This window comes from Chiloscyllium punctatum, unplaced genomic scaffold (assembly GCF_047496795.1).
Source record: "Chiloscyllium punctatum isolate Juve2018m unplaced genomic scaffold, sChiPun1.3 scaffold_135, whole genome shotgun sequence".
Lineage (NCBI taxonomy): Eukaryota > Metazoa > Chordata > Chondrichthyes > Orectolobiformes > Hemiscylliidae > Chiloscyllium > Chiloscyllium punctatum.
The window spans coordinates 596,041-668,129 of record NW_027309869.1 but is presented as its reverse complement, the minus strand read 5'-3'; the positions used below and the strand labels follow the sequence as shown (position 1 = coordinate 668,129).

General features: G+C 45.9%; 1 pseudogene; it reads right to left on the bottom strand.

Moving 5' to 3' along the window:
• Window positions 1–44,621: 44,621 nt before the first annotated feature.
• Window positions 44,622–65,487, bottom strand: LOC140471636 (Ig heavy chain C region, membrane-bound form-like; annotated as a pseudogene).
• Between the last annotated feature and the right edge of the window lie 6,602 nt (window positions 65,488–72,089).

The window sequence follows — 72,089 nt, the reverse complement described above, 5'->3', positions numbered from 1 at the left end:
ACCCAGGGAAGAACAGGCAGACCGCTCTCTGTCAATATAACACACCCAGATAAGAGCAGGCTGACCCCACTCTGTCAATGCAAGACACCCAGGGAAGAGCAGACTGACCCCATCTGTCAATGTAACACACCCAGGGAAGAGCAGACTGACCCCATCTGTCAATGTCACACACGCAGGGAAGAGCAGGCTAACCACACTCTGTCAATGTAACACACCCTGGGAAGAGCTGACAGACGCCACTCTGACAATTTGCACATCAAGGCAAGAGCAGACTGTCCTCACTCTAAACTTAATCCACCCAATGAAGAGCAGACTGACCCCACCCTGTCACTGTAACACACCGAGGGAAGAGCATACTGACCCCACTCTGTCAAAGTAACGCACCGAGACAAGAGCAGACTGATCCTACTCTGTCATTGTAACCCACGCAGGGAAGAGCAGACTGACCCGACCCTGTCAATGTAACCCACGCAGGGAAGAGCAGACTGACCCCACTCTGTCAATGTAACACACCCAGGGAAGAGCAGACTGATCTCACTCTGTCAATGTCACACTCCCAGGGAAGTGCAGACTGACACCACCCTGTCAATGTAACACACCCAGGGAAGAACAGACTGACCCCACTATGTCAATGAAACAGTCCCAGGGAAGAGCCGACTTAACCCACTCTGTCAATGTCACACACCCAGGGAAGAGCAGACCGACCCCACTCTGTCAATGTAACCCACCGAGACAAGAAAAGACTGATCACACTCTGTCAATGTAACACACCCAGGGAAGTGCAGACTGACCTCAATCTGTCAATGTAACACATCCAGGAAAGAGCAGACTGATCCCACTCTGTCAATGTCACACACCAAGGGAAGAGCACACTGACACCACTCTGTCAATGTAACACACCCAGGGAAGAACAGACTGTCCCCACTATGTCAATGTATCAGAACCAGGGAAGATTAGACTGACCCCACTCTATCAATGAGCACACCCAGGGAAGAGCAGACCGACCCAACTCTGTCAATGTAACCCACTCAGGGAAGAGCAGACTGACCCCACGCTGTCAATGTAACCCACCGAGACAAGAGCAGACTGATCCCACTCTGTCAATGTAACACACCCAGGGAAGTGCAGACTGACCTCAATCTGTCAATGTAACACATCCAGGGAAGAGCAGACTGATCCCACTCTGTCAATGTAACAGACCCAGGGAAGAGCAGACTGACCCCACTGTGTCAATCTAACACACCCAGGGAAGTGCAGACTGACCCCACTCTGTCATTTTAACACAACGAGGGAAGAGCAGACTGACACCAGCCTGTCAATGTAACACACCAAGGGAAGAGCAGACTGACCCCATCCTTTCAATGTAACACACTCAGGGAAGAGCAGACTGAACCCACTCTGTCAATGTAAAACACCCAGGGAAGAGCACATTGCCCTCACTCTCAATGTAACCCACTCAGTGAAGAGCAGACTGACCCCACCCTGTCACTGTAACAAACCCAGGGAAGAGCAGACCGACCCCACCCTGTCAATGTAACACACCCAGGGAAGAGTTGACTAACCCTACTCTGTCAATGTTACACACACAAGGAAGAGCAGACTGACCCCACTCTGTCAATGTAACCCACTCAGGGAAGAGAAGACTTACCCAACTCTGTAAATGTAACACACCCAGGGAAGAGCAGACTGAGCCCACTCTGTCAATGTAACACACCCAGAGAACAACAGACTGACCCCACTCTATCAATGTAACAGTCCCAGGGAACAACAGCCTAACCCAATCTGTCAATGGAACTCACCCTGGGAGAACAGACTGACCCCACTCAAAAAATGTAACACACCATGGGAAGTGCAGACTGACCCCACTCTGTCAATGTAACACACACAGGGAAGAGCCGATTGATCCCACACTGTCAATGCAACACACCCAGTGAAGACCAGACTAACCCCAATCTGTCAGTGTAAAACACCTGGGAACAGCAGACTGACCCCACCCTGTCAATGTAACTCACCCAGGAAAGAACAGACAGACCGCTCTCTGTCAATATAACACACCCAGATAAGAGCAGGCTGACCCCACTCTGTCAATGTAACACACGCAGGGAAGAGCACATTGAACACAATCTGTCAGTCTAACACACCTGGGAAGAGCAGACTGACCTTACTCTGTCAATGTAGCACACCCAGACAAGAGCAGACTGACCCCACTCTGTCAATGTAACGCACCCAGAGAAGAGCAGACTGACCCCACTCTGTCAATGCAAGAAACCCAGTGAAGAGCAGACTGTCCCCACTCTGTCAATGTAACACACCCAGGGCAGAGCAGAATGACCCCACTCTGTCAATGTAACTCACCCAGGGAAGAACAGACTAACCAAAATCTGTCAATGAAACACACCCAGAGAAGAGCAGACTGACTACACTCTGTCAATGCAAGACACGCGGGGAAGAGCAGGCTGATCCCACTCTGTCAATGTAACACACCAAGGGAAGAGCAGAATGACCTCACTCTCATTGTAACACACGCAGTCAAGAGCAGACTGACCGCACCCTGTCACTTTAACACACCCAGGGAAGAGCAGACTGACCCCACTCTGTCAATGCAAGACACCCAGGGAAGAGCAGACTGACCCCACTCCGTCAATGTAACACACCCAGGGAAGAGCAGAATGACCACACTCTGTCAATATAACACACCCAGAGAAGAGCAGTCTGACCCCACTCTGTCAATGTAACACACGCAGGGAGAGCACACTGAACCAAATCTGTCAGTGTAACACACCTGGGAAGAGCAGACTGTCCTCACTATGTCAATGTAACACACCAAGTGAAGAGCAGACTGACACCACTCTGTCAATGTAACACACCGAGGGAAGAGCAGAATGACCCCACTCTGTCAATGTAACTCACCCAGGGAAGAACAGACTAACCAAAATCTGTCAATGTAACACACCCAGAGAAGAGCAGTCTGACCCCACTCTGTCAATGTAACACACGCAGGGAGAACACACTGAACCAAATCTGTCAGTGTAACACACCTGGGAAGAGCAGACTGACCCCACTCTGTCAATGTAAACCACTCAGGGATGAGCAAACTGACCCCACTCTGTCAATGTAACCCAACCAGACAAGAGCAGACTGATCCCACTCTGTCAATGTAACACACTCAGGGAAGAGCAGACTGACCCCACTGTGTCAATCTAACACACCCAGGGAAGAGCAGACTGACCCCACTCTGTCATTTTAAACCACGCAGGGAAGAGCAGATTGACCCCACTCTGTCAATGTAACACACGCAGGGAAGAGCACTCTGACCCCACTCTGTCAATGAAACACGCCCAGGGAAGAGCAGACTGATCCCACTCTGTCAATGTAACACAACCAGGGAAGAGCCGATTGATCTCACACTGTCAATGCAACACACCCAGTGAAGACCAGACTAACCCCAATCTGTCAGTGTAAAACACCTGGGAACAGCAGACTGACCCCACTCTGTCAATGCAACGCACCCAGAGAAGAGCAGACTGACCCCAATGCGTCAATGCAAGAAACCCAGTGAAGAGCAGACTGTCCCCACTCTGTCAATGTAACACACCCAGGGAAGAGCAGAATGACCCCACTCTGTCAATGTAACTCACCCAGGAAAGAACAGACTAACCAAAATCTGACAGTGTAACACACCTGGGAAGAGGAGACTGACCTCACTCTGTCAATATAACACACCCAGAGAAGAGCAGACTGACGCCACTCTGTCAATGTAACGCACGCAGGGAAGAGCAGACTGACCTCACTCTGTCAATGTAACACACCCAGAGAAGAGCAGACTTACTACACTCTGTCAATGCAAGACACCCAGGGAAGAGCAGGCTGATCCCACTCTGTCAATGTAACACACTCAGGGAAGAGAAGACTTACCCAACTCTGTAAATGTAACACACCCAGGGAAGAGCAGACTGAGCCCACTCTGTCAATGTAACACACCCAGAGAACAACAGACTGACCCCACTCTATCAATGTAACAGTCCCAGGGAACAACAGTCTGACCCCAATCTGTCAATGGAACTCACCCTGGGAGAACAGACTGACCCCACTCAAAAAATGTAACACACCATGGGAAGTGCAGACTGACCCCACTCTGTCAATGTAACACACACAGCGAAGAGCCGATTGATCCCACACTGTCAATGCAACACACCCAGTGAAGACCAGACTAACCCCAATCTGTCAGTGTAAAACACCTGGGAACAGCAGACTGACCCCACCCTGTCAATGTAACTCACCCAGGGAAGAACAGGCAGACCGCTCTCTGTCAATATAACACACCCAGATAAGAGCAGGCTGACCCCACTCTGTCAATGTAACACACGCAGGGAAGAGCACATTGAACCCAATCTGTCAGTGTAACACACCTGGGAAGAGCAGACTGACCTTACTCTGTCAATGTAGCACACCCAGACAAGAGCAGACTGACCCCACTCTGTCAATGTAACGCACCCAGAGAAGAGCAGACTGACCCCACTCTGTCAATGCAAGAAACCCAGTGAAGAGCAGACTGTCCCCACTCTGTCAATGTAACACACCCAGGGAAGAGCAGAATGACCCCACTCTGTCAATGTAACTCACCCAGGGAAGAACAGACTAACCAAAATCTGTCAATGAAACACACCCAGAGAAGAGCAGACTGACTACACTCTGTCAATGCAAGACACGCGGGGAAGAGCAGGCTGATCCCACTCTGTCAATGTAACACACCAAGGGAAGAGCAGAATGACCTCACTCTCATTGTAACACACCCAGTCAAGAGCAGACTGACAGCACCCTGTCACTTTAACACACCCAGGGAAGAGCAGACTGACCCCACTCTGTCAATGCAAGACACCCAGGGAAGAGCAGACTGACCCCACTCCGTCAATGTAACACACCCAGGGAAGAGCAGAATGACCACACTCTGTCAATATAACACACCCAGAGAAGAGCAGTCTGACCCCACTCTGTCAATGTAACACACGCAGGGAGAGCACACTGAACCAAATCTGTCAGTGTAACACACCTGGGAAGAGCAGACTGTCCTCACTATGTCAATGTAACACACCAAGTGAAGAGCAGACTGACACCGCTCTGTCAATGTAACACACCGAGGGAAGAGCAGAATGACCCCACTCTGTCAATGTAACTCACCCAGGGAAGAACAGACTAACCAAAATCTGTGAATGTAACACACCCAGAGAAGAGCAGTCTGACCCCACTCTGTCAATGTAACACACGCAGGGAGAACACACTGAACCAAATCTGTCAGTGTAACACACCTGGGAAGAGCAGACTGACCCCACTCTGTCAATGTAAACCACTCAGGGATGAGCAAACTGACCCCACTCTGTCAATGTAACCCAACCAGACAAGAGCAGACTGATCCCACTCTGTCAATGTAACACACTCAGGGAAGAGCAGACTGACCCCACTGTGTCAATCTAACACACCCAGGGAAGAGCAGACTGACCCCACTCTGTCAATTTAAACCACGCAGGGAAGAGCAGATTGACCCCACTCTGTCAATGTAACACACGCAGGGAAGAGCACTCTGACCCCACTCTGTCAATGAAACACGCCCAGGGAAGAGCAGACTGATCCCACTCTGTCAATGTAACACAACCAGGGAAGAGCCGATTGATCTCACACTGTCAATGCAACACACCCAGTGAAGACCAGACTAACCCCAATCTGTCAGTGTAAAACACCTGGGAACAGCAGACTGACCCCACTCTGTCAATGTAACGCACCCAGAGAAGAGCAGACTGACCCCAATGCGTCAATGCAAGAAACCCAGTGAAGAGCAGACTGTCCCCACTCTGTCAATGTAACACACCCAGGGAAGAGCAGAATGACCCCACTCTGTCAATGTAACTCACCCAGGAAAGAACAGACTAACCAAAATCTGACAGTGTAACACACCTGGGAAGAGGAGACTGACCTCACTCTGTCAATATAACACACCCAGAGAAGAGCAGACTGACGCCACTCTGTCAATGTAACGCACGCAGGGAAGAGCAGACTGACCTCACTCTGTCAATGTAACACACCCAGAGAAGAGCAGACTGACTACACTCTGTCAATGCAAGACACCCAGGGAAGAGCAGGCTGATCCCACTCTGTCAATGTAACACACCCAGGGAAGAGCAGAATGACCCCACTCTGTCAATGTAACACACGCAGGGAAGAGCAGACTAACCACGCTCTGTCAATGTAACACACCCTGGGAAGAGCTGACTGATCCCACTCTGTCAATGTAACACACCCAGAGAAGAGCAGACTGACCCAACTCTGTCAATGCAAGACACCCAGGGAAGAGCAGACTGACCCCACTCTGTCAATGTAACACACCCAGGGAAGAGCAGACTGACCCCATCTGTCAATGTCACACACGCAGGGAAGAGCAGGCTAACCACACTCTGTTAATGTAACACACCCTGGGAAGAGCTGACAGACGCCACTCTGACAATTTACACATCAAGGCAAGAGCAGACTGTCCTCACTCTAAACTTAATCCACCCAATGAAGAGCAGACTGACCCCACCCTGTCACTGTAACACACCGAGGGAAGAGCAGACTGACCCCACTGAGTCAATCTAACACACCCAGGGAAGAGCACACTGACCCCACTCTGTCAATGTAACCCACGCAGGGAAGAGCAGACTGACCCCACTCTGTCAATGTAACACACCCAGGGAAGAGCAGAATGACCCCACTCTGTCAATGTAACACACGCAGGGAAGAGCAGACTAACCACGCTCTTTCAATGTAACACACCCTGGGAAGAGCTGACTGATCCCACTCTGTCAATGTAACACTCCCAGTGAAGAGCAGGCTGATCCCACTCTGTCAATGTAACACACCCAGAGAAGAGCAGACTGACCCAACTCTGTCAATGCAAGACACCCAGGGAAGAGCAGACTGACCCCACTCTGTCAATGTAACACACCCAGGGAAGAGCAGACTGACCCCATCTGTCAATGTCACACACGCAGGGAAGAGCAGGCTAACCACACTCTGTCAATGTAACACACCCTGGGAAGAGCTGACAGACGCCACTCTGACAATTTACACATCAAGGCAAGAGCAGACTGTCCTCACTCTAAACTTAATCCACCCAATGAAGAGCAGACTGACCCCACCCTGTCACTGTAACACACCGAGGGAAGAGCAGACTGACCCCACTGAGTCAATCTAACACACCCAGGGAAGAGCACACTGACCCCACTCTGTCAATGTAACCCACGCAGGGAAGAGCAGACTGACCCCACTCTGTCAATGTAACACACCCAGGGAAGAGCAGACTGATCTCACTCTGTCAATGTCACACTCCCAGGGAAGTGCAGACTGACACCACCCTGTCAATGTAACACACCCAGGGAAGAACAGACTGACCCCACTATGTCAATGAAACAGTCCCAGGGAAGAGCCGACTTAACCCACTCTGTCAATGTCACACACCCAGGGAAGAGCAGACCGACCCCACTCTGTCAATGTAACCCACTCAGGGAAGAGCAGACTGACCCCACGCTGTCAATGTAACCCACCGAGACAAGAAAAGACTGATCCCACTCTGTCAATGTAACACACCCAGGGAAGTGCAGACTGACCTCAATCTGTCAATGTAACACATCCAGGAAAGAGCAGACTCATCCCACTCTGTCAATGTCACACACCAAGGGAAGAGCAGACTGACACCACTCTGTCAATGTAACACACCCAGGGAAGAACAGACTGTCCCCACTATGTCAATGTATCAGAACCAGGGAAGATTAGACTGACCCCACTCTGTCAATGAGCACACCCACGGAAGAGCAGACCGACTCAACTCTGTCAATGTAACCCACTCAGGGAAGAGCAGACTGACCCCACGCTGTCAATGTAACCCACCGAGACAAGAGCAGACTGATCCCAATCTGTCAATGTAACACACCCAGGGAAGTGCAGACTGACCTCAATCTGTCAATGTAACACATCCAGGGGAGAGCAGACTGATCCCACTCTGTCAATGTAACAGACCCAGGGAAGAGCAGACTGACTACACTCTGTCAATGCAAGACACCCAGGGAAGAGCAGGCTGATCCCACTCTGTCAATGTAACACACTCAGGGAAGAGAAGACTTACCCAACTCTGTAAATGTAACACACCCAGGGAAGAGCAGACTGAGCCCACTCTGTCAATGTAACACACCCAGAGAACAACAGACTGACCCCACTCTATCAATGTAACAGTCCCAGGGAACAACAGTCTGACCCCAATCTGTCAATGGAACTCACCCTGGGAGAACAGACTGACCCCACTCAAAAAATGTAACACACCATGGGAAGTGCAGACTGACCCCACTCTGTCAATGTAACACACACAGGGAAGAGCCGATTGATCCCACACTGTCAATGCAACACACCCAGTGAAGACCAGACTAACCCCAATCTGTCAGTGTAAAACACCTGGGAACAGCAGACTGACCCCACCCTGTCAATGTAACTCACCCAGGGAAGAACAGACAGACCGCTCTCTGTCAATATAACACACCCAGATAAGAGCAGGCTGACCCCACTCTGTCAATGTAACACACGCAGGGAAGAGCACATTGAACCCAATCTGTCAGTGTAACACACCTGGGAAGAGCAGACTGACCTTACTCTGTCAATGTAGCACACCCAGACAAGAGCAGACTGACCCCACTCTGTCAATGTAACGCACCCAGAGAAGAGCAGACTGACCCCACTCTGTCAATGCAAGAAACCCAGTGAAGAGCAGACTGTCCCCACTCTGTCAATGTAACACACCCAGGGAAGAGCAGAATGACCCCACTCTGTCAATGTAACTCACCCAGGGAAGAACAGACTAACCAAAATCTGTCAATGAAACACACCCAGAGAAGAGCAGACTGACTACACTCTGTCAATGCAAGACACGCGGGGAAGAGCAGGCTGATCCCACTCTGTCAATGTAACACACCAAGGGAAGAGCAGAATGACCTCACTCTCATTGTAACACACCCAGTCAAGAGCAGACTGACCGCACCCTGTCACTTTAACACACCCAGGGAAGAGCAGACTGACCCCACTCTGTCAATGCAAGACACCCAGGGAAGAGCAGACTGACCCCACTCCGTCAATGTAACACACCCAGGGAAGAGCAGAATGACCACACTCTGTCAATATAACACACCCAGAGAAGAGCAGTCTGACCCCACTCTGTCAATGTAACACACGCAGGGAGAGCACACTGAACCAAATCTGTCAGTGTAACACACCTGGGAAGAGCAGACTGTCCTCACTATGTCAATGTAACACACCAAGTGAAGAGCAGACTGACACCACTCTGTCAATGTAACACACCGAGGGAAGAGCAGAATGACCCCACTCTGTCAATGTAACTCACCCAGGGAAGAACAGACTAACCAAAATCTGTCAATGTAACACACCCAGAGAAGAGCAGTCTGACCCCACTCTGTCAATGTAACACACGCAGGGAGAACACACTGAACCAAATCTGTCAGTGTAACACACCTGGGAAGAGCAGACTGACCCCACTCTGTCAATGTAAACCACTCAGGGATGAGCAAACTGACCCCACTCTGTCAATGTAACCCAACCAGACAAGAGCAGACTGATCCCACTCTGTCAATGTAACACACTCAGGGAAGAGCAGACTGACCCCACTGTGTCAATCTAACACACCCAGGGAAGAGCAGACTGACCCCACTCTGTCAATTTAAACCACGCAGGGAAGAGCAGATTGACCCCACTCTGTCAATGTAACACACGCAGGGAAGAGCACTCTGACCCCACTCTGTCAATGAAACACGCCCAGGGAAGAGCAGACTGATCCCACTCTGTCAATGTAACACAACCAGGGAAGAGCCGATTGATCTCACACTGTCAATGCAACACACCCAGTGAAGACCAGACTAACCCCAATCTGTCAGTGTAAAACACCTGGGAACAGCAGACTGACCCCACTCTGTCAATGTAACACACCCAGAGAAGAGCAGACTGACCCAACTCTGTCAATGCAAGACACCCAGGGAAGAGCAGACTGACCCCACTCTGTCAATGTAACACACCCAGGGAAGAGCAGACTGACCCCATCTGTCAATGTCACACTCGCAGGGAAGAGCAGGCTAACCACACTCTGTTAATGTAACACACCCTGGGAAGAGCTGACAGACGCCACTCTGACAATTTACACATCAAGGCAAGAGCAGACTGTCCTCACTCTAAACTTAATCCACCCAATGAAGAGCAGACTGACCCCACCCTGTCACTGTAACACACCGAGGGAAGAGCAGACTGACCCCACTGAGTCAATCTAACACACCCAGGGAAGAGCACACTGACCCCACTCTGTCAATGTAACCCACGCAGGGAAGAGCAGACTGACCCCACTCTGTCAATGTAACACACCCAGGGAAGAGCAGAATGACCCCACTCTGTCAATGTAACACACGCAGGGAAGAGCAGACTAACCACGCTCTTTCAATGTAACACACCCTGGGAAGAGCTGACTGATCCCACTCTGTCAATGTAACACTCCCAGTGAAGAGCAGGCTGATCCCACTCTGTCAATGTAACACACCCAGAGAAGAGCAGACTGACCCAACTCTGTCAATGCAAGACACCCAGGGAAGAGCAGACTGACCCCACTCTGTCAATGTAACACACCCAGGGAAGAGCAGACTGACCCCATCTGTCAATGTCACACACGCAGGGAAGAGCAGGCTAACCACACTCTGTCAATGTAACACACCCTGGGAAGAGCTGACAGACGCCACTCTGACAATTTACACATCAAGGCAAGAGCAGACTGTCCTCACTCTAAACTTAATCCACCCAATGAAGAGCAGACTGACCCCACCCTGTCACTGTAACACACCGAGGGAAGAGCAGACTGACCCCACTGAGTCAATCTAACACACCCAGGGAAGAGCACACTGACCCCACTCTGTCAATGTAACCCACGCAGGGAAGAGCAGACTGACCCCACTCTGTCAATGTAACACACCCAGGGAAGAGCAGACTGATCTCACTCTGTCAATGTCACACTCCCAGGGAAGTGCAGACTGACACCACCCTGTCAATGTAACACACCCAGGGAAGAACAGACTGACCCCACTATGTCAATGAAACAGTCCCAGGGAAGAGCCGACTTAACCCACTCTGTCAATGTCACACACCCAGGGAAGAGCAGACCGACCCCACTCTGTCAATGTAACCCACTCAGGGAAGAGCAGACTGACCCCACGCTGTCAATGTAACCCACCGAGACAAGAAAAGACTGATCCCACTCTGTCAATGTAACACACCCAGGGAAGTGCAGACTGACCTCAATCTGTCAATGTAACACATCCAGGAAAGAGCAGACTGATCCCACTCTGTCAATGTCACACACCAAGGGAAGAGCAGACTGACACCACTCTGTCAATGTAACACACCCAGGGAAGAACAGACTGTCCCCACTATGTCAATGTATCAGAACCAGGGAAGATTAGACTGACCCCACTCTGTCAATGAGCACACCCACGGAAGAGCAGACCGACTCAACTCTGTCAATGTAACCCACTCAGGGAAGAGCAGACTGACCCCACGCTGTCAATGTAACCCACCGAGACAAGAGCAGACTGATCCCAATCTGTCAATGTAACACACCCAGGGAAGTGCAGACTGACCTCAATCTGTCAATGTAACACATCCAGGGGAGAGCAGACTGATCCCACTCTGTCAATGTAACAGACCCAGGGAAGAGCAGACTGACTACACTCTGTCAATGCAAGACACCCAGGGAAGAGCAGGCTGATCCCACTCTGTCAATGTAACACACTCAGGGAAGAGAAGACTTACCCAACTCTGTAAATGTAACACACCCAGGGAAGAGCAGACTGAGCCCACTCTGTCAATGTAACACACCCAGAGAACAACAGACTGACCCCACTCTATCAATGTAACAGTCCCAGGGAACAACAGTCTGACCCCAATCTGTCAATGGAACTCACCCTGGGAGAACAGACTGACCCCACTCAAAAAATGTAACACACCATGGGAAGTGCAGACTGACCCCACTCTGTCAATGTAACACACACAGGGAAGAGCCGATTGATCCCACACTGTCAATGCAACACACCCAGTGAAGACCAGACTAACCCCAATCTGTCAGTGTAAAACACCTGGGAACAGCAGACTGACCCCACCCTGTCAATGTAACTCACCCAGGGAAGAACAGACAGACCGCTCTCTGTCAATATAACACACCCAGATAAGAGCAGGCTGACCCCACTCTGTCAATGTAACACACGCAGGGAAGAGCACATTGAACCCAATCTGTCAGTGTAACACACCTGGGAAGAGCAGACTGACCTTACTCTGTCAATGTAGCACACCCAGACAAGAGCAGACTGACCCCACTCTGTCAATGTAACGCACCCAGAGAAGAGCAGACTGACCCCACTCTGTCAATGCAAGAAACCCAGTGAAGAGCAGACTGTCCCCACTCTGTCAATGTAACTCACCCAGGGAAGAACAGACTAACCAAAATCTGTCAATGAAACACACCCAGAGAAGAGCAGACTGACTACACTCTGTCAATGCAAGACACGCGGGGAAGAGCAGGCTGATCCCACTCTGTCAATGTAACACACCAAGGGAAGAGCAGAATGACCTCACTCTCATTGTAACACACCCAGTCAAGAGCAGACTGACCGCACCCTGTCACTTTAACACACCCAGGGAAGAGCAGACTGACCCCACTCTGTCAATGCAAGACACCCAGGGAAGAGCAGACTGACCCCACTCCGTCAATGTAACACACCCAGGGAAGAGCAGAATGACCACACTCTGTCAATATAACACACCCAGAGAAGAGCAGTCTGACCCCACTCTGTCAATGTAACACACGCAGGGAGAGCACACTGAACCAAATCTGTCAGTGTAACACACCTGGGAAGAGCAGACTGTCCTCACTATGTCAATGTAACACACCAAGTGAAGAGCAGACTGACACCACTCTGTCAATGTAACACACCGAGGGAAGAGCAGAATGACCCCACTCTGTCAATGTAACTCACCCAGGGAAGAACAGACTAACCAAAATCTGTCAATGTAACACACCCAGAGAAGAGCAGTCTGACCCCACTCTGTCAATGTAACACACGCAGGGAGAACACACTGAACCAAATCTGTCAGTGTAACACACCTGGGAAGAGCAGACTGACCCCACTCTGTCAATGTAAACCACTCAGGGATGAGCAAACTGACCCCACTCTGTCAATGTAACCCAACCAGACAAGAGCAGACTGATCCCACTCTGTCAATGTAACACACTCAGGGAAGAGCAGACTGACCCCACTGTGTCAATCTAACACACCCAGGGAAGAGCAGACTGACCCCACTCTGTCAATTTAAACCACGCAGGGAAGAGCAGATTGACCCCACTCTGTCAATGTAACACACGCAGGGAAGAGCACTCTGACCCCACTCTGTCAATGAAACACGCCCAGGGAAGAGCAGACTGATCCCACTCTGTCAATGTAACACAACCAGGGAAGAGCCGATTGATCTCACACTGTCAATGCAACACACCCAGTGAAGACCAGACTAACCCCAATCTGTCAGTGTAAAACACCTGGGAACAGCAGACTGACCCCACTCTGTCAATGTAACACACCCAGAGAAGAGCAGACTGACCCAACTCTGTCAATGCAAGACACCCAGGGAAGAGCAGACTGACCCCACTCTGTCAATGTAACACACCCAGGGAAGAGCAGACTGACCCCATCTGTCAATGTCACACTCGCAGGGAAGAGCAGGCTAACCACACTCTGTTAATGTAACACACCCTGGGAAGAGCTGACAGACGCCACTCTGACAATTTACACATCAAGGCAAGAGCAGACTGTCCTCACTCTAAACTTAATCCACCCAATGAAGAGCAGACTGACCCCACCCTGTCACTGTAACACACCGAGGGAAGAGCAGACTGACCCCACTGAGTCAATCTAACACACCCAGGGAAGAGCACACTGACCCCACTCTGTCAATGTAACCCACGCAGGGAAGAGCAGACTGACCCCACTCTGTCAATGTAACACACCCAGGGAAGAGCAGAATGACCCCACTCTGTCAATGTAACACACGCAGGGAAGAGCAGACTAACCACGCTCTTTCAATGTAACACACCCTGGGAAGAGCTGACTGATCCCACTCTGTCAATGTAACACTCCCAGTGAAGAGCAGGCTGATCCCACTCTGTCAATGTAACACACCCAGAGAAGAGCAGACTGACCCAACTCTGTCAATGCAAGACACCCAGGGAAGAGCAGACTGACCCCACTCTGTCAATGTAACACACCCAGGGAAGAGCAGACTGACCCCATCTGTCAATGTCACACACGCAGGGAAGAGCAGGCTAACCACACTCTGTCAATGTAACACACCCTGGGAAGAGCTGACAGACGCCACTCTGACAATTTACACATCAAGGCAAGAGCAGACTGTCCTCACTCTAAACTTAATCCACCCAATGAAGAGCAGACTGACCCCACCCTGTCACTGTAACACACCGAGGGAAGAGCAGACTGACCCCACTGAGTCAATCTAACACACCCAGGGAAGAGCACACTGACCCCACTCTGTCAATGAAACCCACGCAGGGAAGAGCAGACTGACCCCACTCTGTCAATGTAACACACCCAGGGAAGAGCAGACTGATCTCACTCTGTCAATGTCACACTCCCAGGGAAGTGCAGACTGACACCACCCTGTCAATGTAACACACCCAGGGAAGAACAGACTGACCCCACTATGTCAATGAAACAGTCCCAGGGAAGAGCCGACTTAACCCACTCTGTCAATGTCACACACCCAGGGAAGAGCAGACCGACCCCACTCTGTCAATGTAACCCACTCAGGGAAGAGCAGACTGACCCCACGCTGTCAATGTAACCCACCGAGACAAGAAAAGACTGATCCCACTCTGTCAATGTAACACACCCAGGGAAGTGCAGACTGACCTCAATCTGTCAATGTAACACATCCAGGAAAGAGCAGACTCATCCCACTCTGTCAATGTCACACACCAAGGGAAGAGCAGACTGACACCACTCTGTCAATGTAACACACCCAGGGAAGAACAGACTGTCCCCACTATGTCAATGTATCAGAACCAGGGAAGATTAGACTGACCCCACTCTGTCAATGAGCACACCCACGGAAGAGCAGACCGACTCAACTCTGTCAATGTAACCCACTCAGGGAAGAGCAGACTGACCCCACGCTGTCAATGTAACCCACCGAGACAAGAGCAGACTGATCCCAATCTGTCAATGTAACACACCCAGGGAAGTGCAGACTGACCTCAATCTGTCAATGTAACACATCCAGGGGAGAGCAGACTGATCCCACTCTGTCAATGTAACAGACCCAGGGAAGAGCAGACTGACTACACTCTGTCAATGCAAGACACCCAGGGAAGAGCAGGCTGATCCCACTCTGTCAATGTAACACACTCAGGGAAGAGAAGACTTACCCAACTCTGTAAATGTAACACACCCAGGGAAGAGCAGACTGAGCCCACTCTGTCAATGTAACACACCCAGAGAACAACAGACTGACCCCACTCTATCAATGTAACAGTCCCAGGGAACAACAGTCTGACCCCAATCTGTCAATGGAACTCACCCTGGGAGAACAGACTGACCCCACTCAAAAAATGTAACACACCATGGGAAGTGCAGACTGACCCCACTCTGTCAATGTAACACACACAGGGAAGAGCCGATTGATCCCACACTGTCAATGCAACACACCCAGTGAAGACCAGACTAACCCCAATCTGTCAGTGTAAAACACCTGGGAACAGCAGACTGACCCCACCCTGTCAATGTAACTCACCCAGGGAAGAACAGACAGACCGCTCTCTGTCAATATAACACACCCAGATAAGAGCAGGCTGACCCCACTCTGTCAATGTAACACACGCAGGGAAGAGCACATTGAACCCAATCTGTCAGTGTAACACACCTGGGAAGAGCAGACTGACCTTACTCTGTCAATGTAGCACACCCAGACAAGAGCAGACTGACCCCACTCTGTCAATGTAACGCACCCAGAGAAGAGCAGACTGACCCCACTCTGTCAATGCAAGAAACCCAGTGAAGAGCAGACTGTCCCCACTCTGTCAATGTAACACACCCAGGGAAGAGCAGAATGACCCCACTCTGTCAATGTAACTCACCCAGGGAAGAACAGACTAACCAAAATCTGTCAATGAAACACACCCAGAGAAGAGCAGACTGACTACACTCTGTCAATGCAAGACACGCGGGGAAGAGCAGGCTGATCCCACTCTGTCAATGTAACACACCAAGGGAAGAGCAGAATGACCTCACTCTCATTGTAACACACCCAGTCAAGAGCAGACTGACCGCACCCTGTCACTTTAACACACCCAGGGAAGAGCAGACTGACCCCACTCTGTCAATGCAAGACACCCAGGGAAGAGCAGACTGACCCCACTCCGTCAATGTAACACACCCAGGGAAGAGCAGAATGACCACACTCTGTCAATATAACACACCCAGAGAAGAGCAGTCTGACCCCACTCTGTCAATGTAACACACGCAGGGAGAGCACACTGAACCAAATCTGTCAGTGTAACACACCTGGGAAGAGCAGACTGTCCTCACTATGTCAATGTAACACACCAAGTGAAGAGCAGACTGACACCACTCTGTCAATGTAACACACCGAGGGAAGAGCAGAATGACCCCACTCTGTCAATGTAACTCACCCAGGGAAGAACAGACTAACCAAAATCTGTCAATGTAACACACCCAGAGAAGAGCAGTCTGACCCCACTCTGTCAATGTAACACACGCAGGGAGAACACACTGAACCAAATCTGTCAGTGTAACACACCTGGGAAGAGCAGACTGACCCCACTCTGTCAATGTAAACCACTCAGGGATGAGCAAACTGACCCCACTCTGTCAATGTAACCCAACCAGACAAGAGCAGACTGATCCCACTCTGTCAATGTAACACACTCAGGGAAGAGCAGACTGACCCCACTGTGTCAATCTAACACACCCAGGGAAGAGCAGACTGACCCCACTCTGTCAATTTAAACCACGCAGGGAAGAGCAGATTGACCCCACTCTGTCAATGTAACACACGCAGGGAAGAGCACTCTGACCCCACTCTGTCAATGAAACACGCCCAGGGAAGAGCAGACTGATCCCACTCTGTCAATGTAACACAACCAGGGAAGAGCCGATTGATCTCACACTGTCAATGCAACACACCCAGTGAAGACCAGACTAACCCCAATCTGTCAGTGTAAAACACCTGGGAACAGCAGACTGACCCCACTCTGTCAATGTAACACACCCAGAGAAGAGCAGACTGACCCCAATGCGTCAATGCAAGAAACCCAGTGAAGAGCAGACTGTCCCCACTCTGTCAATGTAACACACCCAGGGAAGAGCAGAATGACCCCACTCTGTCAATGTAACTCACCCAGGAAAGAACAGACTAACCAAAATCTGACAGTGTAACACACCTGGGAAGAGGAGACTGACCTCACTCTGTCAATATAACACACCCAGAGAAGAGCAGACTGACGCCACTCTGTCAATGTAACGCACGCAGGGAAGAGCAGACTGACCTCACTCTGTCAATGTAACACACCCAGAGAAGAGCAGACTGACTACACTCTGTCAATGCAAGACACCCAGGGAAGAGCAGGCTGATCCCACTCTGTCAATGTAACACACCCAGGGAAGAGCAGAATGACCCCACTCTGTCAATGTAACACACGCAGGGAAGAGCAGACTAACCACGCTCTGTCAATGTAACACACCCTGGGAAGAGCTGACTGATCCCACTCTGTCAATGTAACACTCCCAGTGAAGAGCAGGCTGATCCCACTCTGTCAATGTAACACACCCAGAGAAGAGCAGACTGACCCAACTCTGTCAATGCAAGACACCCAGGGAAGAGCAGACTGACCCCACTCTGTCAATGTAACACACCCAGGGAAGAGCAGACTGACCCCATCTGTCAATGTCACACACGCAGGGAAGAGCAGGCTAACCACACTCTGTCAATGTAACACACCCTGGGAAGAGCTGACAGACGCCACTCTGACAATTTACACATCAAGGCAAGAGCAGACTGTCCTCACTCTAAACTTAATCCACCCAATGAAGAGCAGACTGACCCCACCCTGTCACTGTAACACACCGAGGGAAGAGCAGACTGACCCCACTGAGTCAATCTAACACACCCAGGGAAGAGCACACTGACCCCACTCTGTCAATGAAACCCACGCAGGGAAGAGCAGACTGACCCCACTCTGTCAATGTAACACACCCAGGGAAGAGCAGACTGATCTCACTCTGTCAATGTCACACTCCCAGGGAAGTGCAGACTGACACCACCCTGTCAATGTAACACACCCAGGGAAGAACAGACTGACCCCACTATGTCAATGAAACAGTCCCAGGGAAGAGCCGACTTAACCCACTCTGTCAATGTCACACACCCAGGGAAGAGCAGACCGACCCCACTCTGTCAATGTAACCCACTCAGGGAAGAGCAGACTGACCCCACGCTGTCAATGTAACCCACCGAGACAAGAAAAGACTGATCCCACTCTGTCAATGTAACACACCCAGGGAAGTGCAGACTGACCTCAATCTGTCAATGTAACACATCCAGGAAAGAGCAGACTCATCCCACTCTGTCAATGTCACACACCAAGGGAAGAGCAGACTGACACCACTCTGTCAATGTAACACACCCAGGGAAGAACAGACTGTCCCCACTATGTCAATGTATCAGAACCAGGGAAGATTAGACTGACCCCACTCTGTCAATGAGCACACCCACGGAAGAGCAGACCGACTCAACTCTGTCAATGTAACCCACTCAGGGAAGAGCAGACTGACCCCACGCTGTCAATGTAACCCACCGAGACAAGAGCAGACTGATCCCAATCTGTCAATGTAACACACCCAGGGAAGTGCAGACTGACCTCAATCTGTCAATGTAACACATCCAGGGGAGAGCAGACTGATCCCACTCTGTCAATGTAACAGACCCAGGGAAGAGCAGACTGACTACACTCTGTCAATGCAAGACACCCAGGGAAGAGCAGGCTGATCCCACTCTGTCAATGTAACACACTCAGGGAAGAGAAGACTTACCCAACTCTGTAAATGTAACACACCCAGGGAAGAGCAGACTGAGCCCACTCTGTCAATGTAACACACCCAGAGAACAACAGACTGACCCCACTCTATCAATGTAACAGTCCCAGGGAACAACAGTCTGACCCCAATCTGTCAATGGAACTCACCCTGGGAGAACAGACTGACCCCACTCAAAAAATGTAACACACCATGGGAAGTGCAGACTGACCCCACTCTGTCAATGTAACACACACAGGGAAGAGCCGATTGATCCCACACTGTCAATGCAACACACCCAGTGAAGACCAGACTAACCCCAATCTGTCAGTGTAAAACACCTGGGAACAGCAGACTGACCCCACCCTGTCAATGTAACTCACCCAGGGAAGAACAGACAGACCGCTCTCTGTCAATATAACACACCCAGATAAGAGCAGGCTGACCCCACTCTGTCAATGTAACACACGCAGGGAAGAGCACATTGAACCCAATCTGTCAGTGTAACACACCTGGGAAGAGCAGACTGACCTTACTCTGTCAATGTAGCACACCCAGACAAGAGCAGACTGACCCCACTCTGTCAATGTAACGCACCCAGAGAAGAGCAGACTGACCCCACTCTGTCAATGCAAGAAACCCAGTGAAGAGCAGACTGTCCCCACTCTGTCAATGTAACACACCCAGGGAAGAGCAGAATGACCCCACTCTGTCAATGTAACTCACCCAGGGAAGAACAGACTAACCAAAATCTGTCAATGAAACACACCCAGAGAAGAGCAGACTGACTACACTCTGTCAATGCAAGACACGCGGGGAAGAGCAGGCTGATCCCACTCTGTCAATGTAACACACCAAGGGAAGAGCAGAATGACCTCACTCTCATTGTAACACACCCAGTCAAGAGCAGACTGACCGCACCCTGTCACTTTAACACACCCAGGGAAGAGCAGACTGACCCCACTCTGTCAATGCAAGACACCCAGGGAAGAGCAGACTGACCCCACTCCGTCAATGTAACACACCCAGGGAAGAGCAGAATGACCACACTCTGTCAATATAACACACCCAGAGAAGAGCAGTCTGACCCCACTCTGTCAATGTAACACACGCAGGGAGAGCACACTGAACCAAATCTGTCAGTGTAACACACCTGGGAAGAGCAGACTGTCCTCACTATGTCAATGTAACACACCAAGTGAAGAGCAGACTGACACCACTCTGTCAATGTAACACACCGAGGGAAGAGCAGAATGACCCCACTCTGTCAATGTAACTCACCCAGGGAAGAACAGACTAACCAAAATCTGTCAATGTAACACACCCAGAGAAGAGCAGTCTGACCCCACTCTGTCAATGTAACACACGCAGGGAGAACACACTGAACCAAATCTGTCAGTGTAACACACCTGGGAAGAGCAGACTGACCCCACTCTGTCAATGTAAACCACTCAGGGATGAGCAAACTGACCCCACTCTGTCAATGTAACCCAACCAGACAAGAGCAGACTGATCCCACTCTGTCAATGTAACACACTCAGGGAAGAGCAGACTGACCCCACTGTGTCAATCTAACACACCCAGGGAAGAGCAGACTGACCCCACTCTGTCAATTTAAACCACGCAGGGAAGAGCAGATTGACCCCACTCTGTCAATGTAACACACGCAGGGAAGAGCACTCTGACCCCACTCTGTCAATGAAACACGCCCAGGGAAGAGCAGACTGATCCCACTCTGTCAATGTAACACAACCAGGGAAGAGCCGATTGATCTCACACTGTCAATGCAACACACCCAGTGAAGACCAGACTAACCCCAATCTGTCAGTGTAAAACACCTGGGAACAGCAGACTGACCCCACTCTGTCAATGTAACACACCCAGAGAAGAGCAGACTGACCCCAATGCGTCAATGCAAGAAACCCAGTGAAGAGCAGACTGTCCCCACTCTGTCAATGTAACACACCCAGGGAAGAGCAGAATGACCCCACTCTGTCAATGTAACTCACCCAGGAAAGAACAGACTAACCAAAATCTGACAGTGTAACACACCTGGGAAGAGGAGACTGACCTCACTCTGTCAATATAACACACCCAGAGAAGAGCAGACTGACGCCACTCTGTCAATGTAACGCACGCAGGGAAGAGCAGACTGACCTCACTCTGTCAATGTAACACACCCAGAGAAGAGCAGACTGACTACACTCTGTCAATGCAAGACACCCAGGGAAGAGCAGGCTGATCCCACTCTGTCAATGTAACACACCCAGGGAAGAGCAGAATGACCCCACTCTGTCAATGTAACACACGCAGGGAAGAGCAGACTAACCACGCTCTGTCAATGTAACACACCCTGGGAAGAGCTGACTGATCCCACTCTGTCAATGTAACACTCCCAGTGAAGAGCAGGCTGATCCCACTCTGTCAATGTAACACACCCAGAGAAGAGCAGACTGACCCAACTCTGTCAATGCAAGACACCCAGGGAAGAGCAGACTGACCCCACTCTGTCAATGTAACACACCCAGGGAAGAGCAGACTGACCCCATCTGTCAATGTCACACACGCAGGGAAGAGCAGGCTAACCACACTCTGTTAATGTAACACACCCTGGGAAGAGCTGACAGACGCCACTCTGACAATTTACACATCAAGGCAAGAGCAGACTGTCCTCACTCTAAACTTAATCCACCCAATGAAGAGCAGACTGACCCCACCCTGTCACTGTAACACACCGAGGGAAGAGCAGACTGACCCCACTGAGTCAATCTAACACACCCAGGGAAGAGCACACTGACCCCACTCTGTCAATGTAACCCACGCAGGGAAGAGCAGACTGACCCCACTCTGTCAATGTAACACACCCAGGGAAGAGCAGAATGACCCCACTCTGTCAATGTAACACACGCAGGGAAGAGCAGACTAACCACGCTCTTTCAATGTAACACACCCTGGGAAGAGCTCACTGATCCCACTCTGTCAATGTAACACTCCCAGTGAAGAGCAGGCTGATCCCACTCTGTCAATGTAACACACCCAGAGAAGAGCAGACTGACCCAACTCTGTCAATGCAAGACACCCAGGGAAGAGCAGACTGACCCCACTCTGTCAATGTAACACACTCAGGGAAGAGCAGACTGACCCCATCTGTCAATGTCACACACGCAGGGAAGAGCAGGCTAACCACACTCTGTCAATGTAACACACCCTGGGAAGAGCTGACAGACGCCACTCTGACAATTTACACATCAAGGCAAGAGCAGACTGTCCTCACTCTAAACTTAATCCACCCAATGAAGAGCAGACTGACCCCACCCTGTCACTGTAACACACCGAGGGAAGAGCAGACTGACCCCACTGAGTCAATCTAACACACCCAGGGAAGAGCACACTGACCCCACTCTGTCAATGTAACCCACGCAGGGAAGAGCAGACTGACCCCACTCTGTCAATGTCACACACCCAGGGAAGAGCAGACCGACCCCACTCTGTCAATGTAACCCACTCAGGGAAGAGCAGACTGACCCCACGCTGTCAATGTAACCCACCGAGACAAGAAAAGACTGATCCCACTCTGTCAATGTAACACACCCAGGGAAGTGCAGACTGACCTCCATCTGTCAATGTAACACATCCAGGAAAGAGCAGACTGATCCCACTCTGTCAATGTCACACACCAAGGGAAGAGCAGACTGACACCACTCTGTCAATGTAACACACCCAGGGAAGAACAGACTGTCCCCACTATGTCAATGTATCAGAACCAGGGAAGATTAGACTGACCCCACTCTGTCAATGAGCACACCCACGGAAGAGCAGACCGACTCAACTCTGTCAATGTAACCCACTCAGGGAAGAGCAGACTGACCCCACGCTGTCAATGTAACCCACCGAGACAAGAGCAGACTGATCCCAATCTGTCAATGTAACACACCCAGGGAAGTGCAGACTGACCTCAATCTGTCAATGTAACACATCCAGGGGAGAGCAGACTGATCCCACTCTGTCAATGTAACAGACCCAGGGAAGAGCAGACTGACTACACTCTGTCAATGCAAGACACCCAGGGAAGAGCAGGCTGATCCCACTCTGTCAATGTAACACACTCAGGGAAGAGAAGACTTACCCAACTCTGTAAATGTAACACACCCAGGGAAGAGCAGACTGAGCCTACTCTGTCAATGTAACACACCCAGAGAACAACAGACTGACCCCACTCTATCAATGTAACAGTCCCAGGGAACAACAGTCTGACCCCAATCTGTCAATGGAACTCACCCTGGGAGAACAGACTGACCCCACTCAAAAAATGTAACACACCATGGGAAGTGCAGACTGACCCCACTCTGTCAATGTAACACACACAGGGAAGAGCCGATTGATCCCACACTGTCAATGCAACACACCCAGTGAAGACCAGACTAACCCCAATCTGTCAGTGTAAAACACCTGGGAACAGCAGACTGACCCCACCCTGTCAATGTAACTCACCCAGGGAAGAACAGACAGACCGCTCTCTGTCAATATAACACACCCAGATAAGAGCAGGCTGACCCCACTCTGTCAATGTAACACACGCAGGGAAGAGCACATTGAACCCAATCTGTCAGTGTAACACACCTGGGAAGAGCAGACTGACCTTACTCTGTCAATGTAGCACACCCAGACAAGAGCAGACTGACCCCACTCTGTCAATGTAACGCACCCAGAGAAGAGCAGACTGACCCCACTCTGTCAATGCAAGAAACCCAGTGAAGAGCAGACTGTCCCCACTCTGTCAATGTAACACACCCAGGGAAGAGCAGAATGACCCCACTCTGTCAATGTAACTCACCCAGGGAAGAACAGACTAACCAAAATCTGTCAATGAAACACACCCAGAGAAGAGCAGACTGACTACACTCTGTCAATGCAAGACACGCGGGGTAGAGCAGGCTGATCCCACTCTGTCAATGTAACACACCAAGGGAAGAGCAGAATGACCTCACTCTCATTGTAACACACCCAGTCAAGAGCAGACTGACCGCACCCTGTCACTTTAACACACCCAGGGAAGAGCAGACTGACCCCACTCTGTCAATGCAAGACACCCAGGGAAGAGCAGACCGACCCCACTCTGTCAATGTAACCCACTCAGGGAAGAGCAGACTGACCCCACGCTGTCAATGTAACCCACCGAGACAAGAAAAGACTGATCCCACTCTGTCAATGTAACACACCCAGGGAAGTGCAGACTGACCTCAATCTGTCAATGTAACACATCCAGGAAAGAGCAGACTGATCCCACTCTGTCAATGTCACACACCAAGGGAAGAGCAGACTGACACCACTCTGTCAATGTAACACACCCAGGGAAGAACAGACTGTCCCCACTATGTCAATGTATCAGAACCAGGGAAGATTAGACTGACCCCACTCTGTCAATGAGCACACCCACGGAAGAGCAGACCGACTCAACTCTGTCAATGTAACCCACTCAGGGAAGAGCAGACTGACCCCACGCTGTCAATGTAACCCACCGAGACAAGAGCAGACTGATCCCAATCTGTCAATGTAACACACCCAGGGAAGTGCAGACTGACCTCAATCTGTCAATGTAACACATCCAGGGGAGAGCAGACTGATCCCACTCTGTCAATGTAACAGACCCAGGGAAGAGCAGACTGACTACACTCTGTCAATGCAAGACACCCAGGGAAGAGCAGGCTGATCCCACTCTGTCAATGTAACACACTCAGGGAAGAGAAGACTTACCCAACTCTGTAAATGTAACACACCCAGGGAAGAGCAGACTGAGCCCACTCTGTCAATGTAACACACCCAGAGAACAACAGACTGACCCCACTCTATCAATGTAACAGTCCCAGGGAACAACAGTCTGACCCCAATCTGTCAATGGAACTCACCCTGGGAGAACAGACTGACCCCACTCAAAAAATGTAACACACCATGGGAAGTGCAGACTGACCCCACTCTGTCAATGTAACACACACAGGGAAGAGCCGATTGATCCCACACTGTCAATGCAACACACCCAGTGAAGACCAGACTAACCCCAATCTGTCAGTGTAAAACACCTGGGAACAGCAGACTGACCCCACCCTGTCAATGTAACTCACCCAGGGAAGAACAGACAGACCGCTCTCTGTCAATATAACACACCCAGATAAGAGCAGGCTGACCCCACTCTGTCAATGTAACACACGCAGGGAAGAGCACATTGAACCCAATCTGTCAGTGTAACACACCTGGGAAGAGCAGACTGACCTTACTCTGTCAATGTAGCACACCCAGACAAGAGCAGACTGACCCCACTCTGTCAATGTAACGCACCCAGAGAAGAGCAGACTGACCCCACTCTGTCAATGCAAGAAACCCAGTGAAGAGCAGACTGTCCCCACTCTGTCAATGTAACACACCCAGGGAAGAGCAGAATGACCCCACTCTGTCAATGTAACTCACCCAGGGAAGAACAGACTAACCAAAATCTGTCAATGAAACACACCCAGAGAAGAGCAGACTGACTACACTCTGTCAATGCAAGACACGCGGGGAAGAGCAGGCTGATCCCACTCTGTCAATGTAACACACCAAGGGAAGAGCAGAATGACCTCACTCTCATTGTAACACACCCAGTCAAGAGCAGACTGACCGCACCCTGTCACTTTAACACACCCAGGGAAGAGCAGACTGACCCCACTCTGTCAATGCAAGACACCCAGGGAAGAGCAGACTGACCCCACTCCGTCAATGTAACACACCCAGGGAAGAGCAGAATGACCACACTCTGTCAATATAACACACCCAGAGAAGAGCAGTCTGACCCCACTCTGTCAATGTAACACACGCAGGGAGAGCACACTGAACCAAATCTGTCAGTGTAACACACCTGGGAAGAGCAGACTGTCCTCACTATGTCAATGTAACACACCAAGTGAAGAGCAGACTGACACCACTCTGTCAATGTAACACACCGAGGGAAGAGCAGAATGACCCCACTCTGTCAATGTAACTCACCCAGGGAAGAACAGACTAACCAAAATCTGTCAATGTAACACACCCAGAGAAGAGCAGTCTGACCCCACTCTGTCAATGTAACACACGCAGGGAGAACACACTGAACCAAATCTGTCAGTGTAACACACCTGGGAAGAGCAGACTGACCCCACTCTGTCAATGTAAACCACTCAGGGATGAGCAAACTGACCCCACTCTGTCAATGTAACCCAACCAGACAAGAGCAGACTGATCCCACTCTGTCAATGTAACACACTCAGGGAAGAGCAGACTGACCCCACTGTGTCAATCTAACACACCCAGGGAAGAGCAGACTGACCCCACTCTGTCAATTTAAACCACGCAGGGAAGAGCAGATTGACCCCACTCTGTCAATGTAACACACGCAGGGAAGAGCACTCTGACCCCACTCTGTCAATGAAACACGCCCAGGGAAGAGCAGACTGATCCCACTCTGTCAATGTAACACAACCAGGGAAGAGCCGATTGATCTCACACTGTCAATGCAACACACCCAGTGAAGACCAGACTAACCCCAATCTGTCAGTGTAAAACACCTGGGAACAGCAGACTGACCCCACTCTGTCAATGTAACGCACCCAGAGAAGAGCAGACTGACCCCAATGCGTCAATGCAAGAAACCCAGTGAAGAGCAGACTGTCCCCACTCTGTCAATGTAACACACCCAGGGAAGAGCAGAATGACCCCACTCTGTCAATGTAACTCACCCAGGAAAGAACAGACTAACCAAAATCTGACAGTGTAACACACCTGGGAAGAGGAGACTGACCTCACTCTGTCAATATAACACACCCAGAGAAGAGCAGACTGACGCCACTCTGTCAATGTAACGCACGCAGGGAAGAGCAGACTGACCTCACTCTGTCAATGTAACACACCCAGAGAAGAGCAGACTGACTACACTCTGTCAATGCAAGACACCCAGGGAAGAGCAGGCTGATCCCACTCTGTCAATGTAACACACCCAGGGAAGAGCAGAATGACCCCACTCTGTCAATGTAACACACGCAGGGAAGAGCAGACTAACCACGCTCTGTCAATGTAACACACCCTGGGAAGAGCTGACTGATCCCACTCTGTCAATGTAACACTCCCAGTGAAGAGCAGGCTGATCCCACTCTGTCAATGTAACACACCCAGAGAAGAGCAGACTGACCCAACTCTGTCAATGCAAGACACCCAGGGAAGAGCAGACTGACCCCACTCTGTCAATGTAACACACCCAGGGAAGAGCAGACTGACCCCATCTGTCAATGTCACACACGCAGGGAAGAGCAGGCTAACCACACTCTGTTAATGTAACACACCCTGGGAAGAGCTGACAGACGCCACTCTGACAATTTACACATCAAGGCAAGAGCAGACTGTCCTCACTCTAAACTTAATCCACCCAATGAAGAGCAGACTGACCCCACCCTGTCACTGTAACACACCGAGGGAAGAGCAGACTGACCCCACTGAGTCAATCTAACACACCCAGGGAAGAGCACACTGACCCCACTCTGTCAATGTAACCCACGCAGGGAAGAGCAGACTGACCCCACTCTGTCAATGTAACACACCCAGGGAAGAGCAGAATGACCCCACTCTGTCAATGTAACACACGCAGGGAAGAGCAGACTAACCACGCTCTTTCAATGTAACACACCCTGGGAAGAGCTGACAGATCCCACTCTGTCAATGTAACACTCCCAGTGAAGAGCAGGCTGATCCCACTCTGTCAATGTAACACACCCAGAGAAGAGCAGACTGACCCAACTCTGTCAATGCAAGACACCCAGGGAAGAGCAGACTGACCCCACTCTGTCAATGTAACACACTCAGGGAAGAGCAGACTGACCCCATCTGTCAATGTCACACACGCAGGGAAGAGCAGGCTAACCACACTCTGTCAATGTAACACACCCTGGGAAGAGCTGACAGACGCCACTCTGACAATTTACACATCAAGGCAAGAGCAGACTGTCCTCACTCTAAACTTAATCCACCCAATGAAGAGCAGACTGACCCCACCCTGTCACTGTAACACACCGAGGGAAGAGCAGACTGACCCCACTGAGTCAATCTAACACACCCAGGGAAGAGCACACTGACCCCACTCTGTCAATGTAACCCACGCAGGGAAGAGCAGACTGACCCCACTCTGTCAATGTCACACACCCAGGGAAGAGCAGACCGACCCCACTCTGTCAATGTAACCCACTCAGGGAAGAGCAGACTGACCCCACGCTGTCAATGTAACCCACCGAGACAAGAAAAGACTGATCCCACTCTGTCAATGTAACACACCCAGGGAAGTGCAGACTGACCTCAATCTGTCAATGTAACACATCCAGGAAAGAGCAGACTGATCCCACTCTGTCAATGTCACACACCAAGGGAAGAGCAGACTGACACCACTCTGTCAATGTAACACACCCAGGGAATAACAGACTGTCCCCACTATGTCAATGTATCAGAACCAGGGAAGATTAGACTGACCCCACTCTGTCAATGAGCACATCCACGGAAGAGCAGACCGACTCAACTCTGTCAATGTAACCCACTCAGGGAAGAGCAGACTGACCCCACGCTGTCAATGTAACCCACCGAGACAAGAGCAGACTGATCCCAATCTGTCAATGTAACACACCCAGGGAAGTGCAGACTGACCTCAATCTGTCAATGTAACACATCCAGGGGAGAGCAGACTGATCCCACTCTGTCAATGTAACAGACCCAGGGAAGAGCAGACTGACTACACTCTGTCAATGCAAGACACCCAGGGAAGAGCAGGCTGATCCCACTCTGTCAATGTAACACACTCAGGGAAGAGAAGACTTACCCAACTCTGTAAATGTAACACACCCAGGGAAGAGCAGACTGAGCCCACTCTGTCAATGTAACACACCCAGAGAACAACAGACTGACCCCACTCTATCAATGTAACAGTCCCAGGGAACAACAGTCTGACCCCAATCTGTCAATGGAACTCACCCTGGGAGAACAGACTGACCCCACTCAAAAAATGTAACACACCATGGGAAGTGCAGACTGACCCCACTCTGTCAATGTAACACACACAGGGAAGAGCCGATTGATCCCACACTGTCAATGCAACACACCCAGTGAAGACCAGACTAACCCCAATCTGTCAGTGTAAAACACCTGGGAACAGCAGACTGACCCCACCCTGTCAATGTAACTCACCCAGGGAAGAACAGACAGACCGCTCTCTGTCAATATAACACACCCAGATAAGAGCAGGCTGACCCCACTCTGTCAATGTAACACACGCAGGGAAGAGCACATTGAACCCAATCTGTCAGTGTAACACACCTGGGAAGAGCAGACTGACCTTACTCTGTCAATGTAGCACACCCAGACAAGAGCAGACTGACCCCACTCTGTCAATGTAACGCACCCAGAGAAGAGCAGACTGACCCCACTCTGTCAATGCAAGAAACCCAGTGAAGAGCAGACTGTCCCCACTCTGTCAATGTAACACACCCAGGGAAGAGCAGAATGACCCCACTCTGTCAATGTAACTCACCCAGGGAAGAACAGACTAACCAAAATCTGTCAATGAAACACACCCAGAGAAGAGCAGACTGACTACACTCTGTCAATGCAAGACACGCGGGGAAGAGCAGGCTGATCCCACTCTGTCAATGTAACACACCAAGGGAAGAGCAGAATGACCTCACTCTCATTGTAACACACCCAGTCAAGAGCAGACTGACCGCACCCTGTCACTTTAACACACCCAGGGAAGAGCAGACTGACCCCACTCTGTCAATGCAAGACACCCAGGGAAGAGCAGACTGACCCCACTCCGTCAATGTAACACACCCAGGGAAGAGCAGAATGACCACACTCTGTCAATATAACACACCCAGAGAAGAGCAGTCTGACCCCACTCTGTCAATGTAACACACGCAGGGAGAGCACACTGAACCAAATCTGTCAGTGTAACACACCTGGGAAGAGCAGACTGTCCTCACTATGTCAATGTAACACACCAAGTGAAGAGCAGACTGACACCACTCTGTCAATGTAACACACCGAGGGAAGAGCAGAATGACCCCACTCTGTCAATGTAACTCACCCAGGGAAGAACAGACTAACCAAAATCTGTGAATGTAACACACCCAGAGAAGAGCAGTCTGACCCCACTCTGTCAATGTAACACACGCAGGGAGAACACACTGAACCAAATCTGTCAGTGTAACACACCTGGGAAGAGCAGACTGACCCCACTCTGTCAATGTAAACCACTCAGGGATGAGCAAACTGACCCCACTCTGTCAATGTAACCCAACCAGACAAGAGCAGACTGATCCCACTCTGTCAATGTAACACACTCAGGGAAGAGCAGACTGACCCCACTGTGTCAATCTAACACACCCAGGGAAGAGCAGACTGACCCCACTCTGTCAATTTAAACCACGCAGGGAAGAGCAGATTGACCCCACTCTGTCAATGTAACACACGCAGGGAAGAGCACTCTGACCCCACTCTGTCAATGAAACACGCCCAGGGAAGAGCAGACTGATCCCACTCTGTCAATGTAACACAACCAGGGAAGAGCCGATTGATCTCACACTGTCAATGCAACACACCCAGTGAAGACCAGACTAACCCCAATCTGTCAGTGTAAAACACCTGGGAACAGCAGACTGACCCCACTCTGTCAATGTAACGCACCCAGAGAAGAGCAGACTGACCCCAATGCGTCAATGCAAGAAACCCAGTGAAGAGCAGACTGTCCCCACTCTGTCAATGTAACACACCCAGGGAAGAGCAGAATGACCCCACTCTGTCAATGTAACTCACCCAGGAAAGAACAGACTAACCAAAATCTGACAGTGTAACACACCTGGGAAGAGGAGACTGACCTCACTCTGTCAATATAACACACCCAGAGAAGAGCAGACTGACGCCACTCTGTCAATGTAACGCACGCAGGGAAGAGCAGACTGACCTCACTCTGTCAATGTAACACACCCAGAGAAGAGCAGACTGACTATACTCTGTCAATGCAAGACACCCAGGGAAGAGCAGGCTGATCCCACTCTGTCAATGTAACACACCCAGGGAAGAGCAGAATGACCCCACTCTGTCAATGTAACACACGCAGGGAAGAGCAGACTAACCACGCTCTGTCAATGTAACACACCCTGGGAAGAGCTGACTGATCCCACTCTGTCAATGTAACACTCCCAGTGAAGAGCAGGCTGATCCCACTCTGTCAATGTAACACACCCAGAGAAGAGCAGACTGACCCAACTCTGTCAATGCAAGACACCCAGGGAAGAGCAGACTGACCCCACTCTGTCAATGTAACACACCCAGGGAAGAGCAGACTGACCCCATCTGTCAATGTCACACACGCAGGGAAGAGCAGGCTAACCACACTCTGTTAATGTAACACACCCTGGGAAGAGCTGACAGACGCCACTCTGACAATTTACACATCAAGGCAAGAGCAGACTGTCCTCACTCTAAACTTAATCCACCCAATGAAGAGCAGACTGACCCCACCCTGTCACTGTAACACACCGAGGGAAGAGCAGACTGACCCCACTGAGTCAATCTAACACACCCAGGGAAGAGCACACTGACCCCACTCTGTCAATGTAACCCACGCAGGGAAGAGCAGACTGACCCCACTCTGTCAATGTAACACACCCAGGGAAGAGCAGAATGACCCCACTCTGTCAATGTAACACACGCAGGGAAGAGCAGACTAACCACGCTCTTTCAATGTAACACACCCTGGGAAGAGCTGACTGATCCCAATCTGTCAATGTAACACTCCCAGTGAAGAGCAGGCTGATCCCACTCTGTCAATGTAACACACCCAGAGAAGAGCAGACTGACCCAACTCTGTCAATGCAAGACACCCAGGGAAGAGCAGACTGACCCCACTCTGTCAATGTAACACACTCAGGGAAGAGCAGACTGACCCCATCTGTCAATGTCACACACGCAGGGAAGAGCAGGCTAACCACACTCTGTCAATGTAACACACCCTGGGAAGAGCTGACAGACGCCACTCTGACAATTTACACATCAAGGCAAGAGCAGACTGTCCTCACTCTAAACTTAATCCACCCAATGAAGAGCAGACTGACCCCACCCTGTCACTGTAACACACCGAGGGAAGAGCAGACTGACCCCACTGAGTCAATCTAACACACCCAGGGAAGAGCACACTGACCCCACTCTGTCAATGTAACCCACGCAGGGAAGAGCAGACTGACCCCACTCTGTCAATGTAACACACCCAGGGAAGAGCAGACTGATCTCACTCTGTCAATGTCACACTCCCAGGGAAGTGCAGACTGACACCACCCTGTCAATGTAACACACCCAGGGAAGAACAGACTGACCCCACTATGTCAATGAAACAGTCCCAGGGAAGAGCCGACTTAACCCACTCTGTCAATGTCACACACCCAGGGAAGAGCAGACCGACCCCACTCTGTCAATGTAACCCACTCAGGGAAGAGCAGACTGACCCCACGCTGTCAATGTAACCCACCGAGACAAGAAAAGACTGATCCCACTCTGTCAATGTAACACACCCAGGGAAGTGCAGACTGACCTCAATCTGTCAATGTAACACATCCAGGAAAGAGCAGACTGATCCCACTCTGTCAATGTCACACACCAAGGGAAGAGCAGACTGACACCACTCTGTCAATGTAACACACCCAGGGAAGAACAGACTGTCCCCACTATGTCAATGTATCAGAACCAGGGAAGATTAGACTGACCCCACTCTGTCAATGAGCACACCCACGGAAGAGCAGACCGACTCAACTCTGTCAACGTAACCCACTCAGGGAAGAGCAGACTGACCCCACGCTGTCAATGTAACCCACCGAGACAAGAGCAGACTGATCCCAATCTGTCAATGTAACTCACCCAGGGAAGTGCAGACTGACCTCAATCTGTCAATGTAACACATCCAGGGGAGAGCAGACTGATCCCACTCTGTCAATGTAACAGACCCAGGGAAGAGCAGACTGACCCCACTGTGTCAATCTAACACAGCCAGGGAAGTGCAGACTGACCCCACTCTATCATTGTAACACAACGAGGGAAGAGCAGACTGACCCCATCCTTTCAATGTAACACACTCAGGGAAGAGCAGACTGAACCCACTCTGTCAATGTAAAACACCCAGGGAAGAGCACATTGCCCTCACTCTCAATGTAACCCACCCAGTGAAGAGCAGACTGACCCCACCCTGTCACAGTAACAAACCCAGGGAAGAGCAGACCGACCCCACCCTGTCAATGTAACACACCCAGGGAAGAGTTGACTGACCCTACTCTGTCAATGTTACACACACAAGGAAGAGCAGACCGACCCCACTCTGTCAATGTAACCCACTCAGGGAAGAGAAGACTTACCCAACTCTGTAAATGTAACACACCCAGGGAAGAGCAGACTGAGCCCACTCTGTCAATGTAACACACCCAGAGAACAACAGACTGACCCCACTCTATCAATGTAACAGTCCCAGGGAACAACAGTCTGACCCCAATCTGTCAATGGAACTCACCCTGGGAGAACAGACTGACCCCACTCAAAAAATGTAACACACCATGGGAAGTGCAGACTGACCCCACTCTGTCAATGTAAAACACACAGGGAAGAGCCGATTGATCCCACACTGTCAATGCAACACACCCAGTGAAGACCAGACTAACCCCAATCTGTCAGTGTAAAACACCTGGGAACAGCAGACTGACCCCACCCTGTCAATGTAACTCACCCAGGGAAGAACAGACAGACCGCTCTCTGTCAATATAACACACCCAGGGAAGAGCAGAATGACCCCACTCTGTCAATGTAACTCACCCAGGGAAGAACAGACTAACCAAAATCTGTCAATGAAACACACCCAGAGAAGAGCAGACTGACTACACTCTGTCAATGCAAGACACGCAGGGAAGAGCAGGCTGATCCCACTCTGTCAATGTAACACACCAAGGGAAGAGCAGAATGACCTCACTCTCATTGTAACACACCCAGGGAAGAGCAGACTGACCCCACTCCGTCAATGTAACACACCCAGGGAAGAGCAGAATGACCACACTCTGTCAATATAACACACCCAGAGAAGAGCAGTCTGACCCCACTCTGTCAATGTAACACACGCAGGGAGAGCACACTGAACCAAATCTGTCAGTGTAACACACCTGGGAAGAGCAGACTGACCTCACTATGTCAATGTAACACACCGAGGGAATAGCAGAATGACCCCACTCTGTCAATGTAACTCACCCAGGGAAGAACAGACTAACCAAAATCTGTCAATGTAACACACCCAGAGAAGAGCAGTCTGACCCCACTCTGTCAATGTAACACACCCAGAGAAGAGCAGACTGACGCCACTCTGTCAATGTAACGCACGCAGGGAAGAGCAGACTGACCTCACTCTGTCAATGTCACACACCAAGGGAAGAGCAGACTGTCCCCACTCTGTCAATGTAACACACCCAGGGAAGAGCAGAATGAACCCACTCTGTCAATGTAACTCACCCAGGAAAGAACAGACTAACCAAAATCTGTCAGTGTAACACACCTGGGAAGACCAGACTGACCTCACTCTGTCAATGAAACACACCCAGAGAAGAGCAGACTGACGCCACTCTGTCAATGTAACGCACGCAGGGAAGAGCAGACTGACCTCACTCTGTCAATGTAACACACCCAGAGAAGAGCAGACTGACTACACTCTGTCAATGCAAGACACCCAGGGAAGAGCAGGCTGATCCCACTCTGTCAATGTAACACACCAAGGGAAGAGCAGAATGACCTCACTCTCATTGTAACACACCCAGTCAAGAGCAGACTGACCGCACCCTGTCACTGTAACACACCCAGGGAAGAGCAGACTGACCCCACCCTGTCAAAAAACACACTCAGGGAAGAGCAGACTGACCCCACTCTGTCAATGCAAGACACCCAGGGAAGAGCAAACTGACCCCACTCCGTCAATGTCACACACCCAGGGAAGTGCAGAATGACCCCACTCTGTCAATGTAACACACGCAGGTAAGAGCACACTGAACCAAATCTGTCAGTGTAACACACCTGGGAAGAGCACACTGACCTCACTATGTAAACGTAACACACCAAGGGAAGAGCAGACTGACACCACTCTGTCAATGTGACACACCGAGGGAAGAGCAGACTGACCCCGCTCTGTCAATGTAACCAACTCAGGGATGAGCAGACTGACCCCACTCTGTCAATGTAACCCACCCAGACAAGAGCAGACTGATCCCACTCTGTCAATGTAACACACTCAGGGAAGAGCAGACTGACCCCACTGTGTCAATCTAACACACCCAGGGAAGAGCACTCTGACCCCACTCTGTCAATGAAACACGCCCAGGGAAGAGCAGACTGATCCCACTCTGTCAATGTAAAACACCCAGGGAAGAGCAGACTAAACCCACTGTGTCAATGTAACCGACCCAGGGAAGAGCAGACTGACCCCACTCTCTCTCTGTAACCAACCCAGGGAAGAGCAGACTGACGCCACTCTGTCAATGTAACACACCCAGGGAAGGGCAGAGTGACCCCACCCTGTTAATGTAACCCACTCAGGGAAGAGCAGACTGACCCCACTCTGTCAATCGAACACACCCAGGGAAGAACAGACTGACCCCACTCTGTCAATATAACACATCCAGCGAAGAGCAGTCTGACCCCACTCTGTCAATGTAACTCAGGCAGAGAACAGCAGACTGACCACACTCTATCAATGTAACAGTCCCAGGGAACAACAGTCTGACCCCACTCTGTCAATGGAACTCACCCTGGGAGAACAGACTGACCCCACTCTTTAAATGTAACACACCCTGGGAAGTGCAGACTGACCCCACTCTGTCAATGTAACACACACAGGGAAGAGCCGATTGATCCCACACTGTCAATGCAACAAACCCAGTGAAGACCAGACTGACCCCAATCTGTCAGTGTAAAACACCTGGGAACAGCAGGCTGACCCCACCCTGTCAATTTAACTCACCCACGGAAGAACAGACTGTCAATGCAAGACACCCAGTGAAGAGCAGACTGTCCCCACTCTGTCAATGTAACACACCCAGGGAAGAGCAGAATGACCCCACTCTGTCAATGTAACTCACCCAGGGAAGAAGAGACTGACCCCAATCTGTCAGTGTAACACACCTGGCAAGAGCAGACTGACCTCACTCTGTCAATGTAACACACCCAGAGAAGAGTAGACTGACGCCACTCTGTCAATATAACGCACGCAGGGAAGAGCAGACTGACCTCACTCTGTCAATGTAACACACCCAGGGAAGAGCCGATTGATCCCACACTGTCAATGCAACACACCCAGTGAAGACCAGACTGACCCCAATCTGTCAGTGTAAAACACCTGGGAACAGCAGACTGACCCCAACCTGTCAATTTAACTCACCCAGGGAAGAACAGACTGACCGCTCTCTGTCAATGTAACAAACTCAGGGAAGAGCAGACTGACCCCAGTCTGTCAATATAACACACCCAGGGAAGAGCAGGCTGACCCCACTCTGTCAATGTAACACACGCAGGGAAGAGCAAATTGAACCCAATCTGTCAGTGTAACACACCTGGGAAGAGCAGACTGACCTCACTCTGTCAATGGAACGCACGCAGAGAAGAGCAGACTGACCCCACTCTGTCAATGAAACACACCCAGGGAAGAGCAGTATGACCCCACTCTGTCAATGTAACTCACCCAGGGAAGAACAGATTGACCCCAATCTGTCAGTGTAACACAGATGGCAAGAGCAGACTGACCTCACTCTGTCAATGTAACACACCCAGAGAAGAGTAGACTGACGCCACTCTGTCAATATAACGCACGCAGGGAAGAGCAGACTGACTTCACGCTGTCAATATAACACACCCAGAGAAGACCAGACTGACCACACTCTGTCAATGCAAGACACCCAGGGAAGAGCAGGCTGATCCCACTCTGTCAATGTAACACACCAAGGGAAGAGCAGAATGACCTCACTCTCATTGTAACACACCCAGTCAAGAGCAGACTGACCACACCCTGTCACTGTAACACACCCAGGGGAGAGCAGACTGACCCCACCCTGTCAATGCAACACACTCAGGGAAGAGCAGACTGACCCCACTCTGTCAATGCAAGACACCCAGGGAAGGGCAGACTGACCCCACTCGGTCAATGTAACACACCCAGGGAAGAGCAGAATGACCACACCCTGTCAATGTAACACAGAGGGAAGAGCAGAATGACCCCATTCTGTCAATGTAACACACGCAGGGAAGAGCAGACTAACCAGGCTCTGTCAATGTAACCCACCCAGGGAATAGCAGACTGACCACACTCTGTCAATGTAACACACCCAGGGAAGAGCAGACTGACACCACTCTGTCAATGTAACACACCCAGTGAAGAGCAGAAGGACACAACTCGGTCAATGTTACCCAAACAGGGAAGAGCAGATTGACCCCACTCTGTCAATGTTAAACAACCAGGGAAGAGCAGACTGACCCCACTCTGTCAATGTAACTCACCCAGGGAAGAGCAGACTGACCTCACTCTGTCAATGTCACACTCCCAGGGAAGTGCAGACTGACACCACCCTGTCAATGTAACACACCCAGGGAAGAACAGACTGACCCCACTATGTCAATGAAACAGTCCCAGGGAAGAGCCGACTTAACCCACTCTGTCAATGTAACGCACCCAGGGAAGAGCAGACCGACCCCACTCTGTCAATGTAACCCACTCAGGGAAGAGCAGACTGACCCCACGCTGTCAATGTAACCCACCGAGACAAGAGCAGACTGATCCCACTCTGTCAATGTAACACACCCAGGGAAGTGCAGACTGACCTCAATCTGTCAATGTAACACATCCAGGAAAGAGCAGACTGATCCCACTCTGTCAATGTCACACACCAAGGGAAGAGCAGACTGACACCACTCTGTCAATGTAACACACCCAGGGAAGAACAGACTGACCCCACTATGTCAATGTATCAGAACCAGGGAAGATTAGACTGACCCCACTCTGTCAATGAGCACACCCAGGGAAGAGCAGATCGACACCACTCTGTCAATGTAACACACCCAGGGAACAGCTGACTGACCCGACACTCTCAATGTAACCCACCCTGGGAAGAGCAGACTGAACCCACTCTGTCAATGTAACACAACCAGTGAAGAACAGACTGACCCCACTCTGTCAATGTAATCCACCCAGGGAATAGCAGACAGAGCCCAATCTGTCAATGTAACGCACCCAGTGAAGAGCAGACTGACCCCATTCTGTCAATGTAACACACCCAGGGAAGAGCAGACTGACCCCACTCTGTCAATACAACACACAAAAGGAAGAGCAGACTGACCCTACTCTGATACTGTAACACATCCAGGGAAGAGCAGACTGACCCCTCTGTGTCAATGTAACACACCCAGTTAAGAGCAGCCTGATCCCACTCTGTCAATGTAGCACACCCAGGGAAGAACAGACTGACCCCACTCAGTCAATGTAACCCACCCACGGAATAGCAGACTGGCCACACTCTGTCAATGTAACACACCCAGGGAAGTGCAGACTGACAACACCCTGTCAATGGAACACACCCAGGGATGAGCAGACTAACCACACTCTGTCAATGTAACACACCCAGGGAAGAGCAGACTGACACCACTCTGTCAATGTAACACACCCAGTGAAGAGCAGAAGGACACAACTCGGTCAATGTTACCCAAACAGGGAAGAGCAGATTGACCCCACTCTGTCAATGTTAAACAACCAGGGAAGAGCAGACTGACCCCACTCTGTCAATGTAACACACCCAGGGAAGAGCAGACTGACCTCACTCTGTCAATGTCACACTCCCAGGGAAGTGCAGACTGACACCACCCTCTCAATGTAACACACCCAGGGAAGAACAGACTGACCCCACTATGTCAATGAAACAGTCCCAGGGAAGAGCCGACTTTACCCACTCTGTCAATGTAACACACCCAGGGAAGAGCAGACCGACCCCACTCTGTCAATGTAACCCACACAGGGAAGAGCAGACTGACCCCACGCTGTCAATGTAACGCACCGAGACAAGAGCAGACTGAGCCCACTCTGTCAATGTAACACACCCAGGGAAGGGCAGACTGACCTCAATCTGTCAATGTAACACACCCAGGGAAGAGCCGATTGATCCCACACTGTCAATGCAACACACCCAGTGAAGACCAGACTAACCCCAATCTGTCAGTGTAAAACACCTGGGAACAACAGACTGACCCCACCCTGTCAATGTAACTCACCCAGGGAAGAACAGACTGACCGCTCTCTGTCAATATAACACACCCAGATAAGAGTAGGCTGACCCCACTCTGTCAATGTAACACACGCAGGGAAGAGCACATTGAACCCAATCTGTCAATGTAACACACGCAGGGAAGAGGACTGCAGGCAATACTCTTAATTATAGTCAACCAAATTTTTATAGGGACCCTACTTTCAAATCTATCCCTTTCGAGATAAAGCTGAGAGCTTTGTTTGCATTTTTATGGCCTTTGGAACCTGTGGTGAAATTGTTAGTGACTGATGTAATTGTCTGAAATCCCTTTGTTTGTCTCCCTCACTTAGATGTGCATCTTTGAATAAATGACCTGCACATTATTCCTACCAAGATGTAACACCTTATGTTTATCTGTGTGGTTCTTCATTTGCTGATTATTTGAACATACCGTAAATTAATTAATGATCGCTTGCAACCTCTTGTAGTCCTCAGAATTGCCTACATTTCAACATTCCTTTCCAATTTGGTATCATTGAATTGCTAACTTTTTTGTCGTAATTAGATACAATATTTAATTTGCAGTTTTACTTTATTTTGTTTTGAACTTTTAGAGACGTGCAGTAATCCACACAGTAACTATAACAACTAAATGTAGAATGACAGATAGATGAAAATTATTACAAACACAGGACTAATTAATAGACTCTATTAACTGCAAGGTCAAAACAGGGAATTATTTTTTACATGAATGATATGGTGAGATTATCGTAGTGCAATAACTTTTTCTCCATTTTTTTGTTGCAGTTTATTTCCTCAGGTCTTTCTGTGCTACTGGTATGAAATTGAAAAGGCACACATCCTCCATTTTAAGCTAAATGATAATTAAAAAAAACAGCATTTATATAAAATGTAACATGATTTATGAAGCCATCCCTCTAGGCTTATACATATTCACAGCCATGTAGAGTTATATAGGGAGAGGCTGAATAGGCTGGAGCTGATTTCTCTGGAGCGTTGGAGACTGAGGCGTGACTTTATAAAGGTTTATAAAATCATCAGAGGCATGGATATGGTGAATAGACAAGATTTTTTCCCTGAGGCGGGTGGAGTCTCACCGAAACCTATACTCGTGAGTATAGGTTTAGAGTGAGAGGGGAAAAAGTTGAAAGTACCTAAGGAGTAACATGTTCATGCAGAGGATGGTGTGTATAGAATGAACTGCCAGAGGAAGCGGTGGAGGCTGGTGCAATTTCAACATATAAAAGGCATCTGAGTGTGTATACGAATAGGAAGGGTTTAGAGGGGAATGGGCCAAGTACTAGCAAATGGGACTAGATTAGTTTAGAATATCTGGTCAGCATGGGCAAGTGAGACTGAAAGACCTGTTTCCAAGTTGTAAATCTCTATGACTCTATGATCTACCCCTTTGCTCTTAATGTACTAGTCGAATCTCTTTGGATTCTCTTGAACATTATCTCCCAAGGCTATCTCATTTTCCTTTCTTGCCCTCCTCATTTCCCTCTTTAGAATGTCCCTGCACCTCTTGGACTCTTCGAGTTCACTTGATCTCATTTATCTATATCTAATATATGATTCATTCTTAATCTGAACCAGACCCCCAATATTTTTATTCCTCCAGTGTTCCCTCCTTTTACCAGCCTTATCTTCACACTAACAGGAACATCACGCCTCTGAACTCACGTTATCTCACTTCTGAAAGCTTCACTCTTGCCAGCCGTCCCTTGAGCTGCGAACAGTCTACTCCAATCAACCTTTGAAAGGTTTTGTCTTATACTATCAAAATTTGCCCTAGTCCAATTAAGAACTTTAACTTATATATGATGCCAGTCCTTTCCATAGATATTTTACAACGAATCAAATTCTGACCCCGGCCCCAAAAAGCTCCCCTACTAACCATTCAGTCCCTTGCCCTGCCTTGTATCACAAGAGTAGGTCTGGTTTGCTCCTTCTGTGATAGTTACATCTGCATATTAATAAAGAAAATTGACTTTAGCACTTACCAAATTCCACACCATCCAAGCTCTTAAGAGCATGGCTGTCCCACTGTATGTTTGGAAGTTAAAAATTTGTGATTATTACAATCCTATTATTCTTACATATAAATAAGATCTTTCAACATATTTGTTACTCAATTTCACTCTGACTACTGGGGGGACTATTACAATTGCATCAAAGTAATCATGCCCTTCTTATTTATGAGTTCCATCCCCATAGCTTCACTGGACCATCCCTCAGAAATACCTTGTGTTAGAACAGCACTTATATTTCACCACAAGAAAAATTGACTCCAATCTCCTTCTAGCTCTTTCTATTTCTGCCAAACCTTTGATGGTGGGAGGGGCTTTGAACATAAATTATTCAATTTACTGGTGATGGTTCGTAGCTGAAAATAAAGATACCATGGGTGACTTGGTGATGGGAAATAAAAGGTTACATTGTGTGGAAGGAAAATTCTGGATATAAACAAGAATTTTACAAACGGATCTCCATTCTGTCTGCCCAGGTCTTGCCTACACATATGTACCTCCAGAGGACTTTCCTTTTATTTTGATGAGTTCAAGTTAATCTCAGCCGCTGTTTTGTACTTGTCAACTACTTGTTAACGGGGGTTTGCTGTTTCAGAATGTAGGTTACCTTATTGTGTACCTTCTCAGAGTTCAGTGTTTGGGGTCCTTGTTGGTTCACCCTGTGCTTTGGTATATAATGCAAAATTACAGAAAAATATTAATAGCAATTTAAGGTAAAATGTCAGGATATTGGAAGAACAGCTAAGAGCATCAAGTTTGACAGAGGGGTTGTGGGACAGGACATGGAAAGCAGCAGGGTTTCCAAAAATTCTCATCTCTGCCTTCCCTGATCGAAATCAACCTGTGATTTATCATTTTTGAGGATTGCTATTCATTAATATCGGTGTGTCAGATAGATCTCAGTCTCAGGGAGGTGTGATGTACTTCTTTGTTTTGTGATGAACTCAAAGGAACATAGAATAGTAAAGGTGTAAACCCAAAGGGGTGAAGGAGCAGAGGATCCTCCATGTGTATGTGCTCAAATCAGGGAATGTACAATGACACATGGACAGAAGAGCAAATAATCCCTACTTCATCAATAATGCTGGAGAGAACAAACACAAAGCAATTATATTAAACTGAAATAAAACAGTCTCTTGTCTCACCTGGAATGTTGCATCTTGTTTCCGCTGCCACGTTTTTGAAAAAATGTAAAGTTATGAGATTGGGTGCGTGACTGATTCACAACACTATTCCTGGAATGATACACCTCACCAACTCTGAGAAATTCGGACTGTTCTCCTCTGCTGATAGTTTCCAGACTCTGTGAACAGTTGCTCTGATTGGTTCTCAATTCCGTCTTGCGTCACATAGATCCCAATGGCTGAATATTTCAAGTACTTATGAGCTCTGCCTGATCAACATCGACCTCTGATTTATTATTTGTGAGGGTTGCTGTTCAGTAATATCCCTGTATCAGATAGATCTCAGTCTCATTCCCTGGGATTTGACAGGTGTGGTGTGTCAAATAGATGCCAGGAATTGTGATCCATGAGATTTAGGTGTGAGAAAAACTCCAGTCCTGAGAATCTGCCCTTGGATTGTGCACGTGTTGTGTCTGAATACCTGACTGAACGGTGACATTTCTGGCTGATGAATGTTTCGTTGGGCGCCTTAGGTGGCGATTTATGCATAACTAACCCAAGCTGTCCCCACATTGGGAGTACTTTTACTTTAGACAGTGTAGAGTAAACTTTCAAACTCCTTTGCCTGCCTTTTATCGGCTTCTGGTGGAGCCAATAAAATTATCATCACGTGACCCGAGGTCGTGACCCTTTGTGCATAACAGGAAATGTTCTCTAATCATTCTGCCTCTGGAGTGTTCCATCAGGCATATCGTGTGATAGATGTATTTACATTAGTGGGCTGCATGGTAGCGCAGCATTAAACTAAATGACTGGATAAAACACAACCAAACAGAACAAGTGAAAGCATTTGGCTGGGAAAGGAGTAGGATGTGGGAAAATGTATTATTACTGACTGGCCTTGAAGAAAGAATTAAGTAAACTCAAGGTTGGTGCATATTCATTCGAGATTTATTAACAATTTCAGAAAGCATTTTTATCCAAAAAGTTGATGTAAAAGCTAACAGAAGTGAATATAATGGCTGGATGCCACATTGAGATGAGAACACATGCGCTGTGAGCTGGGAATTTTCTGTACATCAGTAACAGTCACAAGAAAGGGAATACAAAGGCTCATCAGAAAGGGTTACATCAGTAACAGTCACAAGAATGGGAGTACTAAGGCCCATCAGAAAGGGTTACATCAGTAACAGTCACAAGAAAGGGAGTACTAAGGCTCATCAGAAAGGGTTACATCAGTAACAGTCACAAGAAAGGGAGTACAAAGGCTCATCAGAAAGGGTTACATCAGTAACAGTCACAAGAAAGGGAGTACAAAGGCTCATCAGAAAGGGTTACATCAGTAACAGTCACAAGAAAGGGAGTACAAAGGCTCATCAGAAAGGGTTACATCAGTAACAGTCACAAGAAAGGGAGTACAAAGGCTCATCAGAAAGGGTTACATCAGTAACAGTCACAAGAAAGGGAGTACAAAGGCTCATCAGAAAGGGTTACATCAGTAACAGTCACAAGAAAGGGAGTACTAAGGCCCATCAGAAAGGGTTACATCAGTAACAGTCACAAGAAAGGTAGTACTAAGGCTCATCAGAAAGGGTTACATCAGTAACAGTCACAAGAATGGGAGTACTAAGGCTCATCAGAAAGGGTTACATCAGTAACAGTCACAAGAAAGGGAGTACTAAGGCTCATCAGAAAGGGTTACATCAGTAACAGTCACAAGAATGGGAGTACTAAGGCTCATCAGAAAGGGTTACATCAGTAACAGTCACAAGAAAGGGAGTACTAAGGCTCATCAGAAAGGGTAGGTAACCATTCTGAGTAATGAACTAATAAAAGCAAAACAAATGGGGCTTCAAACAACTGGGAAGCTACAAATTCTTCCAACCACAACTATCTCAAAGATATCAAAGTAAAAAGGAAAATCCATCAATAATTGTCTCAGTTACACGCTGATAAACTGAAGTAATCTCACTGTTAGAGTCAGCAACAGGACAGATTGTAGATTGGGAATTCAGAGACCTTGATAAGCAGATCAGGAAAATCAAGGGGGTCCACAATTCATTCACTTAACCTGGAAAAGAGAGATAAAGCAATGACGCAGATATTTATGATCAGGGACTTTCAAACTTAATGTTTATTCAATGGCACACTTAGAGATTTCACAAAACATATTGTGCTGCTTAGCGTGAGAAAGATGTGATTATTCTCACCTTCACCAGAGTGACGGCAGCGCTGTAGAAAATACTCAGGAAGAACAAGGTAATGAACGTGGAAGCAGTTGTCCAGATGTTGCTGTTATCATCCTCATAGTCTTCAATCCAAGTGCGATCTATTGAATCTACGAATATAAAGCCGAGAGAACGCATTTAGATTGTTTATTGATCCAGATCGATCTATCTGCATCCAAGTCAAGTAATTAGAGAGCATTACATCTTCATAAAGCAGTCAGGTATTTCTCAAGTGTGACTCTTATCTGTATCTATTAGTGCATTATTGACTCTCAGCAAGAAATTACAAATACTAACTGCACATGTTCTTTCTTCATTGTCCATGTCAGAACGTTTTAAATTATTTTTCTTTCAATCTATTATTTAAGGATATTATTATTTGAGGAATGATTATTATGAATGATTATTTTAATTATATCATTATATTTTAAATATAGGCTGTGACAGCACTTTAGTTGAAAATTGTGGCCATCACTGAATAAAAGTTCAAATGTGGTTCTCATCTTTATGTATTGGTGACCAATTGTTTGGCAAATCATGAATATAAGAGACATCACAGTCAGGACATTGCTTCATATTTTTGTTTGTAGGATCTGTCCATTTGGGAATAAGTGTTTGTACATGAGACCCTTAATTTATTTGATCAACTGCTTGGTGTGTTTGATTTTCCTTTAATGTTTGTGTATGTGGTTATGAGAGTCTCTTACTTCACTCTTGCCCATGTTGGAGTCTGTGCGTGAATAAACATATTCCTGTTCCTTTACTGCTGGTGTGCTCATGTGTTTGTGCACCTAAATTTTGGTCTTTTCACATTCTGTAAGCATCATTATGCTAATATTCCACTTCGTTGCTGCCCCTATGCTTATCTTGTAATGTCTTTGTGAGTGTTCACTTTTCATTAGTGCTATCTAAAATGTGTGCTTATGTGTCCGTTTCAGATCCTACCTACAACTAGGTTATTTTCATGTTTATGCTTAATAAATGTTAGCATGCAATGTTGTGCTTTGATGGATGTTTATATTTATATGATGATGTTTGCTTGTGTGGCAATCTTTCCTAAACCATCTCCTGATAAGCTTGTTTGTGTTATTGTTTGTGGATGCTTGCTGATGCTTGTACCCATTATCCTTATTTAATAAACGCCCCTCAATTTGTTGATCTATGTACTTGTGTATCTGCATGTGAGACTCTGAATTTGTGTGTACATGTGATATTGTATCCATGCTGATCAATGTGGTTTAAAAATAACTAATTAAGCTGCCTCTGTCATTATATGTTTGTGATTCTGAAAATGGGAAAATTATGATATTAATATTTATCTCTGTGCACTTACGTGCCTGTGTGAGTTGACAAGTGGGAGGATATTTTTTGGAATTTGTATCTGTGTTCATGTGTGTATGTCTATACGCATTATGCTGTATGAATGTAAAAGTATTTGTGTGTTACCGTGTGTCTATGTTTCTCATGGTTATGTGTGAGTACCCCTGTTCATTTGTGCAAATGATTTTCATTCGGTTTATGTGAGTTTTTGTATGAGCTTAGAGAGTGTTCAAGTGCCACTTGCATGTGTGGCTCTGTGTGAGTATGCATGTGTGACATCTTATCTATATGCACATTTAAGTGTGCACATAAATATGTGTCTTTAGGTGAAAGCTCGTATATGTGTCATTACGAGTGTATTTGTGATCATCTCTCTGTATCTGTTCTTATACCAGACTGCAATTTTTATTATTCTAATTTATTGTTCTAATTTTAATGGATTTAATTAGATCTGACCTTGGTGTTGTAGGAAACATTTCCCATCGTCATGGACAGATAAGTGTTTTATGAGCAACACTTCTGTTGCAGTGATAGAATTTCTGTCTCTGAGAGAAAAGTCTTGAGTTCAAATCCCCACTGCCCAAGAGATAACATTTCTGAATATATGTATTAGAAAATGTCTACTTGTGTTCTGTATGTGAAACAAAATGATATCAGGTATTCGAATACCAGAATTGATCCCATGTGCTCCAGAAAATTGAGACAAAACTATGGAATACAAACCGGGACGATGCAAACACCAGTTTTGGATTATGGGAATCAATGTTAATCATTTGTTAACAGAGCCAAGCATGTCCAACATGCTTCAAAGGTATAAGTTTGCATGGAAATGTTAAATCTTTGGACAGTAAGCAAGAAACTGACTGTTCCTGTTAGTAACTGGGTTAAATTACAGAAAAAATCTTCCATGAAAACTCTTCACAGGGAGCAAGAGGACAGACCATTCATCGTTCCCCTCCCCTCTGCTTCACGACAACTTATCTATTGATTCTCTTTGGTGTGAAAGTGAAGATACATTCTGTCAACTCATGCGCTGGTGCAAGATCCCTGGCAGTTCCCCAGAAACAAAGGTTACATTCAAACTGTTCTGCACTATTTACGATTGGTATGTTCCAATCAAATTTAATTTTAACGTGTCTTAAATTTACATTTCCAATTGGTGCAATGTGGCAGTTTAAAACTGACATGAATTTTGTAAGAGTGTCCAATCGGGGGAATCAAGAACACCAAGTTCATAACTAGTGCTCTACCCTTCACATAAAATGGACATTGTCAGATTTTGTCACAGAGGGATTTAGGATGGATAAGGTATTTGGTGGAATCCTGCAATGAGTGAGCTTTACTCTGTCTCTGACCCAGGGTGTATCTGAGCAGAGAACATTAACTGCACAAGACACTTGTCCATGACCTGATAATAAACTACTTTAACTACACAGATGGAATGGAAGTCAGGGTGGGAAACAATTAATTCGGTATTTAACTCACAACTGGAGGAAAAAAAAACACTTCTATTACTTCTGTTGAATTATTAAATGCAACTTTGAGATTTTTATTGACATGAATTAACAGTGTCCATCAGTGCAAGCGAAATGTTTACAAAACTTGGTTTACCGCTGGATTTATCGACTGTTCTGTTGATGATCTTCAGTGGAATCGCTTCATGTCCCACCACACAGGAGTAAGAAGCACCGCTGGCCCACTCCTCCGCTGTAATGGATAACAGGCTGTACATGAAGAAGGAGATGTTGTCACTCTCCGCCATCACCTCAGTGTTCTTGTAGTTACTGGGATTCACCGGCTTGTCATTGTTTGTCCACTTGACGAAGATCTCTCTGGGGGAGAAACCTCTCACTAAACAGGTGAGGGAGAGAAACCTCTGAGCGGAGATTTCTTCTGTTGGTGGCAGGAGGACCGACATTGATGGCTCCAGCGGATTAATCACTGCAGAATATTTGAGACAAATATAAATCAACCAAAAAATCCTGAACCAATATCACAATTTCACTAAATATTAAAATATGCCATGTTTAATTTGGAATTTATTCACTTGCGTTTACTAAAGGAGCAGAATGGTACACATTCTGTCCAGTAAAAAAAAAAGTCGAGTTTAATGTGAAAGTTGCCTCCATGTTTCCAACCCACAACAAGGACGTTCTGTCCAACTGTCATTGCTGATGGTGACGTCACAACCCAGGCTTCTTCCCACTTTATCTGACTGAATCAGAATACAATATCCTTTGGTCCATCTTTTTCTTAATCAGCTACCTAACTATCGTGCCTTCAGATGCATCATTAATACTCCCAATGGTGTTTGTTCATTACCAATCACAGCATGACATTGATGTAACTGGATCTGGATTACACAGGGGATCCTTTGTGCTTTAATCTCACCGCTCACCTTTCTCCTTATGGATGGAGTCTCTCCGCGGAGTCGGTAGATTCTGATGGTACACCACACATTCAAAAATAACGCCACTCAGCCAGGCTTCAGTAGAAATGTCTAATTTGCTGATCACGCTGTTGGGATTCTGTCCAGGCTGGTCAGCAATCTCTGTTTTCAGAGGCTTCTTTTCTCGTTTCCAGGTCACGTTGACTCCAGAAGGAAAATTGGACACAACGCAGGTTAACGTCACCGTCGCCTCCAGTAAGACTTGTTCTACTGGCGGTCGGAGGATTTTAACGGTGTTAGAGTGGCACTCGGTATCTTCTATGAAACAAAAATCAAAGTCAATGAAAAATGCCCCTTTATGATACAAACAGTCAATCTTCAGATTACTTCTTCACAGGGTGAAGACACCACCTTCAAAATGGCAACTCCAACTATTGCTGAAACGATGCTTACTGTTGTTGATGTATTTTGATTTGTGATTACCTATAACATACCCTGTGTAATTACTCCTAAAGAACACTGGCTTTGTAACAAGTGAAACCTGAAAAAAAAAATAATTGAAGATACCATCATGTAACCCATGGAATTACCTTTCTTTCAGAGTCTGTCTCTCACTTAACACCATCTATTGATACTTGTGACAAGAGTAATCTCAATATAATGAGTTCATTTCCATGTTCATAACCCTTAGGTGCAAATGTTGCTGGTCATGCTGACTGCCAAATCACATCCTACATTTTAGACAAATTATAATAAATAATAATTATTCTCTTTGCAGAGTTCTAAAGTGTTACAGGAGCGGTGACAGCCATGGAAATTCTGTTCATTATATTTAACGTGATCAAAAACACTTTGCCTTATTGGTGTGATGTCATTCTCTAATTTATGTCATTGTTCCTCGTGAGCTGTGTTTGGAGTAGATCGTAAAACAAGACATTGAGTACAGCATTGGATATCGAGAAGGACACCCATCTCCTAAAGTCTTTCCCTCCATTCAGTTTGTTCATAACTGGTCTGTACTTTCACTTTATTTACCAAGGTGCATTTTTTAATTTCTTCATAGAGCAGGGGAGAAAAAAAACAAACAAAAGCATCTTAAATTAATCTACAAACGCGATGGAAATGTGCACTAATTTTATAGACATCCACTACTCACTGTGTAAACATCGCTACCCCAAACCAGGCTAAATCAGCCTGTCTCGAGTTCCTCGTTCATTCATCCCTATTGGACCATTCTTACCAGAATTTATTCTCCTGCCTCATCCACTAATTACAGAGAGCATCTTAAAGAAGCTCAGTGAGATCACGTTTATCCCAGTTGATGTGATACCCACTTGGTCTGGGGTCTGATCCCATAAATGAAGTTAAAGAGCTCAGTACCAGATAAAAATCGATGTCGTACAATGTCCAAGGCCAACAGGTCATTCCTGAGCAGGGAATGAAGCATTGAACGCATTTTGATTTATTTTCAAGTAAGGGTCACTGCATATTTTAACCACGTCTTTTTGAGACCACAACATCATAAGATAGAGGATCAGAATAAGCCTGTACGGCCAATCCAGAGTTTAGATCAGAATGATGCTGGAAAAGCACAGCAGGTCAGGCAGCATCCGACGAGCAGGAAAATCGACTTTTCGGGCTACAGCCATTCTACTGTCTTCTCTAAACAAGAGCCGATCTATCTCTGGCTTGAATACACACAATGGCCTGGCCTCCACAGCCCTCTGCAGCAACAAGTTCCACAGCCTCATCACCCTCTGGCTGAAGACATTTCTCCTCACATCTCAGTTCCAAACGGTGCCCCTTTGACCCTGAGACTGTGCCCTTGGGTCCTAGTCTGGCCTACCAGTCAAAACATCTATTCCACGTTCACTCGACCTCAGTCTCTCAGTATTTTCTATGTTTCAATCAGATATCTCTCCAATATCCCCCCCTCCACCCCCAAACCTATCCTTGAAGCGGCCCTCTGAACGCCTCTCCCAGCATGGTCAGGCAATAAACTATTTAACAAAGCTCACTGTCTATATATCTATCTTCAACAGAGAGGAAACATGCTTTTCTGACTTGCCAAAATGTTGAGTCATGAGCAATGCTAATGTAACACTCAAACTGAAATGCGATACGTGGCATGTTGGGAAACGAGAAGCTGTACCGTACTGTTTACTACGCCTGATAAATGAGCGTGTTTGATTCACATCAGAGTTTAGAATGATTTGTAGCTCTCTCGGTGTGTGTCTCTTACCCTGGAGTGCGGTGATGTTTTTACTTTGAATGTTCTCTCCATGAGTGACCTGGCAGGTATAGACTGCGCTGTTGAACCATTCACCAGAAGGGACCATCAGCCGACTCGTCACCGAGAAGTTCCCATTTGCCTCACACACGGGAGACGTGAAGAAGCCAGAATCCAAGGGTCGGCCATTTTTCAACCAACTCACGGAGATTGACTTCGGATGGAAATCGATGATAGAACAGACGACGGTTGCAAACTTGCTGCTTGCGATTTCTTCACTGGAGCTCACAGTGAGGAGAAGAGTTGGTGGGAGAATACCTAGATCATTAGAAAACACATCGCATAAATTATCTGACGAATTTCAGAACAAATACAATCAGTTCTCATATATCAAGGTTTCTTGTGGTTAATGGATACAAGAATCATAATTGTGCAGAGTGCTGGAGAAGCTGGGATCCACACAGAAAGATCAGCAGGACAATGTGAAAGGCTAAAATTATAGGACACAGCAAGGGAGTCAAAGAGGCATAGAAACTATAGGCCGTTAACATCAATTGGGAGATAGCAACGTTGGATGGTATTCGTTTTAATGACAGAGTCTGATGAACAAGGCAGACGAATTACCGGCATAAATGAGGAAATGATGCGGTTGCTATCACAGAGACATATTGAAAGCCAGGCAGGAGTGGGCTATTCAATATTCCAGGATTTAGTGCCTTTAGGTGAGACAGGCAAAGATGGAAAAGGATGAGGGCTGGGGGTGTGCGGTACAGAATGTTGCTTCTGTCGCAATTCTGACAAGAGTATTTTAGGCTGTAAAGAGAAATGAAACCATGGACACCTCCTCGAACAAAGGCAAATGGACAGTTCTTCAAAACCAAAATACAGCAAACATAACTACTAAGAGAGCGCGATAGACCTTACTACATGTCCAAAAGAGCAAGTGAACATACATGGGCAAATTTCAGAGAAATGTAAATTAAATAGGGGAATGAGAAAAGAGGTTTTTAACTTCCTCAGCATAGGCTTGGATATTCATTTTGTCAAAAATTTAGAGGGAGCAGAATTATGAAAATGCCCCCAGGAGAATATTTTAACAAAGTTTGTGTTTAATACTGAGAATTTTAATCCAGACCTTGCAAGAGAAGGGTGAATCTGGACTTAACTTTAGGGAATGAAGTCGACCCAGTGGGTAAAACCTCAATGGTGGAGCACTTTGCAGACAGTGATCGTAAATCAGTTGGATTTCAGATTGTACTGCAAAGGAATAGAAATTGGCTCAATGTTCTGAAAAGGGGAAGGACAATTTTAGTAAGATCAGGTAATGACTTGTCCAGAGTGGACTGGAAGCTGACAGTTATTGGTAAATCTGAGTCAGAGCAGTGTGACACATTTAAGAGAGAGATAAGAATATCACAGGGAGGACACTTCCCAGGAAGCCACTGAGTGGGACCAAGAATGCAGTGGGCTCTGGACACCAAAGGGCATGGAGGGGGAGATAAAGAGAAACAAGGGAGGCTTCCGGTCTATACTGAAATCTCAAAACAATAGGAATTAGTATGGAGTACAGAACGTGCAAGGGGGAGTTTGAAAGACAGAGGAATTAGAAGAGCAAAAGGGACCATGAGAAAATAATAGCAGTCAAAATAAAGGAAAATATTTTTAAAAGTTACACGCTAATTCATAATAAAAGAATTATTCTGGAAATAGTAATGCTCATTAAGTGTATTATTGGAGTGGAGCCGGAGGATTAGCTTGTGGTCAAAACGAACGTGTTGTGCCAGTGTTCACTAGTAAGAGGGACAATGTGGGGACAGAAAACATGGAGGGGTGTTGTGATGTAGTTTTCAGAAATTAGGACACATGACGTGATGTTCTGTGTTGTCTTGCTGAATGAAAAGTGGTTATATTTCCAGGGCAGATGAAAAGTATACCGAGCTGTTGAGCGATGCAAAGGATGAAATAGTTGGGTCGCTGACAATAATTTAAAATTCCTGTCTGGCCACAGCAGTTGTGCCAAGTGAGTGTAGATCAGCCAACGTTGCACTGTCATGCAGGACGAAGGAAGGTATAAATAATGAAAACACAGATCTGTCAAGCTCATCTCAGTGGTAGGGAAACTATTGAGAAGTGAAATTAATCTTCATTTGGAAGATAAATCAACAATTTTCAGCACGGTTTTATTGAGAGGAAGTCATGTGTAAGAATTTGATCGTAGTTTTCAGAGAGATAACTCGATGTCCAGATGATAGAAATAATCAGAGCCAATGGGATCGGAGTTAATTTGACAGATTGGATCGAGAACTGGCTGAGTGGTGGGAGCAGGGGATAATAGTCATCGGGTGTCTGCGTGAATGGAAATCTATGTCTCCTGGTGCTCTGTAGGGATTGGTTTGATTTCCTTGTTATTTCTCTTACATACTAATGATTAAGACTCAAATTTAGGAGGATTAACCAGTGAATTCACAGATGAAATGAAAACTGTCATGTTGGTAAGTCATGAGCATAATGGCTTTAGATTGCAGGAGGATATAAAAGGGTTGGTTGTATGTGAAGAGAAGTTGCAAATGGAAATTATTCTGCATAAATGTAAGGTGATGTAATTCGGCAGAAGAATCTGTGAGGTATGACGTTTTGAATGGTGGAACCCTGGAAAGGCCTGAGGATCTTTGGTGCATGTACCCACCGATCCCCTATAGTACTGTGTCGTCTGGATAAAGAGGCTAAGAAGGTGAGAGGATATTTGCTTTTATGAGCCGAGACATTGACAATGAAGAGTAGGGAGAAGATACTGGAACTTAATAGAACACTGGTTAGGCCATACTGAAGCGTTGTATGCATGTTATCGAATACTGAAGGCAGTATTAATGAGATTTGCCAGGATCTTGCCTGGGTTAGAGGGTTTTAGTTATGAAACTAGTTTAGATAGACAGGGGTTTTCCTTGGAGCAGAGGAGAATTAGGGAGAAGATTATCATGATGTCTCGAATTATTTTAGGCATAGACAGGGTAAACTGGATGAAACCTTTCCCCTTGATGGAGAGATCAATGCCTCAGGGGCACAGGGTGAAGGCAAGGCCAGGAACTTCCGAGTGGATCTCAGGGGAAAACAAAATCAAACAGAGGGTGGTGTTAGCCTGGAGCTCAGCACCTATAAGTTATGTAGACATTGTGCCCCTCATAATAGGTATGAAGTATTGCGATGCATCCTTGCAAGGGCAAGTCACACAAGGCAATGGATCATGTGCTGGCACATGAGACTGGAATAGTTAGGTGGCTGTTATTGATAGGTGTGAACTGGATGGATCAAAGGGCCTTGTTCCTGTGCTGTATAAGGTGATTCAGTGAAAACGGTTATAAATAATGCCTTCTTCATATTAATCCCAAATGCTCTGTTTATCTCAGTTCCCACAACACATACCTGAACATGGCATTTCTTTGATGTTGTGTGACCCGCTGTGTTGAACCTCACAGTAGATTTTGCTGGAACAATCTGCCGCTGACCCGGGCAGGGTTAACTGGCTGCTCAGGGTGTAGGTTCCCTTCTTGTTTCTCACTGATGGGTAAGTCTTCAATCCAGTCGTGATTAACTCCCCACCTTTCTTCCAGGTTACCTTGGTGACGTCAGGGGAATAGTCCATCGCCAAACAACCAAAGGTCGCAGAACCGGTGTCGTGCTCCTGACAGGAGGAGACCAGGCCATAAAGCGTGGGGGGAGATGGTGTCTCTACAATAGAATGACCAATTGAGCATGTTAGTTTCTGTCCATTTGACCTTATCAGTTACTCAAATGTATCCTCAGCTGTAAACGTTTGCCAGTATGCTCCCACTGAGTCTACAGCGTAACTGGATGTTAGTTTTGTTTCCTACCAGTTGCTGATCATGATCATTGGTTCCTTCTTTAGAAACATGCCCTCGACCTTGACCATTACCGTATAATTTAGGAAGAAGAACATCCTGATCCCACCCCAGTAACTTTGAAGATCTCACCAACTGACACTTTCACTGGATTGCTGTGAAGAGCAAAGAAGTTTCACAAAATACAAACCAAGGAAATGCAGATTCATTGAAATTCTACAGTGTGTGCAAACAGGCCATTTGGCCCAACAAGTCCACACCCACCCTCTGAAAAGGAACCCATCCAGACCGATTCCCCTACCCTACTATGCTACAGTTAACCCTGACTAATGCACCGAACCTCCCAATCACTGAACACAACATTTGCAATTCCCCCAGCTTGCACATCTTTGGACTGTGGGAGGAAACGCACACAGACAATGGGGAGAAAGTGTCAACTCCACGCAGACAGTCACCCGAGGCTGGAATGGAACCCGAGTCCCTAGCACTGTGAGGCAGCAGCGCTAACCACGGAACCAGCGTGCTGCCCCACTCGGTACCGTGCTGCTGGAAATACCCAACCGCTGGCAGTACCCCCAGAGAGAAATCAGAGTGAATCATAGAACATAGAACATTACAGTGCAATACAGGCCCTTCGGCCCTCGATGTTGCACCACCCTGTCATACGAATCTGAAGCCCATCCCACCTACACTATTCCATGTACGTCTGTATGCCGAGGTAAAAACAATGACTACAGATGCTGGAAATCAGAATGTTCTCTGTGGGAGGAAGGTCACTGCAGCAGCAGCACAGGCAGTAGCTGAGCACTGGGACTGGGAGGATGGCTGTCACGGCTGAACTCATGCCAATTGTCTGGAAGTTGAAACATCTAATTTACAATTATCTGAATTCTGGAGGCCTCTGAAAAATAGAGGACCATTAAGGTTCAGAGGCTTTGGAGTGTTACAGCTGAGTATTTACGTAAATATGATTTGAGAAATGAACTGGTAATCTTTAACTTTAATAACTATCAAATTGACACACAGTTCAACACCAAACCTCATCTTTCAGACTAACCACTGCACTTACTCTGTCTAGACCTAAATTTCCACTCACATTGACAAACCCTACCCATTCATGCCCGGAACACACAACCTCTATCACACAAAACACATCCAAGGCAATCCATATTGGTAGTAAAGCTGAGAAGAGAGATCTCGGTGTCCGTGTACATAGATCCCTAAAAGTTGCCAGCCAGTTTGATAAGAGTTATTTAGAAGGCATACTTTCTGTTGGCTTTCATCAATAGAGGGACTGAGTTTCAGAACCACGAGGTTAGGCTGCAGCTGTACAAAACTCTGGTGTGGCCGTACTTGGGAGTATTGTGCACTGTTCTGGTCACCACATTATAGAGAGAATGTGGAAGCTTTGGAAGAGATCAGAGGAGTTTTACCAGGATGTTGTCTGGTATGGAGGGAACGTTTAATGAGGAAAGGATGAGGGTCTTGAGGCTGTTTTTGTTTGAGAGAAGAAGATTGAGAGGTGACTTAATTGAGACATAAAAGATAAACAGAGGGTGGAAAGTGAAAGTCTTTTTCCTTGAATAGTGATGGCTAGCAGGAGAGGACATAGATGATAGATGTCAGAGGTTGTTTCTTTACTCAGAGAGGAGTAGGGGCATGGAGCGCACTGCCTGCAACAATAGTACACTCGCCAACTTTAAGGGCATTTAAAGGTCATTGGATAAATATATGGATGAAAATGGAATAGTGTAGGACAGATAGGCTTCAGATTGGTTCCACAGGTCAGCACAACATTGAGGGCTGAAGGGCCTGTATTGCACTGTAATGTTCTATATTCTATATTCCAGATGGACATATGATCTCAATTCCTTTCACTCATTTACACTCCTGCCACCCTGCACCTGGCCCATGGTGAATCTGGCCGACTGGACCTGGCACCATCATTTTCACAACCTCTGACAAAAGCCCACTACCCAAGACATGACCTCAGCCCTTGATCACTGACCTCTCATCTTACCCAAGTCAACCTGTGCACATTGCATCCTAGCTCCTTTCGCATCTGTGCTTTACAAACTACCATTTTGCCAGACTCCGAGCTTTGCATTTTGACAACACGTCCACCTGTCACTTCATTACAGTGACCTTCCACCCTGAAACATCCTGGCACTCTGCCCACCGCTACACTAACCAGCCTGGCATCCTGCCCACCTCTCCATAAACCTGCCTGGCAAAGACAGACCTCCTGCATTTCAGCTCAAACTACCCCTCACCTACCAAGCACAATTCGAACAAATTATCCTGTGACCATTACCATTTACCTTGATGCCACCTTGCCAGACAGAGTGCATGCAAGGTTACCCAGCAGCCAGTCAACACCTCACAGCCTACCAGCCCAAACTCTCCCACATGCCTAATCTAGCCCCTCACTTGCTCACCACCTTCCAACTTTGAGCCTACTCCAACATAAAGTCAGAGAGTCATAAAGTCGTACAGCACAGAAACAGTTCCTTTGGTCCAGCTCATCCATGCTGACCAGAGTTCCCAAATTAAACTAATTCCACTTGCCTGCCTTTGGCCCATATCCATCCAGACCTATCCTGTTCCTGTAGCTGTTCAAATGTCTTCTAAATGTTGGACCTATCTCTGCATTTAGCACTTCCTCTGGCAGTTCATTCCAATGTTTTGGACAGTTACAACATGAAGCCCTAACTCCTGCACTCAGTGCTCTGACCAATGAAGGTACATGTGCAAAACACTTTCAACACACTAGGTACTTGAGACAAAGCTTTCAAGAATCTGTGAGTCTGAACCCTCAGGTTCCTCAGTGTTAAACATCACTATCCGGTGCCCTACCATTAACTCTGTAAGACTCTATGAGTCTGGACCCTCAGGGCCCTGTGTTTAAGATCACTACCCAGTGCCCTACCATTAACTCGGTAAGTTGTGACCTGATTTATCTTCTCAAAAAGCAACACGTCGTATTCATTTCAATTAAACTCCATCTGCCACTCCTCAGCCCATTGGCTCATCTGATCAAGATCTCATTGTACGTTTAGATAACTTTCACTGCCAATTATACCACCAATGTTGGCATTACATGCAAACTTACAAACCATGTCCCATTCAATGTTTTCATGGCTTTCAACCAATATAGTAGCCTGTTTCCCTTTCTCCCACATATCTGTAGCATTTTTTTTAGGATTGAAGGAATATATCTCCTTATTGAAATCATTTAATGTTTTGTCCTCAATCAATTTCTGTGGTGGAGAATTCCAAAGGTTCACCATTCTTTTGCTGAATAGTAAACAATCAGGTTCAATGTTATCGAGTGTTGGGAAGATTGGTGAGCAGCAAGATTAATGATGATCCCATGAATGGAATAGCCTTCTAGAGGGGCCAAGGTGCCTTCTTCAGTTTTCATTTTGCATGCTGTCATGTCCCTTCGGCAGCATGTTTGAAAATTGTGACCCTTGAGGATAAGGGCGCACATGTATGTAAATACTTCTCCTGAAAGCTTTCCTCCAAATCAGACTTCAACTTGACTCTCAACTATTTCCTTGCCCGTTTCCTCTTCCTCAATCACAGCCATGGGACTCACTTCCTACCAGCGCTGTGAATGTGCTAATACCACACCAACTTCAGCAATTCAAATAGACTGATGACAACTGGTTTCTCAAGGCAATATAAAAAGTCTGACACTTCCACACCGGTCTAGAGATTCAAACAACCACTGGAAGAATTGTAAATTATTTGAGGCACTTGTGTGTCTACACAAGATGACATGGTTTCCTTTTGTGTGATTTGACTGTGTTTTCACTGAAGGAACAGAGCTATTTCTTAATCATATAATAGGAATCAAGCATCCCTCATTTTTAGCAAGGCAATCACACATTATATTTCTTTATTCCAGGGAAGTATAGTGTTAAATTAATGAAATATGATGATTGGGATATTTTAATTGGAAATAGTCAGAGATTTAAAGTTTATTTTCATGAGCAATTAATTCCAGCCTCATTGTTTCACAGTACTCACAGGTATGTCTTTCAGAAATGGTGTCTCCCTTTGTTTACTGAAACAGTAAATCTGGGATAGTTTTTGCTTGTTAATCAAAGGTGTTAAAGAGTTTTAGCCAAAGGGAGACCTGCGGATTTAGCTCACAGATGCTCCATGATTTAAGTAAGTGGTGGAACAGCTCGAGGGGCTGAGTGCCCTCCTCTTGCTCCTACCTTCCTATCATTGTGTCATTCATTAAGCTAGCACTGGCGGTGAACACTTTGTATTAAAATATTTCAACAAATTAATTGTTTCACACATGCTTCAAAAAAATTCTGTTGAGTATTTGGAACGAGATCATTGACATTCTCTATTTGAGTGATCAAAATAATTTCCACCCAATTACAGCAGCCACTGCACTCTGGAGTGTGTTGTTACTTCATAATAGTTTCTTGTGAAACTGCAGCTCGAGATCAGGGCGCTCAAATTCAATGATTCTCTGATATTTAATACCTTTGAACATTCGCAATTTGTTCAAATGCATCTTTTCTCTGAAGAACGTGTTTAATCGAACAGAACTTTTTTCAATGAAACAACAAACTTTAAATGCTAGAAAACCAAAATAAAAGACAGAAATTTCTGAAGAAACTCAGCAGGTCTAGCAGCTCCTGTGGAGAGAAGGCAAGGTTAACCTTTCGCATCCAGCGACCCCCTCTTCACCAAATTGATTTCATGTTTTTGGCACAAGAGCTCACACCTGTTGAGATAAACAGTGATTACGTTGGCTTGACTCCTGCTGGAGAAAGTATTCTTAGCAGAGGTACTGGATGGTCGGAGATAGCAATTGAAGACCAACTGAAAAGCTATCTCCATCTGCTGCAAGTGTTGGATTCAGCGGAACCCCACCGTACTGAACAATCAAATTCAGCGACAGCACTGGTTTAAAATAAAGTAAAAACAGCCGAAGTATCATCTCATCAAATATGCTTCGAAAATGATTCAATTTGGATTAGTTATAAATTATATTGTTAGAACAGCAAGTCAAAAGCTGGGATTTCTTTGAGCACTTACTCCATTAACACCATCGAGCGATGCCCAAACGCTTGTGAACAAATATTGATCTGGAAAAAGCTGCTAACTGCCAAAATTCTGTTTAATGTCTAAGAGACACAAGTCAGGACAGCGATTGAATAGATTTCACAGGACCGTTGACAAGTTAATCAGAGATAGCACTGAAACAAACTGTACAACAGACTTAATCCTAGAGGATACATTGCTCAACTCCTCACGTCAAATATATTCACTGTACTTGAACATTCATCAGAGGAACTAACCAGTGGATTAATGTGAACGAGAATGTGTTCATAATGAACATAAATAACCACTGAGTTAATAAACTTAATAAGTCATTGTATTTAATAAAATGAGTGAGGTGGGAAATATCGCCAATTAAAGCACAGATCCGGAGGCAATGGATTATTCTCTAAATTATTTTTACATATTCTTAAAACGTTCCTTGAACTGGGGAGATTTTGCATGCACTGCATAAAGTCAATACTGCATTCCAGTGTGGAAAGCATTTCTCTTGAAGGAATCAGGGCAAGGTCATTTTCTTGTTAACTGCTTTTAATGAACGAAATTGTTTAGAAAGGTATGAATTGAAAACATGCTTCTGTCTGGAGTTGCCCGGTTTAACAGATGTCTAAGTAAATGTGGGCACTGCTGCCTCACAGATCCAGGTACCCAGGCCCGGTTCCAGCCTTGGGTGACTGCCTATGTGGAGTTTACACAATCTCCCCTGTGTCTGTGTGGGTTTCCTCCCACAATCCAAAGATGTGCATGTCAGGTGAACTGGTCATGCTATATTGTCCATAGTATTAGGTGCATTAGTCAGGGGTAAATATAGGGTAGAGGAATGGGTCTGGGTGGGTTACTCTTCAGACAGTCGGTGTGGACTTGTTGGGCCAAATGGCCCGATACATACTGCAGGAAATCTAATCTAAACGATTGTCAAACTTAACAAATGTGAGCAGATTCCTTCGGATCGCTACATTGCAATAAATCGGTCAAGTATATTAATTAAAATAAATATTACTCTATTTTCAGTGTCTGAATAAACAATGTGCTCCGTTATCCTCTCGTTCATGTCTTCTGCAAATTTGTGAACTCTGCATACGTCTGAACACATCGATGTATAATGAATTCTCTGTATTTGCAGCAAGTACTCCAATGGTTTTAAGAGTAGAGTTCCTACAGTATGGAAACAGGCCATTTTTCCCCATAATTTATATTTGCCCCTGACTAATGCACTCTAACCTAGAAATCCCTGAACACTACGGCTGTGCTAAATTGCACAAATCACCTGACCTGCACATCTTTTGGATTGTGGTAGGAAACCAGAGCGCCGAAGGAAACCCACGCAGACACAGGGAGAATGTGCAAACTCTACACAGGCAGTCACCAGAGGGTGGAATCGAATTTGGGATCCTGACGCTGTGAGGCAGCAGTGCCAACCACTGAGCCACCATGCTGCCCTGCGAGTTCATGAGTGGATTATTTTAATTAATTCAAAATTTGTCCTTGGTCACATAATTCACTATAGCAGTTGTTTCCGAAAGAATGAGTCTTCGGTTGATATTTTTTTGTAAAATGTAACTATTTATTTAAAATGCACAGATTGGGAACACTGTGCAGATTAAATAATTCAGTTAATGTTTTATTTTTATCCTGCAAATCCAGTTTAATCAGGGACATAACAATTAATTAACTCAAGTTACGTATGAAACTGATCAAAGCAGTGAAACTGTTCTGTTCTTCATAGAATTGTGCAGAATTTCCAAATGGTCTTTGCCAATGATCTTTTCCAGTCAGAAAAATATGTATGTAGTGTACAGCGGAATTGAAAGGTGTTTCTTGATCAATTATAACACAGTCATGGCATTTTTGCTCAAGAGCAAGAACTATTAGAACATTAGATTTTTGAAATGCTATTTATATTTCTCTATGACTTGTAAACTGTTTAAAGACAGACCTTGTGATTGAACAAGATAGTGGAGTTCTGAATTTGGATTGGAAAGCATGGATTATATTAATCCTTAAATATTACTTTTAAGTAAAAATGATGCCCGAAGGTATCTGTTTTCCCTTCATTTCTAAAACCTTTGCGATTTGCCTTTCACTTAATAACAGGCTTTATGAAATTTCAATTCGCATGCTGATTGCATTAAATGAGGAACCTGGAGCGGTTCACTGTCACCAACCGTGTCAACATTGCAAAACAATGTAGAAACCAGAAACGGTTTCCCAAATATAACACATTTAATGTTACCCAAGCACAGTCCTTCCTCAACAGATGAACGATCACCAGATCACAACATGGTGTGTTTGCAGCCGAACTGGCTCTGCAAACATTTTCAACAGAACCAAGAACATGCTGTAACCTCACACAAAAAAAAAACAAATCGAAGTCGAACAAAGCTGCTCAGAATCAAGCAAACTAATGATTAAATTGAATAGAAATAACAAGTCATAACAGCAACCTTGTTTGTGAGGGGACTTAACACTTAAAGCTGTAATGTTTCTGGCAACAGTTCAATTTATTTCCAACCTGCACACCCTTCTTGATCATGACAATCCTGTGCAGCACACAGTAGAGTAGTTGAAGGCATAAATTGATTAATCACTTCATGGTCAAAACAAAATTACTGAATGGACAAATATTACCACATTATAATTTGAAGTTAGTTTCAATTACATAATCTGTTCAATTCTGCAGTTTCAGATTTTAGTCCCAAATTTTATTTTGAATGAGGCTACTCAAAACAAAATTCAGTTAGTTTACAATTAGAACTGAGTTCTTTTTTTAAAAAATCAATGCATTAAAAACTTATTTTTTTCATTTCTCACACTTCCGGGTTTCTGCCTTAAGTTGGTTTTCAGACCGTTACAAATGGATGTAATGTTTTCAATCAAGCAGACAAGGATGTGTCATATACGTTGAACAAATGCAGAAATGATTCATGAAAAACAATAGAACTTCACAAATATTGGTAATGAACAGTAATCCAGAGAGACAATCTCCTCACCAGAAAGAAAACACCAATTACAGAAAACATGAAAACGCTGATCAATTCCACAAACTGAATCAGAATTCAATCAACTCAATTCAACAGAATCAAGGGAAATAAAATCAGAATCCAATCAACTCAAAACAACATATTTGAATGAAACATAATTAGAATCCAACCAATTCAATTCAACAGAATCAAATAAAACAATTTCAAAAACCAATCAACACACTTCAACAAAACCAAGTAAAAACAAAGCCAAAATCCAATCAACTCAATTCAACAGAATCAAGTAAAACAAACTCAGAATCTAATCAACAAATTGCAATATCGCACCGCAAGAAAATTTTATGACAGTTTCTAACCTGCTTGTCATCAACAAAATAAATGAGAAAATATAATCATGGTAAGAACATATATTCAAGAAATGAATAATGATGTTTTAGCATATTTTAATCATGTTTGGTAATATCTCAAACATCTTTGAATTCTTAGCGTTTGTTGTTGACAATAAAACTCACAGTCAGGGTGTCACTGACATTAAACATTATTTATAGCTGACTATGTAAGAGACATTAGTGTTTCAAGTAACCCAGCCACACAGAATGCCCAACTGATCAAAAAAAAGAGATCCACGGAGCAACTGACTCCATCATCACCATTTGCTGAGCCTTAACTGAAATCTATAATCAGTCTGAACAAAAATCAATCCGAACCAAACCAAACTCAGCACAGAATCTGAGTTTCATTTAATTCAGAAATTAGTCACATGAATAGAAAGTTTTTAAAAAGTCACTAAGAAAGTTCATAGTTCTTACCTGAAGTCACTGTCACCATGGTCCCTTGGCCCCAGTAATCAAGATAGTCACAGTGTTACATTCTCTGGACTTGGTCACACAATAACTAGCTCTGCATAAAACAAATCAAAAATCTACTATCATTTTAAATTTTCAGAACCACAGGCAAAATAAAGTCACAATAAATCTTCATCACATAATTGCGCTAGTGAGTTCTGATCATTCTTGATAAATTTTAATACTGTTTTATACTTCACAGAGTAACACATGAGCTGATTCTCAAAATCCACAAATGGTGTATCGATAATTACCCAACACTTTTACAAATTAAGTAGTGATACTGGCATTAAACCCCACAGAACTAATACTGCATTGCAAGTTAAGGCAGTTTGCAGAAGTAATCACTGACTAGTTTCAAACAATCGAGGCTGAATAGGTTTTTGTAATGATCATAATTGCAGTGTCACCCCAGCTATATCACTGTGAGACACGTTGTGTCAAATACTATGACAGACTGTAAACTGTAAGATGCAGATAATTTCTTCACTTCCTGGAAAGCAGTGACTCAGACTCCTCTAAGAATGATTTGGTGCATTATTTCAGCTTTTACTCTTCATTGTACTTTGAAAGCTTGGAATACTTTTCCAGGTTTGGTCTGCATTTAACTTGACAATCAACACGAAAAAGGTAGAAAAAAATTATACATTTGTACAAACTAACACGACTGGATTGTGTTAAAATTGCATCTCACATTATTTCTCGCTCCTGCCATGGTAGAAATCACCAATTTGAGATAATCACTTGTCAGTGGTTATTGTATGAGGATGTCGCTGTGCACAACACTGTGACCCACTGTAGTATCACAATGATGTAGACCAGCACACTCATTCTCTGTTCTTTACTCTAGGTCTCAATTTTCATTTGAAAGAGCCATTTAGTACTGATCATGTTTAGAATTAATGCCATAGTTGACATAACAATTAGCAGTGATTTCCTGAGCTGTTAGATATATTAAAACTAACATTTTGTCCGAGCATTTAATTGATGGAAGTGTTAGCAGTGCATACGACATGCCCAAAACATTGTCCAATTGTGTCACCAGTTTGCTAGTTTAAATGGTACATTCCCTCTTTGATAGTTTTGTAAGAGGCAGCCTGAGGTCTGCTTCAGATCGCAGTTGGTATAATTGCATTTAAAACTCGTACTGACCGTCAGTTTATGATGGAATTGACAAACTGTTCAATCGAGCTGTTTTTGAATGGGTCCAGCCCTGGTTCCTCTTGCTGTGGTCTCTTGCACAGTAATAGATGGCGGTGTCTTCGATCTTCAGGTTCCCCATGTCCAACGCGAAAATGTTGTTTGAATTGTCTTTGGACGCAGTAAATCGATTCTTAATCGCTGGTGCATAGTAAATGCTGGATGAACTATAGTAGCTAACCAGCCACTCCAGACCCTGTCCGGGAACCTGTCGGACCCAGTACATGTAGTAGCTGCTAAGATCGAAGCCGCTGGTTTTACAGGTCAGTTTCAGGCTGCCTGCGGGACGGCCAGTCTCTGCCTCTGGCTGAGTCAAAACAACCTCCGACTGGACACCTTTAAAAAAGAAAACAAATAAACCAGGAGCATTAATACAGATTAAATGATGGCTGAGTCTTTTACATTCCTGCGGTAGACTAACATTGAGACAGTGACAAAGACAGACTTGAACAAAAAACACTCACATGATAAGAAAGTAAGGAATAAACTGAGAAAAATTGTCGACACAATCATTCTGATAACTTGTGGGAAGCGGTTCTGTCAAGATCTTTCTAAACAGAGCCGACCCAGGAGTGTTGAATTACGGTCTAGTGCCCAGGATTTATATGGCCATCGGAAAGGGCAGGTTTACAGCTTCCGCCTGTTGGTTTCCTGCTGGAGGCTCAGACTGGATCCTGGTCTCAGCTTGTACAGCCCGAACACATGGGATCATGTATTTACGAGGTTACGCTTAAACATGGACATATACATATCTTGGGATATTTATTTTGCTGAATAGCTTCTTTGGGAGTGTTTTTATTTAAATGGTGGAAGTAAAATTGAGTAGCTTCAGGTCTGTTTCACATGATAGTTGCAAGTATTTTGTTTTTAAAAAAAACAAATTCATTCGGATGTTAGCTCCCTTTATTTCTAAATTATTCACAAGCAGATAAAACTAAAATCAAAGTTAAAACATATTACCAGCTAGTGAAACAATTGAGCTTGTTTTCCCAGGACACTGCCAGTCCCTGTCCCACTACAAAATAACATGTAATTCGTACTAAACATTTCAAAATTCAATTTAGACAACTGAACACAGAGCGTGTCCAAAGTGATTATATTTAGAATATTCAATTCGAAGTTAACTCCCTTTAATTCTACATTCCACCACAAGCAGATAAAGCTAAAAAGAACTTCAATAATAGTATTAACTAACAAAATTAGTGACTTTATTTTTGCTGTCACTCAAAGTCTCTCTCTCTCTCACACTTTACAAAATAAGATACCATTTCTAATCTGCGTTTCTAAATTCAGTTTAGGCAACCTAATATGGAGCAGGTCTAAAGTGATTATGTTCAGAATGTGAGTGTGTGTCACTAAACAGTTTGGACTCGGAGATTAGAAGCACCTCCTTACATTGCAGAATGTCTCTCCCTGCATCTTTTTTTTTCAAATTGCTCCGACCCTAAAATGCATAGTAAAGGAAAGCTGTGTGCCTGAGAAACAAAAACTGAGTTGGCAGGGATACATAACATCTAGGTAAACTTTTGAAAGAGCATCTAATGAACTAGAACAGGACAGTCCATACATACATATCTAACAGTCTGGGTACATCAGGAATGTTTGGTTAAATTAGAGAGTATTAAAATAATCATTACCACGGATGTAGGTTATAAACAGGACATGTCTCTTCTCACTGATAGCTCTGACAGGAGCAGATAACTCATAAAAATCAGTAAAAATTCGCTGTTACACTCAGTTTTAATGAGATGCATGAATCAGAGAATGGTGTAACAAGTGATGTGAGTTTGAACCAATTCAAGTTTGTTAATTTACTTTGGGATGATAACAAATGTGACTGCAATGTGGGATTTTGGATCCATTAACTTCATATTCAGGAGCTTTAAAGATACTCAGTAAACAGGCTGAACTAACCAGAACGTCATTGCATTCAATGTCCTGTTTTCTGACAGTCACACAGTGAATGCTGTATTTAGTGACTTTCCTTTTTAAAGAAGAAATGCCAAGTGAAATGTATCCATTGTGAGTAAATGGGAAAATATCGTTTGTCTGTTAGGATTTTACTTTAGTTTATTAATTTTCCCTTTAATAGGCCAGATACAATAGTTGGCAGCAATTAAACTGACTGCAGAAAAGGTCCTTGAGTTCCCAGTTTCATTTACTGGAAGCAGGTGGAGTTTCTGCAGTGGATCAAAGATATTTTGTCTCACTGTTGACCAGTTGGTGGAAAGCAAACTGCAAACCATAACCACCGCCTCCTCAGAAACAAATGGACTCAGCAACAATGCTGGAGAAAAGTTTCTTTTTCAGTTATGTAACTTGGAGAACTAGTCACTCCTCTCATTGAAGGAAATATTCGCAGAGTCTCAGACACAACCTTAACATCAACAGTTCATTCGAGGATCACTACAGCACTGTTTAATATTGAGAAAAATTGATAAATAGTCAGAGAGTCATGTAGTGATACAGCATGGTTACAGACCCTTCGGTCCAACCAGTCCATGCCAGTCATAATCACAAACTAAACTAATCCCACCTGTGTGTACTTGGCCCATATCCTTCCAAACATCTGATATTCATTTACTTATCCAAATGTCTTCTAAAGGTTGTAAGATCATCCCACACAAAAACCATTCTCTGTGTAAAAAGTTGTCTCTGATATGTTTTTTTTCTCCTCTCATTGTAAAAACATGTTCCCTATAGTTGAAATCCCCCACCATAGGGAAAATTCGCCAATGTCTTCGTCAAAAATTGAAAACAATCCCAGCTCCAAACATTTACAAAATATCACTATGGATCTTCCTCGAGTCCAAAAAAGATTGTCCCCTTTGATCAATGATTTGTAAAATTTACTCGTGTATCTACTGTGATAGACGTTTTCAAATAACTTCATAAATGCAAATGGTTCACATCAATCGGATTAAAGTAACATTTCGTGCACTACCCCACACACAAAAAAAGAACTAGTTTGTTAACATGATTTGCTCTGAGGAAGTCTACGATGGATTCTTTTATCAAACAAAATCATTTCCACTGTTGTGAGCGCTCGTCTGTCTTCTGTGCAATGGTCTGAATTTTAAGTTGTGTCTGACTGCAGATGAAACTGACTGATCTGGGTAAAAGTACAGTTTGTGCCTTTCACATTGTTGATGTATATTGCTGACTTTAGTTGAATAAAGAGGTGTTGTCCCAGGCATCGTCTGGCACCATTAATTAGACCATTAATTTCCACATCACTAGCCAGATTATCAGGTGGAGTTTATTGATATGTGATATTTTTGAAACGAAAGCTTCGTACATTTCCAGTAAGAATCATGTCAATTAGAGCCATTCACCTTTCCACTCATGGCTTGATAAACTTATATGAGGTTGCCCCCCCCCCTCCCCCCCCCCCCCCCCCCCCCGCCCCGCACTCTCACCCTCCAGTGATAAAGGTTCCAGTCTATCTGGATTTCCAACGGTGGTTCTGTTCCCTCACATTCTGCTGTTTAAGATCCTCCTGCCACCCCAGGTCCACAGACAGTGTCCCTTGATACCATTTCAAAGAAATGAAAGGAACTTGTCCCACCATATTTTTCAATTTTCTTTGGCTTCAAACATCATCAAAAATAAATGTTTGTGTCATTGCTGATTTATGGGAGAATGCCGTGTACACAATATCTGCTGAAATACCTGTCATACCATCCTGAATCTGGTTCACAGGTTCATCTGTTGCTCACAAATGCAACCAGACATCAGGGAACAATGAACATCGCCCACACCCAACCCTCCACCATTTCCCTCTGTACTTTGCACTTTGTGAAATCCGTGTTGTCGATAATCAGTTAAAAGAAAGGTTTTTTTTTAAACTTTCTTAATTCATGTTGCTGATATTGGCTGAGTAAAGGTATGTTGCTGTCAGCATTTCTGGGGAACATGTCTGCATTTTTTTCATGTCAGTTTACAATGATATTAAGTCAAGAATTGTCAAAATGTCCTGAGAAACAACGTTTAGAAATGGGCCTATTAGCTCCTCAGCGCTGTACCAACTGTTTGAATATTGATACAGTTCTGCCCCTACTTTTTCCCCATAAGCCAGGATTTACAGCATTGGAGATCGTATCTATGTTGATAATGGATTAGACCCTACACAATGTTCCCGAATGTTTACAGTGCCATCACCTGCAGGGTTATGGACAACATGCTATAAATTGGGTGTTGGCTGGAAGGCTCTGTCTTCACGTGATACAGGTGCGATGGGCGAAGTGATCTCTCTGTCGTGAAAACTTTCTACTACTCTAAATTCATCTTTCCTACTTTGTCTCGTCCAGAGGCTCTTCATACCAGAAATATTCCAAGCATTCGTTTCAATGAGATCAATACACTCCACCTGATAGTCTGGCTCGTGATGTGGAAATTAATGGTCTAATTAATGATGCCAGACGATGCCTGGGACAACATCACTTTATTCAACTAAAGTCAGCAATATACATTAACAATGTGAAAGGCACAAACTGTACTTATACCCAGATCAGCCAGTGTCATCTGCAGTCAGACACAAAATTCAGACCATTGCACAGAAGATAGACAAGCCCTCACAACATTGGGAATGATTTTGTTTGATAAAACAGTCCATCATAGACCTGCTTAGAGCAACTCGTGAATATTGCTTGATTTCTTTTTGTGTGGGGTAACACATGAAATGTTACTGTATTCCGACTGATGTGAACCATTTGCACTTCAAGTTATTTGAAAACGTCCTTCATAACAGATATGTGAGTAAATTTTAGAAATCATTGATCAAAGGAACAATTTTTTTTGGATTCAAGGAAGATCCATAGTGATATTTTGTAAATGTTTGGAGCTGTGATTGCTTATATTTTTAACTAAGACATTGGCATACAGTGCACAACTTCACAATTTGCTGTAACATGAAATTCGCAAACACTGTGAACCTGGAAGGTGATGGTTCAGAATTTAACAAGGACCTAACAAGGTTCGTGAATGGACCAACGAATGATTCATGAAATTTAACAAAGGCATTTCTGAAATGATTAATTTAGCTAGGATGAATGTAGAGACACAAATCCACATCTCTGTTTGCATTTCAATATACTATAAATCACTTTTCTATTATATCCTAAAGTACTTGCGTCTTCGTTCATATTTAATAAACTCTATCTTGTTCCGGTGTTAAGATAGTTTCTTTATTTACTTCACTCAAGACTGTATGCTGTATTCTTGCCTCAGTATTGACCAACCTCAGTTTGGTGCCAGCTTATATCACTTGAGCTGCTTTTTCAGGAAGTGAATCTCTCCACCTGTTATGTCAAAATAATCTATTCATGCTTAGTTCGAAATAAATCCTGTTAATATCATCCCAAATTCAGACTCGGTTATTTTGTATTTATTCATTGGAAATGAACAGAATATGACTGATCTGTTCTTGGTGGAGTGGGAGAGGGAGTTAAAGTGTTCAGCCACTGGGCCGTGGGGTTGGTTGGCATGGGTGTCCCAGAGATGTTCTCTGAAATGATCAGCAAGTTAGTGTCCTGTCTCCCTGATGTAGAGGAGACCACATCAGGTGGAACAGACACAGCAGATGACATTTGTGGAAGTATAGATAAATTTCTCTAGATCATTTAGGGCCTTTTCGGAGTTGAGGGGGAGGTGTGGGCGCAGAGTTTGCACTTCCTGTGGTGGCAAGGGAAGGTGATAGGGGTGGGGAGTGGGCTGGTGGAGGGGCATGGACCTGACGAGGGAGTCGCAGAGGGAATGGTGCCACCGGAATGCAGATAGGGGTAGGGAGCGAAATATACCCGAGTGATGGGGTCTGTTTACAGGCGTGGAAGCAGCGGAGGATGATATGATGTATGCAAGGTCGGTGCATTGGAAGTTGAGGACCAGGAGGGCTCCCTGTTGAGATTGGAGGAATGGGGTTCAAGGGCATCGTCGACCACGTGGGAGGGGAAATTGCAATTTTTGAAAAAAGAGGTTATCTGGGATGTTTTATGGTGGAACTGCTCCTCCTGGGAGCAGGTGCGGTGGAGGCAGAGGAATTGACAATAAAGGGATGGCATTTTTACAGGAGGCCGGGTGGGAGGAATGTAGTCCAGGTAGCTGTGGGAGTCAGAAAGCTTGTAGTAAATGTTTAGTTGGTCACTGGAGATAGAGGTGGAGATGTCTCGGAAAGGGAGGGAGGTGTCCGAGATGGTCCCTCTGAAGTTTAGGTCAGGGTGGAAGGTCTTATTAAAGTTGATGAACTGTTCAACCTCCTAGTGGTAGCATGAGGTGGCATTGATACAGTCATCAATGTAGCGGTGGTAAAGGTGGGCAATGGTACCAGTGTAGCTGTGTAAGATTGACTGTTCCACATATCTGACGAAGAGGCAGGCATAGCTGGGGTCCATATAGGGGTCCATGGCTACCCCTTTGGTTTGGAGGAAGTGGGAGGATTGAAAGGAAACGTAGTTGAGGTTGAACATGTACTGCTTGGGTTGGCGTGACAGGAAGAAACGGAGATCTTCGAGGCCTACATCATGGCGTTTGGATGTGTACAGGGCCTGGACATTCTGTTCATTCTGGGGCTTATCAATTGTTTGCAGTTATTATGGAACTGCAAGGACAATGGCTGGGAACTCGGAGAAACCAATGATTAGGTCTTCTGCTTGAAGCAAATTTTGACCAGAACATTTAAATACCACAAAGCTCGCTGTAGGAAATGCCAGTGCTGCAACTTTTAATAATATTTGAAACTTTGTTAAAAATAGGGATTTTTAGTCATAGTTTCTGAAATAATCAAGAAAATAATTAACAGTTAGAACAAGCTCTTTCAAAGAGAGAGGATTTGCAAAGTTTGAAACCATACAGTGCTGTCGTTTATTTGAATTCCATGTCGGTCAGTTAGATACAGGCAAGGTGATCTCTCCATATATTGATTCTGTTAATCTGACACACCGACATACCTGTCTGTACAAAACTGTATTATTTGTTTAGTTGATCAAAATTTAGGAAACAGATCAAACAGAATGTATTCGGCTGGGAAGGTGATGGATACAGAAGACAGAATCAAAAACTGGGAACATTAAATCTGAAGAGAGAGTAACAAGGAGTACAAGATCAAAGACATGACAAGGTGCATGTCGATATGTTCCAGACGTTAGTGAATCGAATGAGCTTGTTCGATGGTCGAGAGACTCGTCCAATGACGTCCTGGAATCAGACCATGAAACAGAGAT